General features: G+C 40.8%; 2 protein-coding genes and 2 long non-coding RNA genes across 15 annotated transcripts; 3 read left to right on the top strand and 1 right to left on the bottom strand.

The window, feature by feature from the left end:
• The first annotated feature begins 12,044 nt into the window (after positions 1 to 12,044).
• LOC131019179 (uncharacterized) lies at positions 12,045 to 14,937 on the top strand. Of its 3 annotated transcripts, none has more exons than XR_009100110.1 (6): positions 12,045 to 12,403; positions 12,557 to 12,666; positions 13,552 to 13,653; positions 14,332 to 14,387; positions 14,483 to 14,607; positions 14,681 to 14,937. It is a non-coding gene; the product is annotated as an uncharacterized LOC131019179 (long non-coding RNA). The 3 variants fall into 3 exon arrangements; XR_009100112.1 differs by lacking the exon at positions 12,557 to 12,666 and adding an exon at positions 12,999 to 13,048 and having other exon boundaries at positions 12,046 to 12,403; XR_009100109.1 differs by lacking the exon at positions 12,557 to 12,666 and having other exon boundaries at positions 12,049 to 12,403.
• Positions 14,938 to 25,058: 10,121 nt separating this feature from the next.
• Positions 25,059 to 27,412, bottom strand: LOC131019196 (DUF724 domain-containing protein 2-like). The gene has a single exon (XM_057947871.1). It carries the CDS (start codon positions 27,147 to 27,149, stop codon positions 25,299 to 25,301), a length of 1,851 nt encoding a protein of 616 aa, XP_057803854.1. The 5' UTR covers positions 27,150 to 27,412; the 3' UTR covers positions 25,059 to 25,298.
• Positions 27,413 to 40,421: 13,009 nt separating this feature from the next.
• LOC131018096 (uncharacterized) lies at positions 40,422 to 48,884 on the top strand. 10 transcript variants are annotated; one of them, XM_057946818.1, is made up of 4 exons: positions 40,424 to 40,783; positions 42,704 to 42,787; positions 44,838 to 45,838; positions 48,589 to 48,884. In XM_057946818.1, the coding sequence occupies exons 3-4, from the start codon at positions 44,839 to 44,841 to the stop codon at positions 48,591 to 48,593; spliced, it is 1,005 nt and encodes a 334-aa protein (XP_057802801.1). In that variant the 5' UTR covers positions 40,424 to 40,783; positions 42,704 to 42,787; position 44,838; the 3' UTR covers positions 48,594 to 48,884. The 10 variants fall into 10 exon arrangements, 1 of the variants encoding a protein (XP_057802801.1); XR_009100043.1 differs by lacking the exons at positions 44,838 to 45,838; positions 48,589 to 48,884 and adding exons at positions 42,897 to 43,142; positions 43,294 to 43,589 and having other exon boundaries at positions 40,488 to 40,783; XR_009100046.1 differs by lacking the exons at positions 40,424 to 40,783; positions 42,704 to 42,787; positions 44,838 to 45,838 and adding exons at positions 46,413 to 46,758; positions 47,999 to 48,082; positions 48,192 to 48,437.
• Positions 48,885 to 53,777: 4,893 nt separating this feature from the next.
• LOC131019191 (uncharacterized) lies at positions 53,778 to 54,813 on the top strand. Its single transcript, XR_009100120.1, has 2 exons — positions 53,778 to 53,956; positions 54,517 to 54,813. It is a non-coding gene; the product is annotated as an uncharacterized LOC131019191 (long non-coding RNA).
• Positions 54,814 to 62,870: the final 8,057 nt, after the last annotated feature.

Here is a 62,870-nt window from a genome sequence, read left to right as displayed (position 1 = left end):
CGGTGCGTAACGCCAAGAAGATTAAACATATCTTAGAGTATTATTACAGTTTATCGGGCCAAAACTGTAGCCTTGAGAAATCGCGTATTTATTTTGGCCAGGGGGTTTCCACCCCCATGAAGAGAGGCATCAATCGGGTTTTGGGCTTCACACAAGGAGGGGATCAGGTGACTTATTTAGGCGCCCCTCTTTATGTGGGACGACCTCGTGTTTCTCACTTTCTGGGGATAAAAGATCGAATTGTGCAAAAGTTCTCGCGTTGGGCTGGTCGTAATCTTTCGATGGCAGGTCGGTTGTGCCTGGTTAAATCGATGATCCAGAGCTCGATCATTCATACCATGATGGTGTTTCATTGGCCGATTTCGTTGCTCCGTGAGTTAGATAGAAAGTGCAGAAACTTTATCTGGACAGGAAACACGGAGAAGAAGCCCTCATGTGCTGTCAAATGGGACCGTTGCTGCTCTAGTTTTGAGGAGGGAGGGCTTGGCATTCGGTCCTTCGCTTTAATGAACAGAAGTTACCTTATGAGGATGGCGTGGAATGTGATTAAAGGGGGCACTCTGGCTTCTGACCTTATTGGCTCGAGATATCTTACCTCTCAAGGCTATGCGAAGAGAAATATGGCGAATTCTTCCATCTGGATTGGGTTAAAACCGGAGGTGATTGACCTCGTAAATAACTCCTACTCGGCCATGGGGGATGGTCGTTCCACCCTTTTTTGGACGGACAACTGGCTTGGGTATAAATTGTGTGATAAGTTGGGCATCCCTGATTATCTGCTTGAGCGGCTCACTTACACGGTTTCGGACTATTTCTTTGAGGGTAGTTGACATTTCTCGGAGAATTTTATTGTGAATTTCCCTGATGTTGTTTGTGACATCCTTCATCTTCCAATGAACAATGACACAGATACTCGTTTCTGGAAGCCTTCGGTCCATGGGAACGTCACCTCGTCTCTTGCCTTGGCACATATTAGTACTCGTTATCCTCGGGTGGCTTGGGGGTTGTGGATCTGGGACTCGACCATTCCGGTGCGCAGATCTTTGGTCTGTTGGCGCCTTATCCATGGGAGGTTGCCTACGGTGGATTGCCTGAGACGCCAAGGCTTGACTGCTCCTAATGTCTGTTCACTCTGTTGGAATGCGGCTGAGTCTATAGATCACATCTTCTGGCAATGTCAAATGGTGGCTCCCATTTGGCAGATCTTTCTTGAATGGTTTGGGAAACTTGAGCTTCTTGAGTGCCCGGACGTTCACTTTTTCCTTACTTTCGCTTGGAATTCTTCTTTCAGTTCGCTCTTACAAAGGCTCTGGAAAATCGGCATTATTAGCCTTATTTGGATGATTTGGACCAGCCGCAACAACGTTATCTTCGAAGATCAAGCGTTTAGCGCGGTTGCTGTTATTAAGTTTATTAAGCTGGTGTTTAAGGAGACGGATGATATTAAGAAGCTTGGGTTTATGGAAAATATTTGGAGTGACTATCTTTCACTCCGCAGTCTCGGTGTAAAGTCTAGACCTGCTCCCTCTCCGGATTACATATCTGTTTATTGGTGGCCGCCTGACATCAACTGGGTCAAGGTGAACACGGATGGTTCCGCTTCGAGCGCGCCGGGCTTAATCTCCGCTGGAGGGGTCTTTCGAAACCATAAAGCGGACGTTTGTGGATGTTTTCATATCAAGGGTGGCTCGGGATTTGCGTTCGAAGCTGAACTTCTCGGGGTCATCACTGCCATAGCCATCGCCCACAATTGTCGCAGCCCGCCCTAACTAAGGATAGTTAAGCCGAGTGATCTACGACTAGGGATGGGGTTAAAGAATAAGGGGAAGAAAGGGGCGTCATTTGGAACCGTAAATCTTACTCAACTTAAGAAAACTCATCATTTTTACTCATTAATACTCAATTGAAAACAGTCTATGAAAGACAGCATAAAACTTAATTAATATCATTAATCAAGTTATACATCATATGAAACCATTCTCTTATGACTCAAAGTATGACATAACATACTATAATATTATAACATTTTGCAGCGGAAAGTAGCTAGACATATGTATGAAGACATATTCTAGACAGGTTAACTTCGTTTATTAACAACCCTGGAGACTCCGCTCATTGCAGCACCATCACCACATCAGCTCAACCTGCACATTTTTGAAAAACATATGCAGGGCTGAGTACAAAAAGCACTCAGTGAACACATGCCAAACATCTCATCTCATCTCATGCTTATAAAGCTATAAATATTGTCATTGCCATTTCATATGCATAATACAAGGAATTTGTAGAAAGGCCTTGTATTAGCTAAACTCATTTTCATTTCCTCAAAGTTGTCTGCGCAGACTTTTCTCATCAAGTATGTATCATATCTGTTATAACATCAAGTACTGAGAGGGAGGCCTCCCTCTGCAGCACTGTGATCGGCCAACCCGCTCGATGACTCACGACCACCTCAGTGTACACAAATCCTTACTAGTATCTACACTAGCATAGGACCGAATTCTTCATCTCAAGCAGATAGATAACATACCAAAACATCAAAATTTTGGCAATGCAATAACTTCAATATAACATCCTTCATATAATAATTTCCTTCATTTCATTTCATTTCATAAAGAACCATTCATCATTTGATCATTTTCATAAAATCGAAACTTAACAATTATATCATGTCATTCATTTCATTTCGTATAAGAGGCCTGTATGCAGGGGATCTCTATATACGTGTTTAAGAAAGCCCACCTCGTTGTGTCTCTGTATCAATGAGTAACGTCACTCTCTCCCTCAAGTCGTTACCTCCCAAAAGGACCTTCATCGTTATGAAGAATCAGTGAGAAGTTATTAAAGAAAACTCGATTAATAATCTAATCTCTTTTATGAAACATTAGTATCTCTAATGTTCATCTCTCTTTTGACTATGCTCAAAATCCTAATTTCACTAAGAAATTATAATGATTATTTGATGATATATCAAAATATTCACTAAAAATTTCGGCATGACCTATTCATACATAATGTCAGCCACGAGATTTCAACGCGTGAATCTCACTACGTGAACTCGTCTCTCGACTCAAAACTTAACATCTTGACATCTCTTCAACGCAAACCAACAATTCAAAATCATCAAAACTCTTTATCAGCAAACTATCATTTATACTCGAAACCAATTGTTCGAGTGTCAGATACCAACATTTATGTGCATTAATCATAACTCTCACACTCACTCCATTTAGACATATAATTGATATCAAGCTCAAATAAAAAATTATATCTTAACAATTTAACATGCTCATAATTCTCGATTAAATCTCGGACTTTGTAATTAAATTCTAAATTCCAACTTTAATTAACTAACATACTTCTCTAATTTATTTATCTCATTGAAACACAATATATCTAATTCATGCTATCTTCTCATACTTGGTCATTTTATATGCATTTCTCATGCAACTCAAAAAGCTCAATAACTTACTAATCATCATCTCATAAATACTCAAGTAATTCATATAGTCTTACTAACATAGCATTAACTCATATGCACTGCTAGTTCACTTACATGACTTCACATATTCCACATATCTCAACTTAAAATCGAGCATCGCTCGTCTCTGGCCTTATGACTCGCGGCCTTCATCAAATTTGAACCTCGGTGTTCAAATTAATCTAAGTAAATTATACGTGCAATATTTAATAAATATAAACACATATATAAACTCAAATCATTCAAATAAAAAAAACAAATATTCACATCCGGGCATCAAACCATTCGGTCCTCATGCTTCTCGTTTCTAACATTCCTCGAAAATTCCCAAATTAATCTAGCATGCTCATGTGATATCGTAGAACACATATACGCAATAATATTCATCATGCAACGTCCCAAACTTCACGAATTTAAATAATCATACTCTAAAAACTTATACAATTTTCGTGCTTGGAAAAATACAAATTTAATATATATCGATCCTAGCATGCCCCTAAGCACAAATATCAAGTCAAAACGATCAAACAAAAATCGAAAGACAAGCTAACGGACGAAAAGACGGGCTGCCCTCGTGAGTTTCATAGCTACGGTTCGTTCCGTTCTTACTCCCTTCATTAAACATGCTCAACATCTACCCAAGAACAACATACTAAAATTTCACGACGATCCGACGTCGTTTCAAAATAAAGTCGAGAATCGACGTTTTTCGACGTCGACGGAAATCGAAAAGAAAACCATCAAAACGTAGGTAGAGATCTTACCTACTTAGATACGTGTTCGAAAAGATGATCGGGGCTCGTCTTCTCGCTCAAAACGGAGCTCAAAAGCTCCAACCCAAGCAAAAATGAAAATGGCGTGAAGTGTGTGTGTGTTTTAGGTGTTGTGTGTGTGAGATAAAAGTGTGAGTGGAGTGTTTGGCTGATATTAACGTGAGTTAGTGAGGGGAAAGGGGTTTGGGCGGTTGGGGGGTGGTTAAGGGTAGGGTAGGTTAGATATTTAGTCGTTAAATATCTCGTTTCGTCTCGTTTTAACGACTAACTACCCGTACTCTTCGTTACTCGCCCTCTCAACCTCTACTCACTTTCATTACACTCGTAATTCTATATAAATATAGAAAATACAAGCTCGTTCTCGAAATTCTGATAAACGAGATCTACAAGTTTATCGAGAAATCCCGATTTACTATTCACTCGTCGTCCAAAAATAAAAACTTTCATTATTGGACTCGTATCGAAAAACTAAGAATATTTCTCGACGACGTGCACGTAAGATTTTGAAAGTCGACAAAAAGACGAAATAGCAGTATTTTACTATTCATCGTCAAAAAGTCAAAAATTTCAAAAACGTATTAACGGACTCAGATTTCACTTCCGAGTTCATCGTTCTCATTCAAATAATTATCTCGAATTATTCAAATACTCAAACTCAATTACGGATATAAAATCCCACATCATTCTCACATCATCAAAAGAACATCTCAACATCTTAAAAATAACAAGAAAACTTCATATAACTCCTCATCTCTTTACAAAGTAAAACAAACAATGGATCTATACCCTAATTACTCAAACTCAAGCAATTAAACACGTCATCAAAAGCCCGGGTATTACAACAATAGAGGATGGCATCGGCTTTGGCTGGAGGCTGATTCCTCTTATGTCGTGAATCTGTTACAGAAAAGATGCATGGATGTGCCTTGGAGATTTAGGAATTATTGGAAGGATACTCTCATGCGTCTTGAGGATCTTTCTTTCACCGTTACCCACATCTATAGAGAAGGTAATGCTGCCGCGGACATCATGGCCCACTCGTCTCGCCGGGAAGGCTGGTGGCCAAATGAGATTGAGGAAATTAAGGAGGCGGTGCGGTTGGACATGTCGTCGCACAGTTATACTCGGCGTATTTAACCTCTCTTTGGGTGGGGCCTTTTTTCGTTCTTTGGGAGAAGAGGGTCGCAAGGTTTGCGCGTCTGCTGCTGCTGTTGGGGATCTGCTCGATTGTTCTGCTGCTTCGGGCGGGTGGCTGCTGTTCTTCCTTCAGTGGGTCGTTCTGTCGAACACTTGGGGGGGATGTTTTCCGTATGTTGTTGAAGCAGGGGTGGTGTGCTGTATTGGAGGTGTTAGGAGGCTGGACTGCTGCTGCTCTGGTTGGTCTCAGTTGGGAGGCTGGACTGCTGCCGCTGCTCTGATTGTTGTTGTGAGCTCACGGCGACGGCATATAACCGGCCGTGTAGCTCGTCTTTGCGTGTTGGTCTGTTCGTTTGTTGTGAGTTGCCTTATGTGGACACACGGCGACGGTGTATAACCGGCCGTGTCGTTCCTTGTAAGGCGTCTCCTTGTGAGCTCACGGCGACGGCGTATAACCGGCCGTGTAGCTCGTCTTTGTTTTGCGTGTTGTGGTCTGTGCTCGCGGCGACGGCGTCTTTCCGGCCGTCTTGCTTTGCTTCTTCGTTTGGGTCAGTCGTGGGGGGCTTTAGGCGACGACATCTAACCGGCCTTCTGCCTTCGTTCTGTTCTTTTAGGGTAGGAGCCGCATCTATTTGGGGACGATGGTTAGACCGGAGTTCTGAAAACTTTCCCTTCCGCTCCTTACCTTTTTTGTTTTTGTCTGTTAGACGGGTACTCTTTTTCCTGTTTATGGTTTTTCCCGCTGGGTTTTCCGTAAATAGGTTTTAATGAGGCTCGGCCCTTAGTCTGCTGCCTGTGCTTTCAAGGGCTTTTCTTTAGGTTTTTTCTTCTCTTTATAATAAAATCGCAGTTTATATATGTATATATGTAGGAGATTGAGATAGTTGAAGTATATAAAAGATGAGTAATGAGATAACATTGAAATAGGAATGATATACATAGTAAGGGAGTTCCTGACTAGTTTTATTTATCTTATCTCATGAACCGCTCCGATGTTGTGACATCTTAAGATACGAGCAGAGGACGGAAGTAAGATAACCCAAGTACTACGAGAGTAAGCTAAGTTTGCCAGGTGGGCATTATTTTGAGTATACATATTATACGAGCTTTCTTAAATGATATGATATTTAAGATTATGATTTGAGTTAACGTTATGCTTGAAACTAATTGACTTGCCGAGTTTTGTTGATAATGACTTGTGTGTTACCCTCTACTGATGAGACGAATTCGGTCCTGCCACATGCGGAATTTTGTGCATAGAGGTGACTGTGAGCCGTCTATCGGGTCGGCCGGTCACGATACTTGAGAGGGAGGCCTACTTCTCAGTACCTTTAATGATGAGTTGTATATGTGGTACATACATTTTGAGTATTTTGACTGCAGTCGCTTATTTATGATGCTTATGATTTACAACTGCTTACACAGGTTCTTTCCAACTAAATCCCTGTGTATTGCTTATGTGGCAAGTTCAATTTATAGCTCTAAGAGCAAGCTTTCATTTGTTTTTCGGCATATGTTCACTGAGTACTTTGTACTCAGCCCTGCATGTATTTCTAAATGTGCAGGATAAGCGAGGAGGAGGGAGATCGGTCTGGTGCTGGAGGAGACTTATTTTGGACGACATTGTTTCTTTTACCGTATTTCTACTTCATACGGTAGCCTTTTGAGATTGGATGTTTATATTTTGAACTTAATAAGGAAATACACTCACGGCTATATGTCTTCATACATATAGTCTGATCACGTTTTGCTGCGAGACTCTGTAAATTATAAACCTTTGTAAATATTTAACTATGTCTGCTTTGTAAACTTTGTCGAGAATCCCTATACTTTTGAACTTATGAAGCCGATAATATTTGTGTCTTTGAGATGATGTTATTGTTGTTCATCTTTGCATGTTTTGTTGTGAGCTTCCGCTTGTTGTTTGATCTACTTCCTCCTTCTTTACTTCATTCTTTTATTTAGTCGTGTCGATACCCGGTCTAGATGTCGGGCTGCGACAGCTATGGAGAACGACTGAAAAATCGGCGAATGATAGGAGGACGTGCTTACATCCCACGCCTCCAATCTAGCCCGTTTTCGGAGAAAATATTGGCTGACATCTTACCTAGCCATTATAAGCCAATCAATATGGAATATGATGGTTTTGAAGATCCAGAGGTGCATATGACCATGTTCGAGACCATGGTGATGCTTCACCAGTACTCTGAGGGCATCAAGTGTAGAATCTTCTCCACCACACTGACAGGTCTGGCTTAACAGTGGTTCCGAACGCTCGATCCAGAGTCCATCCATTCTTTCGAAGAATTCCATGAACTCTTCATGTGTCAATTTACTAGCTCAAAGCGAACAGTGAAAACAGCAATGTCTCTAATGGAAATAAAGCAGGAGCCGCATGAAACACTGAAGGAATATGCAGCAAGATTTACTATGGCTTCTTTGGCGGTACCCAGAGCTGAGTCACAAATCAAAGGCTACGCATTCGTCAGAGGGTTGAGACAGTGGGCATTCTTTGAGGAACTACAGATTAATCCGACTTCCGATTTTGATGACATAATGGGCAAGTTACCTGGATACATTCAGTTGGAAAAAGTCAAAGCTGCTCGCAGGGCTGAATATGAGCGCAACAGACCTAAAAAGATGGAAACCAGAGTAGAGCAGATAGAGAACAAGCACTATGACCAATCCAGTCAGGCCCCCTCTAGAGGATTACCTCCCAGGTTTCCTTTATAATTATTTAATTAAAAAATTCATATTTTCTAATTCCAAATTCCTAATCTACGACTTTCACAATAGAGTTTAGTTTTTTCACAAAACCCTCGTCAGGCACCACCGCCCACATCCTAGCAACCGTGGCACTGCCCGTTCGCCGGCGCTGACGCCCTCTAGCACATTGCCGTTTTCCAACCAGTAGCACCGACAGCACGTCGCCTTCAACTGTTGCGGAATGCCTTTTTTTATGTGTGTGCTGTCGATCTTGAATTTTTCCTTTTGATTATGTTAATTTGTTGGTAATTGTGATGCTTTCTAGCTTTTAGTGTTGTATAATTAACTAGCGTTAAGCATGATTTTGGAGCAAAATTCTTGTGTTTGTCGTTTAAGAGTCAGTAGCGTCTCTCTCTTCATTCTCTTTTCATTTTTACTTCTTTTTTTGGGGGTGTTCAGTTATCCATAACCGATTCGGTTAACCGAGTCGGTTATTGGATAATCGAATTACTATTTCGGTTTGGTAACGGGTATTAAGATTGGACAATTTTCGGGTTTGGGTAATCAAAAATTTCGGTTCGAATACCCAAACCTGAACCGTTCGACAACCCTACATGCAGTCATATTGAGCATTTGATTGTTGAGGAAATTGAGTGCGACTCTTACCTCCATTTTGAACTCCTCATGCTCTTGTTGTGCCCTGACAACATCATGTGCCATGGATTACACAAGTTCTGGCAGAGTCTCAATTTCCTTAAGTGTTTGCTCTGTGCTCTGGGCATATTGAGGTTGTTGGAAATGAGGTTGCCATTGAGGTTCTTCTGCGCATTGTTGGTTGTCATACCACATGAAACTCTCTTGTTGCCTCCATCCATGGTTGTAAGTTCTGCTATTCTGGTCAAACCGATGGTTGTGCCCAAAGCCTCTGCCATAATTGTTATGCCCAAAGGAAATGACTCTTTTGGGCAAAGTCGGGCACTGTCTGCTTGGTGAGTTGCGGCTGAGCACAATTGGCAAGCTTTTAGTGACTCTATCATCATGGTCCTTATCAAGTGTATGGTGTTGCATAGTTCATCAATTTTGAGGTCCAGACTTTGACCCATAGGCTGGTAGTCCATCATCTTGCCCTCCAAAGTTAGGCTCTAGAAAAAAAAATGAGAGAAAAATACTAGAATCACAACTCTCCGGCAACCGCGCCAATTTGACGGAGGTGGTTCATTTGCCTTGTTGTTGTGCGGAAGGAACTCTCCGTGCAAATAAATTTATAGTTTTCCTATGCCCACAGCTAGGTTCTGCTAGTGGTAAGCATATGGTCGATCCCACGAGGAGTTGGTGTATTCTTCTCTCTTGTCACGGTCATGATCACACACTCGGGGTTGTGCCCTGATCAGAGCACTGGAAACAAAGAACCTGAAACAAAACAAAAGAAAGATAAAAAATAAAAGGAACTTGGTTTGGGCATAGTCTCGTCAAGTCTGGGCACAGTCATCGCTCATAGGTTCAAGGATTGTCATTGTGCTTTCACATCTTTGGTAATGGACAGTCGTCAATAGGCTGGGCCTCTTTTTTAATCTTCACGTGCGCAACCTACCCCGTCCTCATCCGCTTCCTTCATGTGGATTCACCGCATCAAGGTTGTCGGACCCAAATGGTCATCAGGCATGTCCCATGACATACTACCACTCGCCCACATTTGCCGCACTATGTAGAGCTGGATTTCTTCTAACTTGTGCCCACTTACTGCTTGTAACTTGGTCGTGCCTAGAATAGTACTAGCCAGATAAAGCATTGGGTTTGCCCAAGTTGTATTGGAATCAGGCCAAATGCTTCAGGAACACACATGCACGATCCTTTGCCCAGATACAACCTCACAATTTCATATGCTCATACATAATTCGATTATGCCCACACCAGGAAGAAAAAATTAACTAGACATAAATAAATAAACAAAGGCAAAGGTAAAGATAGAAAATAAAATACTTGGATTTATCATTGAAGCTCAAACGAAAAGCATCTCTACCCAAAACCAACCTTGGGAAGAGAAAATAAAAATAAGAAAGTACAAACTAAACTAAGCCATGGCCGAAGCCATGACTACCCAAAACTACTTTATGAATACATAGTGATAAAGTAAAGTGTACAAAGTCTAAAAATATGTTCAGCCTCGAAATTCGTGTTCTGGGCATAGGGGTGTGCATAATGAGCCTTGGGCCAGGTCCATGTAGATTAGGGCTTCTGGGCGCAGCAGCTAGGGTTTCTGGGCACTACGGCTAGGGTTTTTGGGGTTAGGCAAACCCCCAACCTATAATTAAAATATCAAAAAAATATCTCAAACATGACACTGCCCAAAAATGACAACGCCCGACAGAAATCACAGGGAAAAGTAGAAAACAGACAGAACAAAACCATACATAAATGTAGCTCAAAAGTGACTACATCCAGAGACAAAGGAAACAACATAAAAAAATGAACAGACTAAAAAAAAACTAACTATCAACATGATATTTGAATCTAAAGTTAGGATAATGACGAGCTTTTTCTTTGTTGTGTCTAGGTCTAGATCGAGTCTTTTGTGAATGTTTTTATTTGTTTTTGTGTCTCGGATGACACTTGTTTGGGCAGGGCTTCGTGGAGCTATAATGGGCAAGATGGAGCAAATCTGATGAGATCTGGAAAGGTACCTCAATGATCAAGTCTAACGAAGCCTGTAGGTTGGATGCAATTCAAAGATCGAGAGTCACATATACTGATTTGTTCGGCATGATGTTGATCAAGTAGGTAGTACCACTCAGAGGGGGAGTTTTATCAAGTCCTGGGCATTTGGAGCAGGTTCTCGGAAAGAGTGTTGTAACCAAGGCTATCTGCCGCTGACCAAAAGGTTGGCTTGACTTACGCTCGGAAACCAGCATCCACCACGAGAGGTATCGAAGGCAAGAGAAGGGGCAGAATGAAGGCAGGAAAGATGAACAAGGCAGGATCCATCATAACCAAGCGTCTAGGGCGCGATGATGATGTGGCAAATTCGGTGCTCGAAGATAAGGCGCGTGAAAATTCTTTTCCCATGCACTGAATGGATATACTTGAAGATTCGGGATATGCACGGATCAAGAGCTGTGATCATCCAAGAAAGAGTCATCGCGCTTGAAGACTCTGTCTAGGGCAGAACCTGGACATTTCGACTGGAGTTGGACTCTCCGAAATGAAAACTTCGATTAAAACCCGAAATACATCTGTGGTCAGATAACCAAGCTGATCCATCCTAATCAGAGCAAAAAAAATGAGGAGCAAATAAACAATCGAAAGTAGTCAACGCACGGGTTTGATGCTCTCTCCTAGCTATAAAATCAGCAAGCTTACTAAAAAAGAAAATAGGCATAACGGTTCATACATAACGGTTTGTTTCAAAAACCGTTATGTATGAGCGCTTTTTTTAGAATAGATAACGGTTTACTAAATTTTCGTTATGTATGTAGTGTTATCCTTATACATATATAACAGTATCAAACCATGCGTTATGAATGAGCGTTATCTATTAGTCGTATGCATAACGCTATTAGTGAACCGTTATGAGATGCGTTATCTATGAGCTTTTCTTTGATAACGATAGTTAAAACGTTAAGAGAAGCGTTATATATGAGCGTTCATTTATAACAGTTATTTCAACTGTTAAGTTAACTGTTATGTATGAGCATTATTTATTTATTTTCATTTTTTTTCAGTTTTTTTATCAATTTATTTTTTTCAAAATAATAATATATCTATTTTAAAAATAATAAAAAAGTTTTTATCTAAAAATTAAAAGTTACAAAAGAAATTATTTGAATTAGTACTTAACTAAATAAAAATTAATTTTAATTATTAAAAATAGAATAATTTAACTCACCAATTCAATTATTAATAATTTAATATTCAATCAACATTGTTATATATTTCCCTAAAAAAACATTATTATAGATAAAGTCCTAACTACATTCAATCATCATCCTCCAATCGCTGCCCTCCTCCCACATCCGCCCTCCTTCTCCACATACGCCGTCGCCGGCACTGCCACCTCCACCTCCACCTTATCAGGCTAGCGCCACCTCCCTTCTACCTGAACCCAAACCGCCTCCACGTAATCTGCCTCTCTCCCCTTCGGCGGACGGCTGTTCGGTGAGTGCTCGTCCGCGCCCCATCGTTTGAAGCAGCCGCACCCGCACAGGCACAGAGCAGGCAGCGCTCCTCCGTCGTCGCTCGCCAGCTCGCCGTTCGCCTTCTCCAGCCACCCCGAGTTCCCTCCGACTCACCGTCAGTTAGCAGCCACCAGGTGCCCCTGGCTGTCGTGCCCTAATTTCCAAATTTTACAATTTTTTCTGTATTTGTCGCACCCCGATTTTCAATTCATTTTAAAATCTGAAAGGCTTCATGGATGCATTTATGTTGGTAGATAATTGATTATTTCAAACCATGTTTCCTGCAGAAATGGGAGCCTATTGTTGGGTATTCATCTGGAATTGTTGGTGGAATTGTTGGTGTTGTGATCTCTGACCCTGCTGATAACATAGTTTCATCTCTTTACAATATATTGTTGTAAGTATAGTGCATGTTTTGGGGCTATTCGTATCATCTACTCATACAGAAATTTACTTGTTATTTCAATAGTTATTCCACTAAAAAATGTCTAGTAAGAGATGTTAAACTTACTCTTTTGCCGTCAACCAATGGTCCAAGAGTTGGGCTTGAACAAAAAATCAGCTGATTCAGCTGCATTTGTGCCTCTGTTTGGGGGCAAGTCACTTTCATTACAGCCTCACTTTGTATTTCAAGAATTGTATTTCATCAAACCAAACAAAACACAATTAAATTTCCAGCTTATATATGCCTATGCAGTAGCTAATTAACTTGTTATCGTTCTTTTATAGCAAAATTGCACCGTGGTCATCTATCTCATGCTGATGGCAATGGAGATGGGGTCCTAACCATTCTCAGTGCGTTGTATTTGGTCCTTAATGGTGTATTTATATATATATATATATCTACCCAGTTCTTTTTCTTGCAATTTTATAGTGAATATGACACAATGTGTTAAGAATGCAAGGATTATGTGACTTTCTTAGGGCTGTCTTATAGCCACGCCTTTCATGTTATATAAGACGCCTTTCTTAAGAAAAATAATCTAGTTATAGCTTTTATGTGTCGCAGTTATATGCATGTTTATATGTTATCTTTATTTTTTAACTGCATATTAGTTGCTTGAATATCCTAAGGAAGAATGCAAAGCATGGCCTTTAGTGCTTTTTCTTCTCTATCTCTATGTTCATTGTAATTTGTAATGTGATGAGCTAACCATGTTATTATCTCAGCTAGCCACCTTTATTTTCTTTTGATGCGTAAAACTGCATTCCAAGAGTGTTCTGTGTATGCGTATTATATGATTAGAAATGATGTTTTCTATCATGTTTATTTGATTTACAGCGTGGAGTTGTACGTTGAGAAGGTTAACAACAGAGGGCTTTGCGCCATTGCCCGGGCCAAATCCCTTCACTACAAACTCCTTGGCGGTCTTGCTGTCAGGCGGTAACTATTTAACTCTCACTTTAGATTATTTTTGTTGAAAATTACTAGCCACTAAGAATTGCATTCTTTGTTTGGTGTTTCTCTGTATTTTATATTTCATGGAGTATTATTTAACTGAAGTGTCACAAGAGTTCACGGTATTAGTAAGGGTACTGTTTGATTGGGTATATACACGACTTTTGAATGACTATTCATATCTAGATTGGTTACTCCTTGTGACTAGATAAAACTTTCATGTCATCTTCAAAGCAATTTTGGTCTTTTAATACCATTTTTCGTGTCGGATGATGACTATAGAGATTGTCTCCCCCGTGCAATTATCATCATGAAGTGTATTGTCCTCAAGTTGTAGTCTTGGAGGAGGCACATAATAAGTGATTTTATCTGATTTAACTCTGTTCAATGTAAGTAGGAATTAAAAATGAGGTCATATGCAGAATTGAATTTCATACATTGTGACCTTATAAATAGTTCCTTTCGTTAATGGAGATTTGAAGAGGTTTATGTGATCTGGTCGATGTTTCTAATATATTGAAATGTGGATTGGCTTCTTACTATTGCTTGTTGGCTGTAGGATGTTATGTAATTAGTTTGTATCTGTGCTATCAGATACTCTCAATATGTGATGCAATTGATTTATGTTAAAATGGTGCCTGATTTGAACTTTTTGTTTTTCAGTACATGCTATTGGAGTTTTGAGATTTGTTATGGAGAATGGAGCAAAGGGTTGTGAGGTATGGGAATTGTTGTTTAGAACTTTGCCACAATTGTCTTCTTTTGATACCTTTCAGATTTAATGTACTTGGTGCTTGTATTGCACATGTCATAGTTAGTGGGAAACTTAGGGCTCAGCGGGCTAAGTCCATGAAATTCAAGGATGGGTACATGATTTCTTCTGGTCAACCAGTGAAGGAATACATAGACTCTGCTGTTAGACATGTTCTGCTCAGACAGGTATTTTATGTGATATTTGATTGATGTAGCATTTGTTACATTCATCTGATCTCTCATCTGTTGTTGGCTGTAGAATATCACGAAGAAATCAAGGGAATCTATTTATACTTGGAATGGTGAATAAGGAGAGGTTGGGGAAGATGAAGAAGAAAGCCGTCCTTATTAACTGCAGCAGAGAACCTATGACTGATGAGGCTGCTCTTGTCGACCACTTGAGAGCAAATCCTATGTTTGGAGTTGGTCTTGATGTCTTTGATAGCTATCAATAGTTATTTTGATGATACAATGTTTGGATGATTAAGTATTTATATAATATGTTTGGTTGTAGTATTTGTTGTGTTTGAGAATATTGTATATTGTATAATTTGTATTTAGGAAATTATAAAATAAGCAAAAAAATAAAAAATAAAAAAATGCTTGAATTTTGCATTTAAGAATACATAACGGAAATGATCGTTACGTAAAATATATTTTATAACATAAAACATAAGTTTTATAACGGTAAAAACTGTTATGTATGCTTTTATAAGAAAATGGTAATTAACCGTTATGTAAAATATAAAAAACCGTTTTGTATAGTTAGAATACATAACGAAAAAAATATATTTTATAACAGATTTTACCGTTATGTATTACATTTATACAAAACGGTAATCAATGTGTTATGTATACCTTATTTACCGTTATGTATGCATAGTATAGGTAACGGTATATTACCGTTATGTATGAGCGCCCTCATACATAACACCACTATATACAACGGTAATTTTGGTACATACATAACGGAAATTTACCGTTACGTATGAGCGTTTTTTTAGTAGTGAATTAAGCTGGTTTCCCTCGCGGTGGATGTGAGTGAAACGAACCCGCCAGTGCAGAATAAGCTGCCAGATCCAGGCAACAGTATGTCGGATACTAGCATGCCATGATACCCAACAAACATGAGCAAAATGATTGCCGCAACATCCAACTCAACCTATATATGAGCTGAGAAAGTAATAACCAGCCTAAGACCCTCGAGCAGAGCAGCTAACTCGGCCTCAAAACTAGAAGTGCCAGCATGGGTGGTGCAGAAAGTAATAATGAGGGCTCCAGTGTGATCACAAACCATTCCCCCACTCGCACCATGCTGCGTCTGTGAGTCGTATGAACCATCTGTATTCAGTTTTACCCATGGGACTCAAAGGAGATCCAATGCACCATAGTGGAGCGAAGAGACCTCCTCACGGAGGGAGCTGGTGGTATGAAGTCAATCGGGGAAGCGCATCCGCACTAATAAGTGTCGGTAAGTGTCCCCGCCTTAGCAAGAAGGCGTAGATGGTGAGTAACATGTGCTTACAACTATTCATTTTCGTCCGAAGAAACCCATACACAAATAAAGAATCAGTAAAGAAATATGCCTCTTGGCCTCCCTAGGGAAGGCGCGCCTCCAGTGACCTAGTCTACGTACAATATCAGTGCTCGTGTGAAGATGTGTGTGCAAACAAAGAAACCAAGAGTCAAAATGAGCCTAGATAATCAGAGCAGCCTCACTCCATAGGAACACAAGCAGACACTACATGGACTGAGGATACAAACAACATCGATACATGGAAGCAAGAGAAATGCCCCGCGACTGGAGACTAGAATCAATAGGGAGACGACCAAATAACAGACACCATAGGAAGACAGATATGGTGGGAGTAAGACAGTCACTCCAGATATCAGCAAACAAAGTCTGCTTGGGCAGCTGTCTCTGGATAAGATCCCAAGAAGATGAAGTCAAGAACTCACCATGGTTGGTCAAGTCCCAATGCATCACATCATCCATCCCCATCACAATTGGCGTCCAGCTCAAAGCGTCAATCAAATCAGCATGAATATCATGCAAATCACATAAATCATGCAAGCGAGTATCATCCATTGTCATGCCAAAAATCACAAACTCAAGGAAAAGTGTGACCATTTCTGGAATAACAATATGAGCTCAAGGGGCGATCCCCGAACCATATGTCACCCAGAAACTGATCTTATAATTCCTAATGGACCACATAATATGACTATGAGCAGACTCAGAAATGCGTATTATACGACACCAAGTAGGACTCACATGCAAAGTATAATGCGAGCGTTGAGGAAGATGCCCATTATAATACTTGGCCCCCATGTATCTAGCCGAAAGTTACTTATATTCTTTCAAGCTCCAAATGGTGATACTCATAAGTCAAATGTCATATTTTAAGCTTAAGAGAAAATGATGATTAGAAGTTCAACGTACGAAAGTCAAATGTGATATTTCGAGCTACAGACAAGATGATATTCAAAAGTCTTATAATGTTCAGATGAAATGATGTTCACATATAAGATGTGGTCTTGAATTTTACCTATCAATTTAAAAAATATATATTGCGCTAAAGCAGTGAGCTAGTAAGCTTAAGAATCGGTTTTTTCGTAATAACATAAATAGAGAGGTGCTTCCGCTTGGGTTGGTGTTAGTTAAGTAAGAAACCGTTCTTTCTGGGTTATGACCTGTCCTCGTCCTTTCCGACTTCTATCTATTTCGAATTATAACAATTTCTACACCCTCCACTCGCAGGGCTCGCATTCGCCGATGGGCGGTGAGCAGCCGATAATCAAACCGATTGACTGCCCAGCTCTATAAGGTATTCCAAGGTGGATTTTTTCCAGATCAAGAGTGTCATGAGTGGGAGAAGGAGTTGGTAGAGCTTTCTCTCTAGTTGACAATACTTCTTATCCACAAACTCTTCCTAGTGTGGCATGCCATCCTCGAATCTAGCCTGCAATCCTTTGATTAAAAAGACATTCTATTCTAGCTCTCAACGAATAATTAACACATAATTCGTAAAATTTATTGAGATTGTTATAGTTTGAATTGTACCATCAAATTGATTTTAGTCAAATAAAATCGATTAAAAAATAATTTATATAAAAACTAGTATTTCATAAGCTAATAGCATAACCAATATATAGTAAGTAATAGTAATTATTATTATTAGGTAGATGATACCTTGCATACATCCTCCCCAAGGATGTATCCTAAGATTTTGACACTTGGCAGGGTGGGCCATGACAAATTAAAATTATTTCCAATTCAATCCCCAAACAATCTCATATTACAACAAGCCCCAACAAAATTTTTATGAAAACAGAAAAGCCCTCATATAATCATAAAATTCAAAATTTTATATGCAAAATGTTTAAATGGCCCAACATGCTTCCGTAACACTTCAAAATAAATCTAAACATAAATCAACATTATACCTTTCGTCGACTGGTCTTCTTCAGGAGTCAGTTCTCGTCGCATTTTACGGACCGTCTGCCCTCCAGGCTTCGTCCAACCACGCACTCGGAAGAGATGGTTGCAACCTTCCTCCTTCACTAAGTGCCGACGTAGAATACTTTGTTGATAAATGAAAGAAATTTCTTACTAAACCGGAAAGTTGGGTAAAAACGTAGTGTTTAAAGAGGAATTATAAGATATTTAATTTATTTCATAATATCTCCCTAAGGGAGGAGACAAACTTGTTTAGCTACTCATTGATAGCTGATACTTGTATACATAAAATATAAAAGAAACTAAAACTAAAAACTGAAAAACTTTAGAACAGAAAAATTTAAAATAATACAAAGATAATTTCTAGAGAGAGAGTGTGTTGTGAATGTGTTGTGATTTTTCGATGCCTCTCTTCCTCTCCAGAGCTTGGTTTATATAGAGGTTTGATACCCTCTATCATATCTTGGTTGTTGGCCTTGGATTCCTTCCCCCGTGGCCCGCTTTCTTGGATGATGACTGCCACCTTCTTTTGTTGGCAATAATGGCCAACACCAGCTGTGCCTTCACATGCATCCATGGTCCCTCACTCCATTATTCAGCTAATAATGCTGTGGTAGGGGCCTGCTACTTTTCTTCCACTCAATTTTGTCGGTTGAGTGGTCTTCCTGTTTTTACCCCACTTTTGGTGAGGTGATCCGTCATTTTCCTTCTTTCCTTCCACTCACTCTTGTCGTCTTCTTTTTGGTGAGTGGATTCTCTTTTGCGAGTCACATGACTCTCTTTTCTTTTTCGGGCATCTTACTTTTTTGGTGCCCGAGGTGCTCGTCCACGTAGAGTCTTGTGCTCCTCATACTCGTCAGACCGGAACTTCTTTTTGTTAGGCTTCGGGAGGAAGCCTTTTCCAAACTTCGGTTCTTTCTGCGTAGGACACTCTGTGCAGAGGTGATCCATCCAATGGCCTAAATGAGCCATATTGCAGAACTTGTGACGGGTTTCTTTGCTTTCCGCTATCTTGTTGCGCCAGAGTATTTGCCTTTTTACTTCGAAGGCCTTCTCGGCGAAGCTTGTGGTTGTTCCTGTCATAGTATTTAACAAGAACGATCCAAGTCCTGAATTATGAGAGAACTTGAATTTATATTTAACTTTGCCTGTCAGTGGCCTAAGATTGATCTCTCCCTCTTTTACCCCAGAGGTGGAGGGTTGACATGTTGGTTCGGGCGGTGAAGCCTTAGCAACATCTTTTTCATGAGGATCCGGTTTTGACACCTTAGCCTCAGAACTTTTGCTAGGGGTACTTGAATCCCCTGCTACCGGTAATCCGGCCTATACGGTAATGTCTGCTTTGATCAGGGGAGCCCTGGTCCCGCGTAGGAGCGGCTCGTGGGTTGCCTCATGAAGATTTATCATCTTCTTAAGACATTCTCGTATTCGGTCAGACACTTTGGCTTCATCAGCCGACTGTATCCTTCCCGCTTGTTTGGCATGGAGTACACACTCTTGCCATTCTTGTTGTAGCATCTCCATATTTTCTTGGAGTTGCCTCTGGTTTATGATGATGGCGTCAACCTCAGTTGGCTCCATCCCTTGTTAAGAAATCTGCAAGAACATTATCATCAGATTTCAGAATGTCAATATCAAATTCATAATATTGGCATTCAGCTTGCCATCTAAGCAATCTAGCTTTTTCAGGTTTAGATTCAATTTTCTTGGTTAAGAGAGCCTTAACGTTAGTGTTATCGACTTTCAAAATAAATTTCTTTGCTAGTAAGAATAGCGGCCATTTTTTGAACGTCTTTCTAACTGCGTAGAATTCTTTCTCGTTGATGTGCCATCGCACAGCCTCATTATCGGAAAAGAGACAGCTACAATATTTGCATGGTTCCTCTCCATAAGGGGTGATTTTTGTGAGTACGGCTGCCAACCAAAAATCGCTTGCGTCAGTATATAGGACTAGTTCGTCCTCATCTTGTGGTATTGAAAGCTTTGGGAGATTTTTTCAAATCTCTTTTAACTTTTTCATACCCTCACGATGCTCCTCCTTCCATATGAATGGAACATCTTTCTTCAGTAGTGGACTGAAGATTTTCCTGTGTTCTGCAAGGTTTTTGATAAACATCCCTGCGAGGTTAACAACTCCAAGGAAACTTTGGAGCTGCTTCTTTTCCTTGAGATCTTCTGGGAATTTTTGGACCTTTTCCACAATATGATCTTGTAGAATTATTCCAAACCCATCGATCTCGATTCTCAGAAACTCCATCTTCTGGGTAGTCACGATTGCCTTTTTTTCAGACAGTACCAATCCTTCTTGTTGGCAGACTTCTGCAAAGATCTCCAGATGCCTAACATGTTCATGAATATTTTTTGATGCAATAAGAATATCATCAATATAAACAAACATGAATGAAGAATAATCCTTGAAAAGATTATCGATCTTTCTTTGGAATATCTGAGGCGCATTGGCTAACCACATTGGCATGACATTCCAGACATAATGTCCTTGTGGAGTTGAGAAGGCTGTGAACTTCTTACTCCCTTCCTCCATGCGAATCTGGTAAAACCCTGATTTGCAATCAAACGTTGAGAATACCTTTGCACTTCTGATGCAGTTGATAAGGTGTTCTCTGTTTGGGATGAAATATCCATCAAACTCAAGAATGTCATTAATCCCTTTATAATTAATGACCAATCTTGGTTTTCCTCGTTTGATCTTCCCATGATTCCTCACCAGAAATCCAGGACTACTGTAAGGCGAATTCCCTGGTTCGATCAGCTATAAATCAAGGTGCTCCTTGATTATACTCCTCATATCCTGTTGATCTTGAGTATTCATCAGGATGGGTCTGAACCTTACGAACTCATGCTCCTTTCCAGTTTTAACTTTCAGTGAAGCTTTGAGCTGGTTCTTGTCCCACCATGCCAAAGGATCCTCGTGATAACACTTCTGGATTCTCCTTTTGACGTCGGCAATGGACACCTGTTCTTCTTCCTTAATATCTTTGTGTGATATTAAGGAGACTTTGAGGATTTGTGTTTCTTCCTCGGAGAGATCTGGGAATCCCTCGGTTCTGCATTTGAGCAGAACATCTCTGAATCTCCGTTGATCCTTCATTTGCGGTCTACGGAGTCTGCCATCATCACCACGCTTGCTGCAGAATTTGATTGGCAAATTAAAAGCTCCTTTAAGCCTTTGCACAATTATCTAGTGATCACAATTAGTTGTGAACACCAGCCGTCTGGCCTCATTATCCTGTGTGTATCGCTTGAAGTCTTGCAGAAAATTATTTCCAAATAATATATCTGCTCTGGTATCATGGAAATAGATTGGTGGAGTCTTGACCTTATACCAAGGTGTTTGTCCTGCTCCGCCTATCAATATTTCTGTCTGTTTTACTCCCTTTGATAAGACTAAAATCTTCTTGGAGAAATCCCTTCTCGCAATTCGAGGTAGTTCTTCTTCAACTTCCATTGGAAAGACCCCTCGTTTTGCTATGCAGATTCCTGCTCCTGAATCTACATAAGCAGCAAAGTACTCTGCTTTGAATTTCTCATATAACATCCCTACAGAGATGTATATCGAGAATGGACTTGTCATCAGATCAGCAACCTTTTCCCTTCGATTGTGATCTCCATTCCACTTGCTTTCCTTTACCATGGTTGATAACTGTCAAGGAAATTTCGTCCTAAGATTAGGACGTCAGCTTCTTGTCCGGCTTTTTCTTCGATTTGGATTTCAAAGCCTCCAATCTCCAGAAGTCCGATCTATCGATTGCTTTCTGGATTCACCAAATAATACAACGTGTTGCAAGAAAACTGATTTTTCCTTTCGGTTGTATCAAATCTTGTGGAAACACTTCTCCATCCTTCGGGGCACTTGAGTTTTACTCGTATGCCTTGAATTGGTGCTTCCTGAATTGCCTTTCTCTCGTAAGAGTGAGAAAAGCTTCTTTCCAAAGGTCTTGATGTGAGTCTTTCTCCTTGGAACGACAATCTTGGTGCTTGCAATCTAAGACTTTGATCATATTTCAGCACCTGCTTGTCTCCAATTTCGATGTTAATTTCCCTAATTTGTGGGATTTCGACCTAATTTGGGCCAATAGCCTTGGCCACCTCCTTACATATTTCTGGGATTTCGATAAAATCTTTTCCCAAAAATAGATTCGTGTGGCGGAAATTTGATAGGGCATACGATACTTGATATGTAATCGAATATGGCCTATTTCCTCCTGTTAGGAGCTCATTCCTCTTGTAATCCTGATATAGTGTCAGGGTTCGGCTGAAGGCTGCATCTTGGAGATTATAAGCGATCTGAGGGTACAACTCGGCTATAATCTGCTTGGCATAAAGATTGTCTGAGAATGCTCCCAGAACTGAATCTTTTGCATTTGCGACTCTCTTATCACAAATTGCAATGTCGATTAGTGTATCTGTTCCTGGAAGGAGAGCAGATTTGACCACCAACTGGATTGTTCCGATATGAATCCATTTCATCGTTCTTGCGACTTCTGGCTTCATCCTTTCGAGATCCCTCCGTACGTCGTCGGCTGGAATTAACTGGATCTCCACTTGGTTATTTGCCAATTCTATTGGAAGTGACGTCTCCCGGCTGGTTGTGCCGAAGTAGACATGATGTCTCATTTTGAATGGACTCAAGCTTTGTATAACTTGATCCAATATTCCCCTTGAAAACCCCTGGAATGTTTGTATATCCACGGTTTTATTCTTGATTCTTTCCACGAGTTTATCCACCACCTTTTTCTGTGGGATCAGAGTATGGCTGGTAAATCCACTCTGATCGTCTTTCTGTTGGTGGGTAACAACCTCGTCTTCTTTAGTTTGACTCGTCTCCGAATGATCCATCAGTCATTCCCGAATCCTCAGAGCTAAAGACTTCTTCCTGTTCGTATATACTCTCATCAGATGATACATCTTCGAACTGATACACGGGTATTAGTTCCTGGTTGTAGAGGGCATCTTCGATATCTGGTGTGGATTCGAATCTCCTTACCCCTCTTTTCTCGTTGTTTGGGCAATTGGTGGAAATATGCCCCTTTGCACCGCACGTCTAGCAGTTGCAATCCTTGAAACTTTCATTTGTTTTGGCTTGGGTTCACCTGAAAGTTTTCCTTGCCGGGATTCGCTTTTGAGATGAAAACCGGATCCTTGATGGTCCGCTCCGTTGGCCTGATTTGTAAGAGCGTGCCTTCTGTCTGGTCCACATAGTTCTTGGCTTCCAAGAACTTCGTTTTTTCTTCTCATAGGGTTGATACCTATGTTTCTTTTTTCTCTTTTGGTGATAAAGCAACTCAGCCCCAATCTCTGTTGGAAGATCAAGATTGTTGCACATCAGTGGAGATTATTTATTGAGCCTTCTCAATTTCTTGAGATTTCTCTGGTCTGCCGCCTTCTGGCACCATTCGGACAGCTTCTTGTGGACGTATGATATCCTTCTTGATGCACTATCAAGTGGATAATCTCCTGGTGACACGTACTCGTTGATGAGCATCTCCCTCCATGGACTCGGAAACTTTGTAAAAAAGAGGTCCCTGGCGGTTTGATCATCAACTAACCCCATATGAGTATATAGGGCATAAAGGCGCAGAAATTTATCAAGAGCTTTTGGCTCCAGCACTACCAATCTTAGATTGTAGAGTGCTTGTCGATATTTTTTGCGCTTCTCTTCTGCTGATGCTTCAAAGAAACCCATTCCAAGAAAATGGATTTTAACCTGGTGTGCGGCATTTTCGAGGATTTCCAGAGCTGATTCCTTATTGAATAACTCATTCTTGCCCTCCGTTGATGCCTTATCCCAAAACTGTTTTGCCATTCCAGCAAAACTTGCCTCGAAGATTTTGATAAATTCATCTTTATCATATTCTATCGTGGCAATCACAACCTTCATAGCTGAAGCCCAGTCGTCGATAAGAACTTCCCAATCTTTAAAGCTGGCTTCATCGAGGTTGAGAATCAATCCATAAGGGTGGATTGGTTCAAGTGTGGCCTTCCCTACAGGGGTATCCTGCATCTTGGGCCGGCGTCTTCTAGTTCGTTGACAATGGCTCGCTTCCTCACGAACCCTTTCTCCTTTGGATATTCCTTCTTGTGGATGCTCTGTTTTGGGCATCTCACCTCCTTGGTTCATCTTTAGATCTACCATATTTAAGTTAGCAAATGATTATGCTAACTCTTATAGATCCTCTAATCCGATTCGATCAAGGTTATTCATGTTTTTTCCCTTTCACGATTCGAATTATATCTTCCGGCTGCAGCTCCTTGGGCGCTGCATTAAGTGGTAGTGGATACGTCGGGTCTTTGGACCATGTATTCCGAAGTCTCCCGGAACATGGTTTCCGCCGTTCGATGTCCTCCACCTTCTTCTGGATATCATGCAAGAGTTTTAAAATTTCCTCTTGTTTGAGTAATATCTGGCTCATCTCCATCGGTAGATTATATAGCTTGATGCCATAATATTCCACCGTTCTTTGAATCTCCCGCAAGTTGATGTTGTCGGAAGAGTTTGGCTCGATCTTTTGGTAGCTAGGATAAGCTACTCCCGCCTTGTCCTTCTGTTCCATCAAATATGTAATTGATGGAGGTTGACTCTAGCTCTTTCATTTGCCGATTTGGCTTCGACAATCTCCAGTAAGGCATCAAGATATCCCTGTATGTTCGTAATAATCTCACGAACAGTCTCCTCGTCCTCAGTAATATGAACCGCTAGGGCTCGACAATACACTCGTAATTCGCCTAGTAGGCGACTGTTTTCTCTTTTGAAATATTGGAAAGAAACCCTGTATACAAGACATCTCGGACACTCGTCCGGATCCATAAAATTTTAATGGAGTCTCCTCCCACATAGGTTAATCATAAAATAAATTAAATATAATATAATTCCTCAATAAAAACTCGCTCTGATACCATTTTAAGGATCTTTTTATCAGTGTTAAAATTCTGAATTTTTTCAAGAAATATTTGGGCTTTTCTAAACATGGACATAAACCCAGGGGTTCTTGTGTAATTAAATAATTATGAGGTTTGGTCCACCTTGCCATTTGGTAAGATCCTAAGATGCATCCTCGGAGAGGAGGTATGCGGGATATCATTTTCCTTATTATTATGATGTAAACTTATTTCGCATCAAAATCCGACGAGTAACTCGCTAGTTAAATAGTATACGATGAGACTAAATCTATTTAATGTTAAAGTGAAGGACGTTCCTACAGCTGGACATATTTTTAACTAGAACAAGGCTTGCATTTACAAGGCCCCAAACCTTCCTCATCTCATTCAAGTAATCCCTTTCCTGCCCCCCCCAAAACACAACCAAATCAAAGGGCAGAGGACATCCAAAACGATATACGAGTTTACCACTACACTATACTAAAGCAAGCAAAAAACATCAACTCCCTATTTATTACAATTACAACTGAAAAACAGAAGCAGCCAAACATTCAATCTTGTGGCGAGTATCCTCCAATCCAGCCTGCAGAAGCTCAATCTGTTCAACCTCCTTGGCTCTCTCCATCTCCGACATCCCGAGCTTCTCCTGCAGCATCCCGATTTGCTCGTTGAGCTCCCGCATCTCGCCCTCGATCTTGCTCCTTCTGCACCCGCGCTCCTCAATCTCATCCTTGATCCTCTTCGCCTCATCCACAAGCCTCTGCTCCTCCTCCTTGGCCGCCACCAGCTTCACTACAAACTCCCGCACCGCCCCAGCTTCGAACCCGTGGGCCTGCAGGTCGAGCAGCGTCTGGTACAGGTCGTCCACCACGCTTCTGGGATCGCTGAACTTCAAGCCGCGAGCCAGCTCCACCCAGTTGGAGAAGGTCACCATGCAGCCTACGGCCAGCCCCTCGCGCTCGCGCTCCTTGTAGAAGCGCAGGGGCTCGAAATGCGGCCTCTGCGGCATCTTTCTGAACACCTCCATCGACTCCACGGCTTCCCAAACTGCACTGCGCTTCACAAAGGGCAAGACGTTATGCTCCCGCGGCTCAATCGATTCTGCTACTACCACAGCAGAATTTGGCTCCTTAGAAGCTTCATCGATCGATTGGCGGCCGAGAATCTGCTCGTTTTCTTGATTTGCAATCTCATTTGGGGGTTTGTAGTTTTTCGCAACATGCAATTTTCTTCTTCTTTTTGAGTTTGCCCATCGACATTGCAGCAGAGTTGAGCCATCAATCCATTGCGCCAGAGTTGAGCCATCACTGGGAGATGGAGTCCGCCGCATTTGATCCTGTTTCCGCTTCGAGCGCCTCTCTTGATCAACAATGTGTTCAGTTTCTTGATCTGCATGTTCGATTTGGGAGTTGTGCTTTTCCCCTGAATCATTTGAATTCGATTTCAACGGCGGTGGCGCCGTGTCGCCGCCGCCAATGAACCATTTCCCATCCCGCCAATCCATATGGAGCCTCAATTCCGACTGGTTTAACAGTCTATTCAAATTCGTGAGCTCAAAAAACACGATGTATTCATTCTTTCCAACCCTCTCCTTGATCAATCCACTCCTCCACCCATAATCGAAGAAGGCGTCCACTTTTTCCCAAATCCCAAACTTTCTCTCTCTAAAAATGGGAGGGCAGGGCCTAATATGACCAAAATCGACTTGAGCTTCAACCATCTCGCCATTTTTATCCTTCATCTCGACCAAATACGCCCCATTCCCCAAATCTCGAACAATCGCCGCCGGAAACCAAGCATCCTCAAGCGAAATCTCCACCTCCGCACCCGTCTCAAACGCGGAAATTCCCATTTTACCCTTTCTCTCCACCAGGCCGGTCCAAACACCATCGGCCCAATCCCAGTGGGCCCGCAGCGCGGTGGGCCCGAACTCCTGCACGTCGGGAGGATTCTCGAACGTCACCACGAACCTCTCGCCGCCACCTACCACGCTGCTGATGACGCCCTTCCACCACCCGTCATTGTAGAACGCGTCGACTACGTCGTTTGGCTCGAAGCGCTTGGCGGCGGCCTTCTGCAGCAGCGGCGGCGCGGGCCGCACAATCGAGATGTCGACGCACTCGCGCAGCCGATCCGGCCTGTTTTTGCGGGCCAGGAGATTTTCGTACTTGACGTATAGCTTTTCCCCGGAAATTTGGGTGTTGCTTTTTCTGGGAGAGTGTGGCGGCGGGACCACGGTGGCGGAAAAATAGACGTCTCCCATGTTTTCCTCGTTGACATATACTTCCACGAGAGAACCCACCGGGAACTGGTGGCCGTCGCGGTCGTTGATGGGTGGGATTTGGGGTTTTTCTACATCATCGGCGCCCATTTTCTTTCCTTTTGTGGAGTGAAGTTTCAAGTGTGTGGGTTTGGATTTCGTAAAACCAAGTCTTTTCAACTTCCCGTCTTACACTTTTTTCCATCATTGCATAGCATGCAGAAAACTTTATAATAAAATTTGAGGTGATTTGTGCGTACAATTTCTGCATTTACTTCTAGGACTGTACCCTGTTGGCATAATTAGCGTGAGGGGCAGCGCCACCAATAAACAGCAAAGAGAATCTCGATTTCCCATAGATTAATGTCGTGGAAGATTTTGGGAGAGTCTATGGTGTTCTCTCCTATCAAACCATTACTTTTTTTTTTTTAACTTTAATACTCCTTTCGTCCCATTATAAGTGAGACCTTTTTTTTTTGACACGGAAATTAAGAAAGGTGTATTTTATGTGTAAGTGAAAAAAGTGAAAAGGTGTTTAAAGGAAAAACTTTTACCTAAAAATAAAAGAGTCTCACTTACAATGGGACACCCAAAATAAAAAGAGTCTCAATACAGTGGGACGGGGGAGTACTCACTTGGACTGATTTTCGATTTTCCAAAGCAGCCGGTTTTTTTTTTCTTGTTTTCTATACCACTCTTCACAATACTCAAAGCTGTATTTTAATAGGTCAATAACATCCTAACACATAAATATACTACTTAGCTCTTCTTTTTACCAATCAGACCGATTTTCTTATTTTTAGTACCACCGATTTATTAATTTATTTATTGAGAAGAGACTAGAAACTGTAGTATGAAGCCATGTCCCCATTGAGCTATATATATTTCGAATTGTAAGTACTACATACTCCCTCCTTCCACGAAAAAACTTCCTATTTTTCTTTTTTGGGACGTCCACGAAAGAACTTCCTACCTATTTTTGGACTATACTCCACCACTTATAATTCTCTTACTTTTCACTTTTCACAACTCTCAATATTAATTATAACACATTTTCACCACTTCCAATACACTCAACTACCTTTTATCCACTCTCAATACACTCAACAATATTTTTTCTTAAGACCTGTGCCACTCCCTCCTAGGAAGTTCTTTCATGGATGGAGGGAGTATTTGATAAATCATAAGTACTTAAAAAAAATAAAATACGTAAATATCTACTAGTATCTATTTGTAAATTAATTTATTTTCTCTTTAAAAATGAAGTAAATTTTTAAATAGTAAATAGTAATCAAACAGATTTTAAGGTCTTGCTAAATAGCTTGTATTCATGTTTTTATTTACTATAATCTTTTAATTATTTTGTGTTATTATTATTTAACTCTTTATCTTTATAATAATTGGATTTCAATATTTGTTGATTAGCCATGCTAAATCTAACTAATTATTTATACTTTAATAAAGAGTGCTGTTAAACGTACATAGTGTGTACGTACATAATTGAACTTTTTGATCATTTTAAATATTTTTAAACATTAAAAAATAATTTTATTTATTTTATTAATTACATACTTATAAATAAAATAATTTTTAATTCTATTCATTCGAAATAATCATAATTTTATTTCTCAAAACAGAAATTATTAAGGAAAGAAATGATTGCCCATAATTTTTCCTTAATAATTAAAAATCTTATTTTCTTCAATTATATCAACAAATTTAAAAATATCACTGTGATTATAGCTAAAGTAGAACCATTATCACGATTATCCATTACAAACACTCTAGAAATTGAAAAAAGAGGCGGATGAATAAAATTGGATGAATAGAATTTTGTTATTTCAAAAACTATTTTTTATAGGTGGCATGCAATTCCTTTTTATATATTTTTATGTTGTGTTAATGGGCAAAAATGCCCACTCCCTTATGTTTTTGAGTAAATATATAAAACTATCTACTTTCACATTGTAAAGATAAAAATTGTCCACTAAAATAAAAAGGGGTATTGACCAATAAATACATCAACTTTCCCAATTTTCTAGAATATAACATCACCTTTAGTTTTTGCTCCATAATACACCACCTTTATGATTCTTCTAGTTTCTCCCATGACTATTTTCTGAAAATTCTAAAACTACCCCAAAATAATCAAAATTGCAGAATAACCCCAACATATACAAACCAAGACAAAAAACCCTTATTATGATTTCTAAAACAGTTTAACAATTAATCAGGCCCAACATGCTTCCGTAACACTTCGAAATAAATCTTAAATTTAACCAACATTATACCTTTGTCGACTGGTCTTCTTCAGGAATCGGTCTTGTTGCGTTTTACGGCTCGTCTGCCCACCCGGCACGCACCAACCACACACTCGCAAGAGATGGTTGCAACCCTCTTCCTTCACTAAGTGCCGACTAAATAATATGTTGGAAAAATAAAGAAAATATTTTTACTCAACCCGGAATAGTTGGACAAAAACTAAGCGTTTATAGAGGAATTATATAAAATTTAATTTATTTCATAAAATACTCCCCAAGGGAGGAGACTAACTTGTTTAGCTACTCATAGTAGCTAATACTTGTGTACATAAAAATAAAAGGAAACTAAACTAAAAACGAAAATACTTTGAAAACAAGAATTAAAAGAAATACAAGGATAATTTTTCTAGAGAGAGAAAATGTTTTGTGAAAATGAGTTGTGATTTTTCGATAATCTTCTTCTCTCCAGCACTTGTGGTTTTATTGAGGTCTGAAACCCTCTATTATTGCTTGGTAGTTGGCCTCGGGTGCTTTCTTCGTGGCCAGCTTGCTTGAAATTGACATCCACCTTCTTTTGTTGGCCATTATTGCCGACACTTGTTGGTGTTGTCACATGTGCTGGGCCCTTGCTTTATCGCTTTGTGATAATGCTGGTAGGGCCGGCTGCTTTCTTTCCACTCATATTTGTCCTGGAGTGCTGAGTGGTCCTCCTGTCATTCCACCCACTTTTGTCGTTTTTGTGGGTGCGGTCCTTGCTGTGAATCACATGATTCACTTTGCTTTGTCGGCCCCCTTACTTTTTTGGTGCCCGAGGGGTCCTTCCTTTTGGAGTCTGATGATTGTCGTGTTCATCAGACCGGAACCTCCTTCTGTCAGGTTTCGGGAAGAAACCTTTGCCGAATTCTGGCTCCTTCTGCGACGAACATTGATCGCAGATTTTCTCGATCCATTGGCCTAGATGAGCCATGTTACAGAATTTGCGACGAGTTTCTTTGCTCCCCGCAATCTTGTTGTCCCATATTGTTAGCCTCTTATTCTCGAAAGATTTTTCGGCGAACTGGGTTGTTGTTCCCGTCATTGTGTTGACCAGGAATGTTCCTAGATCCGAGCTTTGAAAGAACTTGAATCTGGATTTCATCTTGTCCATCTCTGTGAGACAGACCCATAGCCCCCATGCTCGTCTCGTGGAGATTTGATCCTCCGTAAATGTTGAGGCGATTGGGACTTGAAATTCAGGAACTTTGATTCGGTTCAAGGCTCCTGTATCTGGTCTTCGAAGCTTAATAAAATGGAAAGCTTCATAGACTCCTTTTCCGACGGGTTCTGGTGCTGCGCTGAAGAAGTACAGTTCCAGAACGTCTCCCCGTTTAAGGGACTCGTTGTTTTCCCAGGCTTCAAACACCGTTCTTTGGATCCATTTAGGTAGACCCTTGATTTCGTTGAAGGCTGGAGCAGTGGTATAAACCGAGGCCAAAGCCCCAAACTCATACCATTCCTTAATGTGGTCTGGATTGGCTCCTGGAGTTGTCCACACCCTTGGGTATTTCCCAGCAACATCAACCCGGCAATTTCCCGGATTAATGCCCTTCCTTGTGATGAGTTTCTCCCATCTGTTTTGATAAATCTGCCAAGAAGGAGAAATATCAACAAAATTAGTATCAACCTTAAGTTGGCCAGTCATCGGCCTAAGATTGATCTCTCCCTCTTTTTCCCCAGAGGTGGAGGGTTGACATGTTGATTCAGGGTGTGACCCCTTAACAACATCTTTTCCTCGAGCGTCCGGCTGTAAAGCCATTCTCTCAGGACTTGTGCTAGGGGTACTTGAATCCCCTGCTACAGGTAATCCGCCCTGTACGGAAAGCATTGCTTTAGCCCGATTTTCACGGACAGCGCGCAAGAGCGGCTTGTTGGTTGCTTCCTGAAGATTGAACATCTTCATGAAACAGACATCGATCTAGATACTTTGGCTTCGTCAGCCGCTTGTATCTTTCCCGCTTGTTTGGTATGTAGCACACACTTGTGCCACTCTTGTTGTAGCAGCTCTAGACTTTCAAAGAGCTGCCCTTGTATTGCCTCGATGGCCTCCACTTCAGGGAGCTCCATCCCTTGTGAGGAAATCTGCAAGAACATTCTGATCAGATTTCAAAACGACAATATCATAATCATAATATTGGCATTCTGCTTGCCATCTAATCAATCTAGCCTTTTCAGGTTTAGATTCAATCTTTTTAGTTAAGAAAGCTTTAACGTTAGTGTTATCTACTTTCAAAACAAATTTTTTAGCAAGTAAGAATAGTGGCCATTTTTTGAACGCCTTCCTGACTGCAAAAAATTCTTTCTCGTTAATATGCCATCGCACAGCCTCGTCGTTGGAGAAAAGACCGCTACAGTATCTGCAAGGTTCTTCTCCATAAGGGGTGATCTTTGTGAGCACAGCTGCCCACCATGAATCACTCGCGTCGGTGTAGAGGACCAAGTCATCCTCGTCTTGTGGTATTGAAAGTTTCGGGAGATTTTTGCAAATCTCTTTCAACTTCTTCATACCCTCTCGATGTTCCTCCTTCCAAATGAATGGAACATCTTTCTTCAGTAGTGGACTAAAGACCTTTCTGTGTTCTGCAAGGTTTTTGATAAACATCCCTGCAAAATTGACAACCCCGAGAAAACTTTGGAGCTGCTTCTTTTCTTTGAGATCCTCCGGGAAACCCTGAACTTTTTCCACAATATGATCTTGTAGAATAATCCCGGATTCATCGATCTCGATCCCCAGAAACTCCATCTTCTGGGTGGCTATGACTGCCTTCTTTTCAGACAGCACTAGTCCTTCCTGTTGACAAACATCCGCAAAGATCTCCAGATGCTTAACATGTTCATGAATGTTTTTTGATGCAATAAGAATGTCATCAATATAAACAAACATAAACGAAGAATAATCTTTGAAGAGATTATCCATCTTCCTTTGGAATATCTGAGGCGCGTTGGCTAGCCCCATTGGCATGACATTCCAGACATAATGTCCTTGTGGAGTTGAGAAGGCTGTAAATTTCTTACTCCCTTCCTCCATGCGAATCTGGTAAAACCCCGATTTGCAATCGAACTTCGAGAATACCCGTGCACTTCTGATGCAGTTGATAAGGTGTTCTCTGCTTGGGATGAAATATCCATCGAACTCAAGAATGTCATTAATCCCTTTATAATTAATGACCAATCTTGGCTTTCCTCGCTTGATCTCCCCATGATTTCTCACCAGAAATCCAGGACTGCTGTAGGGTGATCTTCCTTCTTCGATCAGCTTTAAATCAAGGTGTTCCTTGATTATACTCATCATATCCTGTTGATCTCGAGGGTTCATCAGGATAGGTCTGAACCTTACGAACTCATGCTCCTTTCCAGTTTTGACTTTCAAGGTTGCTCTGAGCTGGTTCTTGTCCCACCATGCCAATGGATCCTCGTGGTAACACTTCTGGATCCTCCTTTTGACGTCGGCAATGGACACCTGTTCTTCTTCCTTGATATCTTTGTGTGATATCAGGGATACTTTGAGGATTTGAGTTTCTTCCTCAGAGAGATTTGGGAATCCCTCAGTTCTGCATTTGAGCAAAACTTCTCCGAATCTCCTTTGATCCTTCATTTGGGGTCTCCGGAGTCTGCCATCATCACCACGCTTGCTGCGGAATTTGATTGGCATTGAACGATGAAAAGCTCCATTGAGCCTTTGCACAATGATTTTGTGATCACAGTTGGTTGTGAACACAAGCCGCCTGGCTTCATTGTCCTGTATGTACCTCTTGAAGCTTTGCAGAAAATTATTTCCGAATAATATATCTGCTCCGGTATCATGGAAATAAATTGGTGGAGTCTTGACCTTGTACCAAGGTGTCTGTCCTGCTCCGCCGATCAGTATTTCCGTTTGTTTTACTCCTTTTGATAGAAGCAAAATCTTTTTGGAGAAATCTCTTCCTACAATCCGAGGTAGATCTTCTTCTACTTCTGCTGGAAAGACTCCTCGTTTTGCTGTACAGATTCCTGCTCCTGAATCCACATAAGCAGCAAAATATTCTGCTTTGTACTTTTCATATAACATCCCTACCGAGATGTATATCGAGAACGGACTTGTCATTGGATCATTACTCTTTGGCGTCCAATAGTAATCTCCATTCCTCCTGATTTCCATGACCATGGTTTATATTTGTCAAGGAAATCTCGTCCTAAGATTAGGACGTCCGTTTCTGGTCCGGCTTGGCCTTCGGTCTGGATTTCAAAACCTCCAACCTCCAGAGTTCCGATATATCGGTTGTCTCCTGGATTCGCCAGATAATACAACGAACTGCAAGGAAACTGGTTTTCCTTGTTGGTTGTATTAATTCTTGTGGAAACTTGTCTCCATCCTTCGGGACATTTGAACTTGATTCTCATGTCCGGAGCTGGTGTTTCCTGAATCGCCCTTCTCTCATATGAATGAGAGAAACTTCTTGTTATAGGCCCTGAAGTTAGCCTATTTCCCTGGAATGATAGCCTTGGTGCTCCCAGTCTGAGACTCTGGTTATGGCTAAGCACCGTCTTGTCTCCAATATCGATGTCGATTTCTCCGATCTGAGGAATCTCTACTCGGTTTGGTTTGACTGCCTTGGCTACCTCCTTGAATATTTCTGGAATTTCAATGAACTCTTTCCCCAGAAATAATTCTGTGTGATGGGAATTTGATAAGGCATACGAGACTTGATAAGTCAGTGAGTATGGCCTATTCCCTTCTGTCATAAGCTCCTTCTTTTTGTAGTCCTGATAGAGGGTCAGGGCTCGGCTGAAGGATGAATCCTGTAGATTATAAGCGATCTGTGGATAGAACTCGGTTATAATCCTCTTGGCATAGAGATTGCCCGAAAAGGCTCCCAGAACTGATGCTCTAGTATCTCTGATTCTTTTGTCGCAAAGTGCGACATCAATTGGTTGGTCTGTCCCTGGGGAGAGGGATGATTTGATTACCAACTGAATTGCTCCAATATGAATCCATTTCATCGTGCTTGCGACTTCTGGCTTCATTTTCTTAAGATCCTGCCTAATATCTTCAGCAGGAACCAGCTGAATCTCCACCTGATTACTTGTAATCTCCATTGGAAGCGCCATTTCTCGGTTTGTGACACCAAAATAGACATGATGCTTCCTCTTGGATGGAATCAAGCTATTAAAAACTCGATTCAATCTCCCATTGGAAAACCCTTGGTATGTTTGTACCTCTCCAGTTTCCCTATTGAGTTTTTTCACGAGCTTTTTCACCACTTCTTCCTGTGGAATCAAAAAATGGCTAGTGAATCCATTCTGATCCTCTTTCTGGATGTGGTGGACCTCGTGTTCCTCTTTAGTCTGACTCGTCTCCGGTTGATCCATCGGACATCTCCGAATCTTCAGAACTAAAGACCTCTTCTTGCTCATATATACTCTCATCAGAGGATATATCTTCAAATTGATACACGGGTATCAATTTCTGGTGATAGATAGCGTCTTCGATATCCGGTGTGGATTCGAATCTCCTTATCTGCCTTTTCTTGTTGTCTGGGCAATTGGTTGAAATATGCCCCTTTGCACCGCACGACCAGCAGTTGCAATCCTTGAAACTTTCATTAGCCTTGGCCTGAGTACGCCTGAAAGTTTTTCTCGCCGGGATTCTCTTTTGATTTGAGAATCGGTTTCTTGATGGTCCGCTCCGTTGGCCTGACTTGTAGGAGCGTGCCTTCTGTTTGGTCCACATAGTTCTTGGCTTCCAAGAACTCCTTCTGGACTTTCTTTCATAGGGTTGATACCTATGTTTCTTTCTGCTCCTTCGTTGATATAGCAACTCAGCACCAATCTCTGTTGGAAGATCAATGTTGTCGCACATCAATGGGGATTTCTTGTTGAGTCTTCTCAATCTCTTGAGATTCCTCTGGTCCGCCGCCTTCTGGCACCATTCGGACAGCTTCTTGTGAACATAAGACATCCTCCTCGAAGCACTGTCAAGTGGATATCCTCCTGGTGAAACATACTCATTGATGAGCATTTCCCTCCATGGACTTGGAAGCTTTGGAAAGAAGAGGTCCATGGCAGTCTGATCTTCAACTTCCCCCATATGAACATATAGGGTGTACAGACGCAGAAATTCATTGAGAGCTTTTGGCTCTAGCACTATCAACCTTAGATTGTAAAGTGCCTGTTGATATTTCTTGCGTTTCTCCTCTGCGGATCCTTCGAAAAAACCCATTCCCAAAAAATGGATTTTAATTTGTTTAGTAATTTCCTTAATGATATCATATAAGGACGTGCTACTAAACAATTCCTCCCTGGTCGGAACTTCAAGTTTTTCCCAGAATTGTTTTGCCATGCCTGCCAAACTAGCTTCGAAGACTCTGGCAAATTCTTTTTTGTCGTAATCAATTGTGGCAATCACGACCTTTAATGATGAAGCCCATTCGTCGATGAGACCCTCCCATTCTTTAAAACTGGCTTCGTCAAGGTTGAGAATCAATCCGTATGGATGGATTGGTTCCAGTGTGACCTTTCCTACAGGTGTATCCTGCATCTGAGGCCTCCGTCGCCTGGTTCGTTGGAACTGACTTGCATCGTCTTGAGCTGACCCCTTCTTTTACGATCCTTCTTCTTGAGGCTCTGTTTTGGGAACCTCATCTCCTTGGTTCATCTTTAGCTCTACCATATTGAGGTTAGCAAAAGATTCTGCCAACTCCTGTAGATCTTCTAATCCGATTCTGTCAAGGCTATCCATGATATTTGCCTTTCATGATTCGGATTATGTCCTCCGGCTGCAACTCTTTGGGTGTTGCATCGAATAGAGATGTAGACGTCGGATCTTTGGACCATTGATTCCGAATTTTTCCGGAACATGGTTTTCGCCTTTCGATCTCCTCCATTCTTTTCTGGATATCACGCAAGAGGGTCAATATTTCCTCTTGTTTGAGTGATATTCTGCTTAGCTCCATCGGTAGATCGTATAGCTTGACGCCATAATATTCCACCGTTTTTTGGATCTCCCGCAAGTTGACGTTGTCGGAAGAGCTTGGCTCGATCTTTTGGTAGCCTGGATAGACTACTCCTGCTTTGTCTTTTAGTTCCATCAATCGTGCGACCAATGGGCCTCGTCTCTCCTTCGTTCAATGGCCATTCTGGCAGCGGCCATTCTCATGAGGTGCTCATGATAACCTTGGATACTCGCGATGATATCGCGAATCAGCTCGATATCTTCTCCTCGTCGTAGGTTGGTAACGAGGACTCGATTGTTCCATCTAAGATCGCTTATGAAGCGACTGGTTTCTATCTCCAGATTTTGGAGAGAGTTCCTGTAGTGTACACATCTCGGACATTCGTCCGGATCCATAAACTTTAAATGGAGTCTCCTCCCATATGGGTTAATAATAAAATAAATTAAAAATTACATAATTCCTCTATAAAAACCCGCTCTGATACCATTTTAAACAAGGATCTTTTAAACTGTTTTTTGCTCGAAAGTACGTGGCGTTGTCTCACAGTCCAGACCCAGATTACCAGGTAATCTATCGGGCACGAGGAAAGTTTCCAGCCGATATACCATTCAAGCCCAATCTTATACATGTTTTAGGTATAATTGTCTTTTAGTCCAAAACCAAAAGTTTTAGGGGTCAAAGTACAAAGAATTTTATAATGGGGTTATTTTTGAATATTCCAAACTTTGGCCATGGGAGATTCCAGAAAAAATTGAAAGGTGATGAATTATGGGGCAAAATCTAAAGGTGGTGTTATAAACTAGAATTTGGTCATAGTTCATGTATTTAGGGGCAATAACCCCAAATAAAAATAATAAAAACTGTCCACTTTTTAATTGAAAAGACAGAAATACCCTTAACTTTAAATACATAAAAACTAACCATTTTTCTCTCATTCTCTCTCTCTCTCACTACCGCCGCAACCACCACCATCTCTCTCTTCCTCCACCACCTCCTGCTTCACCACAGCCGCCATACTCTCCGATACCGACCTCCGTGCCACCGCCTAACGAGATCTACACCGCCTCGACCTCGTCGCCTCCGCCATCTCCTGCTTCGCCCCCCGCCGCGAAGCGCCGCCGCCCCGGCCTCACCGCCCCCGTCATCTCCTGCTTCACCCCCGCCGCGACTTTAGCCTCCTCCCGCCACCAATTCCTTCGAAATAGAGGAGGATGAGTGCGGCAGCGCTTCGAGTTCCGCGGCAGCTGCGGAGGATCTCACCGACGCGCCGTCGTTTCTAGGGTTTCTGACGAGCTGGTCGGCAATCAACAGATCTCTCTCTCTCGACAGATCTCCCCCAAATCTGATGTGAATTTGAGTTTTTCTAATTTCTCTCCCCCAGAAATTGAAGGCGGCGGCGGCTACCTTTCCTCTCCAGCGACGGCGACAAAGTTCCTTTCTCCATCAGCGGTACTCCAGCAGCGCAGCGTTCTCCAGCGGGCGGTGCTCCAGCGGTGGTGATTCTTAGAGATCCAGCGGCGGTGCGACGTTCTCCGGCGTTTTTCGACGCTTCTGCCATCTCCTCTCTCTCCCTCTCTTTGCTGCGACAACGTTCTCCGGTGTTTTTCATTTGCAGTGACTTATTCTATGAAAGAGTTGGAGTTTCTCATTTCGTTGTTTCTCTCATAAATATTCAATATAGGTCGTTGGTTTACTTTCCTGTAAATGAAGTGATAATTGTTCTTCTCTAACAAACTATTCTTCAGTAGCTGCTGTTTGTGATATTACTCTTCAAAAATTCAAGCAGTCTCAATGTTTTCTCTTAATGTATTTCCTGTATTTTTCATTGCTTATGTTGCCAAAATCAAGATAGCTTTTTGTTGTCATTCATATGTAGTATGTTTGATTGAGTGTTGATCATCTTGTTTGAGTTGATAGGGGTAGAATGGATTCAAGTGCACACAACTTTGGTTCGTCAGAATTGGAGTTGGATTTGGAGAGGGAGTATGAGATCAATCTAAATCTTCCCGGTTCAAGTCCACCGCCATTGCAGAGCTTCGTTGCAGCAGGTTTTGAGAGCAATGCTGCATACTTCTCGTGGCCGGCTTGCAAGATAAGTGATGCAGCAGAGGATTGCTAGTGCTGCGAATATTATGGCCTATGAAGTCTGTGGGAATCAAACCAAGCAAATGTTGTAATTTCTTGAGAATTATGCCTTTACCTATGAGATTTCGATTGGTGAAATGTTTTATTTTAATGTTTTTAGAGTTTGTGGTTGGCTTGCTTGGTATAGTAAAGTGCCATTTATTTTGATTCGGAATAGAGGATATACGTACGAATTCACAATTTAATGTTTTTGAATTCACGACCATATTTATGAATTCACAACTTAATATTTTTAAATTCACATCTAGATTTAAGAATTCACAACCACGTCGATGAATTCATAACTTAATGTTCTTGAATTCACAACTAGCTCGATCAATTCATAACTTAATATTCTTGAATTTACAACCAAATCTATAAATTCACAATCAAAATAAATTACAGTTTTAATTGTGAATTCAAACTTTAAAAACTCAAACTCACAACTACTTGAATTCACAACCAAAATAAATTCTAGTTGTGAATTAAATTCAAGTTGTGAATTCGACTGATTGTGAATTCACAACCAACATAAATATGGTTGTGAATTAAATTTTGGTTGTGAATTCGTTTGTTGTGAATTCACAACCAAAAAATTCTAGTTGTGAATTCGATTGGTTGTGAATTAAATTTTGGCTGTGAATTAGACTAGTTGTGAATTCACAAACAAAAAATTCTGGTTGTGAATTCGACTGGTTGTGAATTCTCAATTCACAACCAGTGTGAATTCACAACCAAAATTTTTTGGTTGTGAATTCACACTGGTTGTGAATTGCGGGATTTTTTAAAGGGGTGATGTAAAGTGGACATTTTTTTAATTTTTAATGTGAAGGGTATTTTGGTAACAGTGGACATTTTTTATGTTTTTTTATTTTAGTTGTCACGACCGGCCATTAATTAAGGATAATTAAGCCGGGAAAACCATGACTAAGGGAGGGAGATTAGAAGCGGGGTAGAAAGGGGAATAATTAAACAAGGAATGATAGTATTTAATCGTTGTTAACAAAAGGAATATTTATAATATAACGGAGGTTTAGTCATATTGACTCAAATAAACTAATAAGTTCGGATAATTCCAACTTAGCCAAAATATCATAATACTTCTGAGTACGCAGCGGAATAAGGTTCTGATTACATGTATGAAGACATGTATCCCCAGAGTTCATTAATACATAAGGATAAGACAAAAGACTCCGCTCGTCACTTCATCACCACCAGCCGCTGCTCAACCTGCACATTTAGAAATATATGCAGGGCTGAGTACAAAAGTACTCAGTGGGCACGTATGCCTAAGTATAAAAATACATGCTTCAAAACTGTAAATTGTCATGCCATCGTAAACAGTACATCAAGGGAGTTTTCGTGAGATAGGCCCAAGCTTACTAAATTCTTTTGTGATTCTTAAAGTTCGACTGATCAGTCTAAGTTCTCTTATAATCTATCATATCTGAAGCTGTGTGCCGGAGAGGTGGCCACCTCTCACGGACACTTGACCGGCCAACCCGCTCGATGACTCACGGCCTTGGGTGTACACTAGCCCTGGCAGGATAGCTATCAACTGCTCAGGACCCGAATTCGATTACAAACTTGGCAAAAGCCACATCAGATAGATATCATACTGGAATTGAAACATTTTATGGCAAGACAATACTTGAAATAACTTTAACTCAAAGATTTTGTCATGAAATAACTTGCTTGAACGTAATATTTAAACTCATTTGATATATATGAAAGTAATGCCCACCTGATAGGATATTTCTGTGATACGGTGGCTCCTTAATCGCTTGTTATTCCCGACCTTGACCATTATTACGAGAATGTACATATGTAATACCCCGATTTCTTCTTAATAGGATTTCACGAGAATACTTGAACTTAGAATAAGTAGTTTCTCGCCCGGATAAATTATTATATTTCTTTTCGAAAAAGTATTCCTTTTAATAATAGATTTTATCAAATTATTTGAAGGCAATGTGCTTATATTTTCTATCTCAATAAATTATTTTGATGTGGGCTTTGTAAACAATTTGCAAATGATCACTTATTTAAGAAGCCCACTATATCTTTAAGTGGACCGAATATATATATATATATCTTGAGTTTTTGCATGAGTTTTTAATCTTTTACTTGGGGCAGTAGAATTGACACATTACATGATCATCAGTAGTTAGTTTTAATGCATGATAGGGGTACTTCCACGTCTTCTTCTTCCTGCCAGTTTCCCCTATAAATTTTAGCCATTCTCGCCCTTTCGATCACACACGAAGCAGCTTAACTCTTCACCCAACACACAACTCAAAATCCCATCTTCTCACCAAGAGTAGCAGGCGACAGTTCGTAGCTCAAAATCACAGCCCTCAAAATTTACTTCATAACAGAACTCCTCATTAAGGTTTGCCCCAGTACACTTCTTCTCAACAAACAATCATGTTCATACACCACACACAAAAGCATAATAACCATTCTTTATTTACAATCAAACAGGACATTCATAAAAGATGATTAGCATACATGAATAAAGATCATATCTTGCTTTTTTTTTTATGTACATATGGTTGTTACAGAAACTGCACATGAAAAAGAAAACAAGTTTACAGAATGTCTATGGACTAATTGAGCCTTACATGTATTTTCTGTAATCTTTCGCTATGTGTTGTTGATGTGGGAGTCGAGTCGAGGCGAGTCAGGGCAGGGGGGAGCGAAGGCAGCAGTGCTGCTGTGGTCACCGCGGCGGCGCGGTTACTGCTGTTGTCGCCGGCGTGGCTGTCATCGCGGATAGAATGAGAGAAGGAGGGGAGGCGGGATAGAGTCGGCAGTTGCGAACGGCGGCGGTGGTGGTCTGAAACTCCTGCTGCCCGTCGGCCGATAGAAAGATAAGGAAGGGTCTGAGAGGGTGAGTAGGAGGTGGCTGGCGGCGGTGGTCCTTCGCCGTTGGCCGTCCAGCCGAGAAAAAAAAAGATGGGAAGGGTAGATTTGCAGATTTAGGGATTTCAGAATTTGGGTATTTGAGAGAAAGAGAGAAAGAGAAGCAAGATGGGGAAAATGGAGAGGGGGAAAAGTGAGGGCGGCGGCGACAACGCTGTTGTCGCCGGCGATGGAGAAGTGGCGAGGCAGCTGGTGAGAGAGAGATGGCGGAGAGAGGAGGAGAAAGGGGTGTGTTCTGGTTTTGGTGAGAGAGAGAGGGGAGACGTAAAGAGGGAGAAATAAGGGGGAGTTTGACTTATGGAATTTTGGGCTTGTTTGTTTATAATTTGGGCCTATACTTTTAATTCAAGTTGGGCCTGATTTAATTAAAGAGTTGGGCTGCATGTTTGTTAAGATGTTGGGCTGATTTACATTCTTTAAATCATGTTTTACTTAAATCATTTAGTCAAGTCCTTAATCAGTTGGTTAATTTGAATAATTTGAGTTTGATTGATTATTTGTGTAATTATTTACTTTATGTGATTTTAACTTTTGATATGAATTTGCATAGTGAATAATGCAATAAAAGTATTTTGATAATTTCGATTTTTAAGATTTTCAATTGAGTTTTGAAAATCCGGGCGCAGAATATGGAAGGGTCTGAGAGGGTGAGTAGGAGGTGGCTGGCGGCGGTGGTCCTTCGCCGTTGGCCGTCCAGCCGAGAAAAAAAAAAGATGGGAAGGGTAGATTTGCAGATTTAGGGATTTCAGAATTTGGGTATTTGAGAGAAAGAGAGAAAGAGAAGCAAGATGGGGAAAATGGAGAGGGGGAAAAGTGAGGGCGGCGGCGACAACGCTGTTGTCGCCGGCGATGGAGAAGTGGCGAGGCAGCTGGTGAGAGAGAGATGGCGGAGAGAGGAGGAGAAAGGGGTGTGTTCTGGTTTTGGTGAGAGAGAGAGGGGAGACGTAAAGAGGGAGAAATAAGGGGGAGTTTGACTTATGGAATTTTGGGCTTGTTTGTTTATAATTTGGGCCTATACTTTTAATTCAAGTTGGGCCTGATTTAATTAAAGAGTTGGGCTGCATGTTTGTTAAGATGTTGGGCTGATTTACATTCTTTAAATCATGTTTTACTTAAATCATTTAGTCAAGTCCTTAATCAGTTGGTTAATTTGAATAATTTGAGTTTGATTGATTATTTGTGTAATTATTTACTTTATGTGATTTTAACTTTTGATATGAATTTGCATAGTGAATAATGCAATAAAAGTATTTTGATAATTTCGATTTTTAAGATTTTCAATTGAGTTTTGAAAATCCGGGCGCAGAATATTAAGATTTAGTAGCTTTGTTAAAATGTTAGCAGAGACGATATTTTGAGGCCTATTAAGATTAGATTATTCTTGTAGGTCCACTTGATAGAAGGTTTTAGCACTGATTTTACAAGGCAAGAGAATTTGTGCATCTTTTATCTACAGGCTTGTCCTAACGAGGTGGGTTTTTATTTTCCAATGTATGTTTTGAGTTATTGAGCTCTAAATTTTTATGCAAATGCAAATGAATGTCCATGTTAAAATGTTTTTATCTCTCTATTGTTTAAAGTGCTCCTATGTTCTCTAACGATCGGGTCCTAGCCGACGTAGCGATTGGATCGCCCTGGTTAGGATTGTGTACACACAAGGGGGTATTGTGGGCTGCTCCCACTTGCCTCAGACTGTCAGACTTGGGCTGCTCCCATTTCTGAAACATGCATGGTAGTGGACCTCTGTGGGCTGCTCCCACAAGTTCACATAATAGGTGAAGCACCAGTAGAGAGAAGACTGAAAATGGATCCACAATTTATTTTAAGTATGCATGGAATGCTTTCTAATATTTCTATGTTATACTGTTCATAGCATGGATTATTCTTTTAAATGGATTTTTCAAATGTTTTCAAATGGCTAAACCCACTGAGTATATTAGTACTCAGCCCTGCAATTGTTTTCAAAACCTTTTGCAGGTTGAGCGGCAGATGGTGACGTGCGAAGCTGAGGGAGGGTGTTGCTGTATTCCCAAATGAATGTCAAGAATAAATTCCGCTGCCATAATATTCACTTAGGTGGATATCTTTTGAGATTGACTCTTTAAATATTCTTAGCCTAATTATTATGAACTCTTTTGGCAATCGCATTTCTAGCAACTGAACCTCGCATATATGTATGTCTAGTTTGAAGTGTTATCTTGTTGTCTCAGACCTCCGAACTTTTGATCCTGGTTGGGAGAATTTCTATCTAAGTTGTCGTATTTATTATCCTTAAATTCCGAAATTCCTTTATTATGAATGTGTCACCCAAATCTAAAGACATATCACCTATTTTATCCTAGCAAAGTCTAGAAATCCCATTAAGTAGCACGTTTCCTATTCTCCCGGGAATGAGGGCTGTCACAGATGGTATCAGAGCGAAAGTTCTTGGCTCTGAGACCGCAAGTTCATTGATGTCGAGTCTAGGATAACATCTCTAGACTTCTTAAAGTTTATACAGCAACCCTCAGCTAGTCGTCACACTGCCCTCAACCAAGGTATGTTAATCATGTTTTCAAAATGTTTACTGAAATGCATGCACCAAATGAATATGTTATAAAACATGTTAAGATTGAATATGCACTGAGATAGAACATGCATTATGATTGAACATGCATTGAGATGAACATGTATTGAGACTGAACATGCATAGAGACGGGACACGCATTGAGAATGAACATGCACTGAGACAAAACATGCATTGAGACGGAACATGTATTGAGACTGAACATGCATTGAAACATAGCATGTATTGAAACTATAAACGCACTGAGGATGAACATGCATTGAGATAGAATATACGTATTGAGACTGAACATGCAATAAGAATGGATGTGTTTTGAGATTGAATGCATTGATATGAATTGTGACTGAACATACACTGAAGCGGATCATGTATGGAGACGTCCGTACACTGAAACGCAACATGTATGGAACCTTAACATTTATTGAGACTAGACATGCATATGATCATGAATTTGAGATTTAAATATTTTATCATACAAAAGTATGTGCCCGACTTGTTTTGAAATGAGGAAATGTTGCATAAATGATTAATATGCAATTTATTACCATGAGATGATTCAACCAATGCGTGTTATTACATGTGAACCTAGAAAGGATATGATGACAGACTATAGTCGCTTGATGAACTGATGAAGGATGTCTTTAGATTTCTATTTTTATAACCAACGAATTTTAGAAGACATGAACAGATTAAGAATAGAAAGGACTATACAATGAAAGCACTGAACATAGAATGACAGAACATAGAAAGTATAGAACGGTAGAAACGTAGAAACATAGAAGAATAAGGCATAGAAAATCGGAATACGAAAGTTAGAATATCAGAGCATGACACATAAAAAGGTGACTCATGGACAACCAATATTGGTTTCAGAATAGAAAGATTTTTAGGTCATTAGTATCATAGATTTTTAAGAAGAATGAAGAAGAAGCCCAACATTGTTGATTACATGCAGAATGGCAGGAAGAGGACCTAATCCTGAAGAACATGTGCCACGAGTTATACCAGAACGTAGTGTGGAAGAGAGGTTTCGCAAGCATAATCCACCAACTTTTGATGGCCTTGGTGATCCTCTGGATGCCGAGAGATGGGTAAGAGCTACTGAAAGAATACTCAACCATGTTGGCTGTGGGGATAGGGAGAAACTCACATGCGCAATTTTCCAACTCGTTGATGAGGCCGAATTCTGGTGGGAATCGGTGCAACGAACTTTGACCCCCGAGCAATGGGAGGCGTACACGTGGAATGATTTTAAAGAAAGATTGTATGAAAAATATATCCCTGGATGCTATAGAAAGAAGAAACAAGATGAGTTTTGGAATTTACGACAAGGAAATATGACGGTCACTGAGTACGATCGAATGTTTAACCAGCTCTCGCGATATGCTCCGCATCTAGTTGACACGGACGAGAAATGTGCAGAAAAGTTTCGACAAGGTCTACGGCTTGAGATAGCCGTTCCACTAGCCAGTCAGGGAGCATTAACATATGCTCAATCTTTGAGCAGGGCCCTAAACATCGAAGCAATACTACCAAAGGAAAAAGAAAATGTGTCAGCACAAGCACCGACCCAAAACTATGGAAAAATGAAACGTAAATGGGAAGGCGGAAATGAAGGGAACCCAGGAAAAATGAAGCAACCATGGAGAGGAACTCAGCAACAACAAGGACAGGCTGAAGGAAAGCCTTTATGTCCAACATGTCAGAAAAATCACTATGGTGAATGTAAGATAGGCTCCAACGACTGCTTTAGGTGCAAGCAACCAGGGCATTTTGCCAGAGACTGCCCAAACAATAACAGGAACATGGGAATTCCACAACCTCAGAACCTTGCCCCTCAAAGGCCGAATCAAGTACTAATTGGTAACGAGCGGCCAAATCAGAGACAGCCTGCACGTGCTAGGGCTTATGCTCTTAACCAACAACAAGCAGTTGAAGCACCTGAATATTTAGAAGGTACAATTGTCATAAATTGACGTATCTGTTTTAACATCAAGAGCTTCATACTTTTGTCTCTACATGCATGTGAAATGTTAAGTTTAAAGCCTATGGTGGTGGAAGCTTTCAAGATGATATATATATATAAAAATGATAAGCAAGCATGACAAGTTAGTCATATTTGGGATTTAGAAAATGGAAAGAGATTGATGGACATGTTCGATCGAAAGATCAAAACCTTATGGAGTATCCAGATTTATTCTGCCTTTATAGAATCTCTATGAACGAGAAAAGTATGTGCAAACTAGAAGTCAAGTTTGCTAGCCGAGAATTTCAAATTTCGAGGACGAAATTTTTTTAACGGGGAAGGGTTGTAATACCCCGATTTCTTCTTAATAGGATTTCACGAGAATACTTGAACTTAGAATAAGTAGTTTCTCGCCCGGATAAATTATTATATTTCTTTTCGAAAAAGTATTCCTTTTAATAATAGATTTTATCAAATTATTTGAAGGCAATGTGCTTATATTTTCTATCTCAATAAATTATTTTGATGTGGGCTTTGTAAACAATTTGCAAATGATCACTTATTTAAGAAGCCCACTATATCTTTAAGTGGACCGAATATATATATATATATCTTGAGTTTTTGCATGAGTTTTTAATCTTTTACTTGGGGCAGTAGAATTGACACATTACATGATCATCAGTAGTTAGTTTTAATGCATGATAGGGGTACTTCCACGTCTTCTTCTTCCTGCCAGTTTCCCCTATAAATTTTAGCCATTCTCGCCCTTTCGATCACACACGAAGCAGCTTAACTCTTCACCCAACACACAACTCAAAATCCCATCTTCTCACCAAGAGTAGCAGGCGACAGTTCGTAGCTCAAAATCACAGCCCTCAAAATTTACTTCATAACAGAACTCCTCATTAAGGTTTGCCCCAGTACACTTCTTCTCAACAAACAATCATGTTCATACACCACACACAAAAGCATAATAACCATTCTTTATTTACAATCAAACAGGACATTCATAAAAGATGATTAGCATACATGAATAAAGATCATATCTTGCTTTTTTTTTTATGTACATATGGTTGTTACAGAAACTGCACATGAAAAAGAAAACAAGTTTACAGAATGTCTATGGACTAATTGAGCCTTACATGTATTTTCTGTAATCTTTCGCTATGTGTTGTTGATGTGGGAGTCGAGTCGAGGCGAGTCAGGGCAGGGGGGAGCGAAGGCAGCAGTGCTGCTGTGGTCACCGCGGCGGCGCGGTTACTGCTGTTGTCGCCGGCGTGGCTGTCATCGCGGATAGAATGAGAGAAGGAGGGGAGGCGGGATAGAGTCGGCAGTTGCGAACGGCGGCGGTGGTGGTCTGAAACTCCTGCTGCCCGTCGGCCGATAGAAAGATAAGGAAGGGTCTGAGAGGGTGAGTAGGAGGTGGCTGGCGGCGGTGGTCCTTCGCCGTTGGCCGTCCAGCCGAGAAAAAAAAAGATGGGAAGGGTAGATTTGCAGATTTAGGGATTTCAGAATTTGGGTATTTGAGAGAAAGAGAGAAAGAGAAGCAAGATGGGGAAAATGGAGAGGGGGAAAAGTGAGGGCGGCGGCGACAACGCTGTTGTCGCCGGCGATGGAGAAGTGGCGAGGCAGCTGGTGAGAGAGAGATGGCGGAGAGAGGAGGAGAAAGGGGTGTGTTCTGGTTTTGGTGAGAGAGAGAGGGGAGACGTAAAGAGGGAGAAATAAGGGGGAGTTTGACTTATGGAATTTTGGGCTTGTTTGTTTATAATTTGGGCCTATACTTTTAATTCAAGTTGGGCCTGATTTAATTAAAGAGTTGGGCTGCATGTTTGTTAAGATGTTGGGCTGATTTACATTCTTTAAATCATGTTTTACTTAAATCATTTAGTCAAGTCCTTAATCAGTTGGTTAATTTGAATAATTTGAGTTTGATTGATTATTTGTGTAATTATTTACTTTATGTGATTTTAACTTTTGATATGAATTTGCATAGTGAATAATGCAATAAAAGTATTTTGATAATTTCGATTTTTAAGATTTTCAATTGAGTTTTGAAAATCCGGGCGCAGAATATTAAGATTTAGTAGCTTTGTTAAAATGTTAGCAGAGACGATATTTTGAGGCCTATTAAGATTAGATTATTCTTGTAGGTCCACTTGATAGAAGGTTTTAGCACTGATTTTACAAGGCAAGAGAATTTGTGCATCTTTTATCTACAGGCTTGTCCTAACGAGGTGGGTTTTTATTTTCCAATGTATGTTTTGAGTTATTGAGCTCTAAATTTTTATGCAAATGCAAATGAATGTCCATGTTAAAATGTTTTTATCTCTCTATTGTTTAAAGTGCTCCTATGTTCTCTAACGATCGGGTCCTAGCCGACGTAGCGATTGGATCGCCCTGGTTAGGATTGTGTACACACAAGGGGGTATTGTGGGCTGCTCCCACTTGCCTCAGACTGTCAGACTTGGGCTGCTCCCATTTCTGAAACATGCATGGTAGTGGACCTCTGTGGGCTGCTCCCACAAGTTCACATAATAGGTGAAGCACCAGTAGAGAGAAGACTGAAAATGGATCCACAATTTATTTTAAGTATGCATGGAATGCTTTCTAATATTTCTATGTTATACTGTTCATAGCATGGATTATTCTTTTAAATGGATTTTTCAAATGTTTTCAAATGGCTAAACCCACTGAGTATATTAGTACTCAGCCCTGCAATTGTTTTCAAAACCTTTTGCAGGTTGAGCGGCAGATGGTGACGTGCGAAGCTGAGGGAGGGTGTTGCTGTATTCCCAAATGAATGTCAAGAATAAATTCCGCTGCCATAATATTCACTTAGGTGGATATCTTTTGAGATTGACTCTTTAAATATTCTTAGCCTAATTATTATGAACTCTTTTGGCAATCGCATTTCTAGCAACTGAACCTCGCATATATGTATGTCTAGTTTGAAGTGTTATCTTGTTGTCTCAGACCTCCGAACTTTTGATCCTGGTTGGGAGAATTTCTATCTAAGTTGTCGTATTTATTATCCTTAAATTCCGAAATTCCTTTATTATGAATGTGTCACCCAAATCTAAAGACATATCACCTATTTTATCCTAGCAAAGTCTAGAAATCCCATTAAGTAGCACGTTTCCTATTCTCCCGGGAATGAGGGCTGTCACAACATAAGATATTGCTCGATGAAAATCCTCAAATGAGAATGCGTATTTAACTATGCATGAACCTTATATGCATGAACTTATTATTCTGAACGACATTCGGGAACTTCTATTAGTAGTCTCTCCACATAGGACTAAGCAATGAGATTAGCTATCTCTCTTCTATTGCGGTTAAACAATTAACTATAAATATTCTGCTCATCTCAGGGTGTTCTAACCCTCCCAATGAATAAATCCAAATTGGAGATAATTGAATCGAATCAACCGATTAATCGAGGTTAATCAATATTCGAGTCAAAGAAATAATAATGGTAATTCAATAATTAAAAGGCTAAAACATAAGGAAGCCTAATAATTAATCAAGAATGACTCGAACGGAAATGAAGCAATCGGGCTGGAATAATATAATGACGAGGTCCAAATAATATAATAATTATCTTGAACTCAAATAATTAAAGGAATAATTAGTTGGGTTCAACTGAAATAATTCATTGGTTCAGTAACTAAAATAAATTGGCCCAAATGAAGAAGTAAATAGTTGGGCTTAACTAAATAAATCTGAAACAGGCCCAATAGAATTAAATAAATTTCAGCCCAAGAAAATTAAATAAATTCGGCCCAGATAGAAAGAAAAATAGATGGCCCAATGAATTAATAATTAAAGTCCAAGCAAAATAATTGAGTTAGGCCCAATTATACAATTAAAGGGGAAAGCCCAAATCCTCCCCCCCAAACATCTCAGTTTCTCTCTTCTCAATCAAAAGACGCTCTCTTCGGTTCTCTCTCTCTCTCCCTCGACCCGCCTTCAGCCGAGGCGTCCGCCGCCGCAGCTCCGGCGCGGCCGTGCCTGGCCAAGGGCGGCGCCTCTCGCCGTCTCACTCTCTTCTCGCTCAAGCTGGCAGAAACAATTGAAGCCCTGCCTCTCCCCCTTTCAAAATCGAGCCCTAGCTCTCCCAAAATCAGAAATCGCCGCCGCCGCCCCTGCAATTCCGGCGATCGTCCCTCCACCTTTACCTCCATCTCTGCCTTCCCTCGTTTTCAATTTCTTGAATTCAACCTTGAGAAAAAAAAGGGAAAGCGAGCCCTAATTCTCCCGCCTGTGCTTCGATCTGCTGCCGCCGCCGCGGGACCGGCGAGCGGCACCGCTGTCCGCGCATCCCTCCGACGCCTGCGCTCTTCCTCCCTTGAGAAAGCTCCGACGGGAGCTTCTCCTTTTGCTGATGTAGGGTTTCCGGCGAGCAGGGGAAGGTCCGCCGCCTCCGTCGTCCTCCGAGCTCCGTCGTGCGTCAGAAGTTCATCGTCGTGCAGTTTTTCTTGGTCACAAAGCAGGGCAGTAAGCCCTCCCTCAACAAAAGCTAAGTTTCTTACTCTCACTTTACAACTACTGCGTATGAATCGCCTGAGGTATCTTATGTACATGGTTTATCAGCTGTGAGATGGTAAAGCTATGGTGTGGAGGTCGAAGTCTGTGAAAGGTTATATGTTGCTGGTTCTTCATGCTGCTATGTTCATTCTCACATAATGCATTGGTTTTGTTTGTCTATCATGCTTGGATGCAGAAAATGTGTGATGGAATATAGTATGGGGCTGAGTAATTACCTTGAAAACGTGTTCTTGGTTGTATGCTGTTGAATATATGGGCTGGAAGGACTTGAAAAGTTCTGGCAGAGAGTGAACGAATGCTCTCTCCTGCTTCTTGTTTGTTAAGGTCTTTAAGGGGTTGGAACTGAAATAGAATGTTGATCTTTGCATTAATGCAGGTGGAATTTAGAAGGTGATGAAGAAAGTTGAAGAAAGCCTACTTCCTTGAAGTTTGGCAGCAGTGCAGTAAATGATTTCTTCCTCCAATGCTTCGAGTGTTGGGGTACTACTGGACTGGAGCAGCTTGAAGTCTTGGCAGAGTAGTTAAGCCAAGTCTCCCATTTCTTTGTGATTGCTGGTGCGAAATGGAAGGAATGGGTGAAGTGTTGGGGTAGTATAAAGGGTGGATGGAGGCTGCACACTTGAGTGTGCTAGAGAATAGGTAGGAGGGGTAGGAAGAATGAGATTGGAGGAGTGGGGCGGCAGATTTTTGCACACACATACACTTCTTTTTATCTACTTTTGATGTAGTAGGGTAGTCTAGAGTAGGAGTAGGAAAGATGATGCTTGTAAATGTAGATGTGATGTAATAATTAAAATTGTTCTATCTTGATAAATCCAAATTTGTAATAATGTATGTAACACCCCGCATTTTTTTTCCTTATTATAAGTACCTTGTGTTTTAAGAGTACTGAGATATAAAAATAAGCTATTGATGAGATGAGATTTCTAATGGTTGAGCTATTATATTTTCGATGATGGAATTAGAGAGTGAAATACTTTGAGGAAATAAAGATGTATAGAGATGATGGTTGAACGAGGATGAAGTTAATGATATCTTTTCTTTTGATAGTATGTTAGCCGAGTTCTGGCCTTGGAGATCTGTTTTGGCCTAAGAGTTTTGCTATGGCTTGCGAGCTCTGCTCGGGATGCGGGCTCTGGAATGCCATAGGTGAGGTCATTCCCTATGGAATGCCATAGGTGAGGCCATTCCCTATGGAATGCCATAGGTGAGGCGATACCTATGGAAATGCCAGAGGTGAGGCAATTCCTCTGGAATGCCATAGGTGAGGTCATTCCCTATGGAATGCCATAGGTGAGGCCATTCCCTATGGAATGCCATAGGTGAGGCGATACCTATGGAAATGCCAGAGGTGAGGCAATTCCTCTGGAATGCCATAGGTGAGGCCATTCCCTATGGAATGCCATAGGTGAGGCGATACCTATGGAAATGCCAGAGGTGAGGCAATTCCTCTGGAATGCCATAGGTGAGGTCTTTTCCTATGGAAATGCCAGAGGTGGTCATTCCTCTGGAATTGCCATAGGTGAAGCCATTCCTCTGCATTGGTAGAGAAATCACCATTTCTCTGCTCTGGTGCGGAACTAACTTTAGAGAGAGAGAAGTCAAAGCAAGTGGATAAGCATAGTTATCGGATAAGATATTTTATGCAAGTGGATAATTAAGCATGTGTTGTTTATCCAATACTTGTTGGCTAAGTAAATGGGGTTATATATATATATAACACCTTTCTCTTCCATCCCCCATAACAGGCGTCCCTTTTCTCTCTCTCCTCTCTCTTTTCTCTCTCCTCTCTCGACTGTCATTACCAACGCCATTGATAAGCTGGTAAAAAGCTTCGTAAGTTACTTGTATCCCATAACCACCGATTAAATCTAGCTAAAAACATTCGTAAATCCATAGAACAAGAGCTCGGGTGAAGGTTCGAGCTAGGAGTCAAGGAAGAGGAGTTATACTTTTTGTTACAGATCATAAGAGTAAGCTTCTAAACACATGAATTTACTTATATCTAAGCTTTATGAGCATGTATATAGATGAGTGAAGCATGAAACCAACTCCTAATTCGAGCTGGTAATTTTCGAAGATCACTAGGGTTGGAAGTCTTATAAAATTTTTGTCGTCTTCTAACTTTAAGATAGAGAGTATATGCATGCTATTAAGATGTTAATTATTGATCTTTGAATGAAAAGCATGATTTGATTTTGAGATATGGTATATAAAGGTGTTAGATTGTGTGATGTTGGAAAGATAAGATTCATGAAGAAAGTGAGGATTTGAGTATGAAAATGAGCCTATGAGATTGTAGTTATGATGGTTGATGGATTAAAATGATGATTAGAATTGTTTGATAACGATAATGATGAATTGGTTTGACAAGAAAATAGAGTATGCTTGGATATATGTTTAGGATGGACTAGTTGATGATTTAATTGGCTAGCTTTTAAGCTACTGACTTGATTGTTTTTGACGGGGTTTTTGATACCCAAAAATCTTGAAAATTTTATGGTAAACATATATAAGTGTTAGGAACGTTCATGTAAAATTTGAGGTCATTTGAACATCGTCTAATAACCTTTTCATTTATGAGTCTCCAACTGCAACTGTCTACCGAAAGTGTGAAAGAAACAGATACTAGAATCACTTTTCCAGTAGTTTTTCATGAGTTTATGGTTTCTATATTTTTATATGAACAAGATGAACATGTTAGCTAGCTACCCATAAAATTTTAAGTCTTTTTGACAAGATCTACTATTTTTCTAAAATCAAAACTTTCAGTTGCACAAAACTGTCGAATAGGGTAGACTGTAGGAAAATGATCATATCTCCTAAACCACATAGAGTTTTGCAACCTACTTTTTTTTAAATGAAACTAGACGTTAAGAGGTTTCAAATGATATGAGTCCCAAACCCAGGAGAGTTCCGAGGTAAAGCAGTTTATTACTTGAAGTTGGGACAGAGTATATGAAGTCAAGTATGGTCTTTCACTAATTACACCTACTTTGATCTAGTAAATTGTATGTGTTAATGGTGATAACTATACACCTTAGTAATTCATAAAAAGGCTAATGGAGTATATATATATATGTTTATATATGTATATAGATGTAATACTTTTCCGAGATAAATGTACTTAACCGAATTTGGTTCTCTTGAGAGATTTAACCAGATGGTGAAGTCATTAAGCATTATGCGAATTATCAGATATTTGTTAAAGAATGTGTTATAACCTCACAACTTTAGTATGTGATTGATAGATGGGTTTGAGTATTTAGGAGTCGTTCCTTAATGAACTAATTAGACTTAAAATTCGGTGATGCATTGGAAATAAAAATGATGAATATTTAGAATTTATTATAAGAGAGTTTGTTACGAAGAGTGATTAGTTACAAGGGAACAAAGGAAGACTACTACTTAGATAAGAATAGTAAACCTAGTGAGGATTTGTCTAATTGACGTTTATTTTATTACATGATCGTCTATGCCAACGATGATATCTGAAGACGCGAGTCAAGGGCATAAGTAGGATTTCTCCGAAGTACTAGTACCAAAGCTAAGATTTCCAGGTGGGCATTACTTTCTAATACTCCTATTACTGGCTTTTTAAAATGATGATTATGATGATGTCTATAAGTTTTTAAGATGTTTTGAGATAAATTGATGTTTGAACTAATTAACTTGCCGAATTTTGATGACGACGAGCCTGTACGTTACACTCTACTGATGAGATGAGACGATTTCGGGTCCTGCCAAAGGCGGGATTGTGTACACGAAGGTAACCGTGAGCTGTACACCGGGTTGGCCGGTCAGAAATGACTGTGAGCCGACTGTCTGGTCGGCCGGTTACGGTGCTTGAGAAGGAGGCCTACTTCTCAGTACCATGATGATGATGATGAGTTGTAGAAGTGGTACTACATGCTAAGTATTTATGACTGCAGTCTATCTTTCATTACTTTATGATGCTTGAAATTTATCAAATGCTTACACAGGTTCTTTTAAGGAAAAACCCCTGTGTGATGTTTAAATGGCAAGTTAAATGTATAGCTCTAAGAGCGAGATTGTTTATTTTCGGCTTATGTCCACTGAGTATTTATACTCAGCCCTGCATGTATTTCTAAATGTGCAGGATGAGCAAGGAGAGAGATTGGGGAATCGCTGGAGGGCTGTTGTTCATAGACGACCCTTTTGAGTACCGTATTTTACTTCTATACGGTTGTGCGAATAGTTGAAGACTATGTTCTTGAAACTTAATTAGGATTGTTACTCTCAGCTATATGTCTTCATACATATAGTCTGATCACGCTATGTTGTGCTACCCTGAACAATATGAATCATTGTAACTATTTAGCTATACTCCCTTTTGTTTATGTTGACTAGAACCTTGATACATTTGAATGAATGAAGCTGATAATGTTTCTTTTAAGATTGATGATATTATATTAACTTGAATTATTAGTAGCTTACGCTTGACGAGTCTTTCAGATTCCTTTGTTCTACCCTATCTTTTTATTAGTCGTATCGATACCCAATCTACGCTATCACTGGCTAGATGTCGGGCTGCGACAGAGTGGTATCAGAGCAGGTTTGTCTGCTCTGAGTTTCATTCTTGATTAAGTTCAAACTCCTTGATTGAGTTAAAACTCCACGATTAAGCCAAATTCTTGATTTCAACTATCCTTGAGTTGAGTAAATCTTTCGATCTCATTTACTCATGAGACTAAATCCTACCTTGAGATTGAGTCTAGCCTACCTTGAATCCTTAGGCTAGAGTGAAAGTAAGATTGAGAGTAAGTCTAAAACAACACCTCAGTGCCCCATCTCCTCCGGCTTATCGAGGTAAGAGTTATTATTGTACTGCTTTTATGTCGAATATGAATATTGATAGTGATGAACTAATGAGATATGTAATGTTTTGATGGATGGAACTGCTTGAGGTGATGGAATATGATGTGAGCCAGTGGTTTTGGAATAAATGGAGAAATATTGAGGCTAGAATAGCCAATGCACCACCGTACCAAGCGAGATTGAGTATGTCATTGTTTGAGATATATCAAGTAAGTTCTTTATCCTTGATGTGATAGAAGTTAAAATTTTTTTTCAGGATGCAACGACATTTAGAAGAGATGATGTGTCGATGGTTCCGAGATATTAGGCCGCAGGAGGGTGACACGTTGGGTGAGTTTGTAGCACACTACCATAGACGATGGCTAGAGACTACCGCATATGGGATTGATGACGCGACAGCTATCACCCTTTTGATTCCACTGTTACCACCTGGATGGCAGGATTGGGCGGCTTCACTGGTGCCGCAGTGTGTCGTTAGGGATGAGTATGGACGATTCGAGCGTGCAGATTTTAGGGGTTTTGTAGCGACGATTAGTCACCGTTACTTTGTGTTTGAGGATCCCCCATCACCACCATATGATGCACCCCCTCCTCCGACAGATCCTTTCCCGATTATACCTGCACCCCCATCTGATGAGGTTCCATATATTCCGGAGCCATTTATGCCTGATGAGGCCATTGCTTTTGAGCCTATTGTCCCGGATTCTGCTGTTCCGGAGTCGGGTATTCTGCAGACAGGATCGCCATATATGGATTTTGATCCATTTCATTACTTGACACTGATACCCTTTCCCAGTGCTGATCTGCCTCTTTGGGAGCCGGCCCCAGCGACAGCGCCATTGTTATTACCTCCTACAGAGATTTTACCACCTATTCCATCTCCGATGCCTTGGACCGAGTATGTGCCTTTTGACCCTTATCCGAGGGTTACTCCTCTACCTGAGCCTGGCACCTTTGAGTTTCAGCTTTACATGCATCTTATTCTATACCCACCATCCAGAGATGCACAGGAGGGACCGTCTCGTCCGATTCCGATTGATAGTGATGATGAGGACCCAGACGAGGAGACGCCAGAGATGACAGTGGGGCATGGACAGACCCGACCACTACGACGTCGGACCACTGTTTATGGAGTCGATGTATGGGAGCCTATTCCGGAGCCACCTGTTTGTTATCCGATGGTAGACACAGATGTGGAGGATGAGACAGAGGATGATGATGATAGTGAGGAGACTAAGCCTAGTGAGGATGAGGAGATTGAGCCCAGAGAGGATATGACAGTAGATGATGCGGGAAGTAGAGTATCCGGAGATGCTTTCGGTGGGACTGGATGGGTCTGAGTGAGAGTAGCTACATATGATGATGGGATGGAGATGCTTATATGTAGATAGATGTATATAGATAGAGATGCATAGTATAGTGAGTATATCAGTATCTTCAGTATCTGACATATATAGATGCCTAGTACGTATGACGACCGTTTTGATAGAGCGTCCTAGTATGTATTAGGGACTTTTTGCTGTATATATCCCATTTTGTAAAAGTCCTCGTAAGAGGCAATTTTCATATATATATATGATGATGACCCGAGGGTCTTTTATAAATAAGAGTTTTGTTTTATGTTTACATATTATGAAGATAAATACAAAAAGAGGTGTCCACTAAGAGATGTAATGTTATAGAAGTAATATGATGTTGAGTAAGAACCCTAAGATTGGTGTTTTATAAGAACTAGTTTAAGAGCTGATGTATGTTTTCTTTTTAAGAATGCCGCCAAGAAGAAGATATAGAAATCAAGAAGAAGAAGAGGAGGAACAACGAGAACCTACGCCACCACCACCCCCTCCACAGCCAGAAAGAATAATAGAAGAACTCTTTTTGAGGCAAAATCCACCTACCTTTAATGGGTCTGGAGATCCTGCGGAAACTGAAGAATGGATAAGGAGTATGGAGCGAATCTTTAGATTTCTGTGATGTGATGATCTCGAGCGTCTTATGTGTATGTCGTATCAGCTTAAAGGGTCAGCGGATTTCTGGTGGGAAGCGAAGCAGAAAACCATGACCCCAGAACAAATGGCTGCTCTAACTTGGGAGCAATTTAAGATAGCGCTGTGTGAAAAATATGTGCCGCGAAGCTATCGAAAGAAGAAGGAAACAAAATTTGTAAATCTGAGGCAGGGAAACAAAACAGTCGCTGAGTACGATCGTCTGTTTTGTGATTTGGCTCGATATGCACCATATCGAGTAGATACGGATGAGAAGATGTCGGAGCTATTTTGCTCTGGATTAAAACAAGAGATACGAGTGGTCTTGGCCAGTCAGAGTGCGCTGTCATATGCTGAAGCTTTAAATCGAGCACTGGACATGGAACTGGCAATGCAGCCAGAAAGGACGAATCAAATCTCTGTGCCTCAATCGAATCCGAATCCTCAAAAGGGAAATCAACCATTTTCAGGACAGGGACAGAAAGGAAAGAGGAAATGGGAAGACCGAAGTCAAGAATTTAAAAAGCCGTGGCAGTATCAGAATACACCACCACATTTTCAAAACAGAGATAAGCAACCTTATGCTGGACCTCCGGCAACACCACAAGGACCTCGAGGGATACCACCTTGTCCGAAATGTAACAAGCTACATTTGGGAGAATGCAAGATCGGAACGAACAACTGCTATACCTGTGGAAGGGCTGGACATTTTTCAAATCAATGTCCCAATCGTCAGCAAAGTGGAGGCGGAGGGCGACCAAAACAGTTCCAGCCACAGCTTAGGGCTATGGAAGGACATCTACCGTTACCGCCGCCACAGCGCCAACAACAAGCTTACCGACCACATCAGGCGGGAAGACGACCTCTAGCCCCACAGGCGAATCAGCGACATCACCAGAGAGTGTTTGCCATTGATCAGAAAGCAAAGGATGGGAATCAAGGAAATTTAGCAGGTATGGGTGAGTTAAAAGGAGTACCCATAGTAATATTGTTTGATACTGGAGCTTCGCATTCTTTTATCTCCATTCCGTGTGTGGATACGTTAGAACTGAACGTAGAACTTGCTCCACAACATTTAAGGGTAACCACTCCTATAGGCAGAACTTTTACGGTTTCACGTGTGTGTCCTAACTTAGAATTTAAGTTGGGATCAATCGAGCTTAAGGCTAGAAACCTGAGGGTAATGCCTATGTGGCATTTGGACATCATTTTGGGAATGGATTGGTTAGAGGAAAACCAGGCGATGATACAATGCAAGGAAAGACGAATATCATTTCAACCTCCCGGCCAAGAGTCTACCTCTTTCATTGGCATTGAGAGGAAATGGAAAAAGACGCCAATCATCTCAGCGCTACAAGCCAAAAAGCTTTTGGAAAGGAATGATACAACTGCTTACGTCGTATACTTAAATCAAAACGAGGAATCCAAGGCAAACATCGACGACGTGTCAGTCGTGCGGGAGTACCAAGATGTTTTTCCTGAAGCTTTGCCAGGATTACCGCCCGATCGACAACTCGAGTTAACGATCGACCTTGAGCATGGAGCCGCACCGATATCAAAAGCACCTTATAGAATGGCACCGGCAGAGTTACAGGAGTTGAAGCTGCAATTGCAAGAATTGTTGGACATGGGTTTCATTCGACCCAGTGTTTCCCCGTGGGGAGCACCAGTTCTTTTTGTCAAGAAAAAAGATGGCAGCTTGAGGTTATGCATCGATTATCGTGAGTTGAATAAGGTGACGCTGAAAAACAAGTATCCGTTGCCCCGGATAGATGACCTGTTCGACCAACTACAGGGAGCGAAAACTTTTTCAAAGATTGATTTAAGATCGGGATACCATCAATTGAAAATACGGTCAGAGGATATTCCGAAAACGGCATTTCGTACAAGATATGGACACTATGAGTTTATAGTGATGCCTTTTGGACTAACGAATGCCCCTGCCGTGTTCATGGACCTCATGAACCGTGTTTTCCATGAATACTTAGATAAGTTCGTGGTAGTCTTCATCGATGATATCTTGATTTACTCGAGAAGTAAACAGGAACATGAAGAACATCTAAGGATCGTGTTAGAAAAGTTGCGAACTGAGAAACTTTACGCCAAGTTTAGCAAATGCGAGTTTTGGCTTAAGGAAGTCAATTTTCTGGGCCATATCGTTTCTGCAAGGGGAATTGAGGTAGATCCAACAAAAGTACAAGCTGTACAAGAATGGAGATCACCAACTACGCAGCATGAAATACGCAGTTTTCTAGGGTTAGCAGGTTATTACCGAAGATTCATTGAGGGCTTTTCAAAAATAGCTAAGCCAATAACGCACCTGCTAAAGAAGGATGTCAAGTATGAGTGGACTGACACGTGTGAGCGAAGTTTCCAGGAATTGAAGAAGAGACTCACCACTGCTCCAGTGCTAGCTGTTCCAAGGGCAGATAAAGAGTACGCTGTCTACACAGATGCGTCAAAGAATGGTCTAGGATGTGTACTTATGCAAGATGGAAAAGTGATAGCTTATGCATCACGACAACTTAGACCACACGAGATGAATTATCCAACGCATGATTTAGAATTAGCAGCAGTGGTGCACGCATTGAAGATATGGAGACATCATCTTTATGGAGTACGGTGTGAAATATACACCGATCACAAGAGTCTCAAATATTTCTTCGAGCAAAAGGATCTCAATATGCGACAGAGAAGATGGCTCGAGTTAGTAAAAGACTATGATTGTGGGATAAATTATCACCCTGGGAAGGCTAATGTTGTAGCTGATGCTTTGAGTAGAAGTAATCAAGTAGAATTGGGATTTCTCCTTACCCAGGAAAAGGACTTGATAAAAGAATTTGAGAGGATGAAAATAGAAGTTATATTACCACCACAAACGACAGAGGTTGTATTGGCCACATTGAGTATTGCACCGGATTTGCGATCAAAGATTATCGCGGCGCAGCGAGAAGATGAGAAAATGGAGAAATCGCGTGTGAAGATTCGAACTGAGAAAATGGAAAGTTATCAAGAAGCGGCAGACAATGCCATCTTATACGAAAGAAGATTGTGTGTGCCTGATAAAGATGAGTTGAAGAATGAAATTTTGAGCGAAGCTCATGACACTCCCTACACCGCACACCCAGGAAGCACGAAGATGTACCAAGATCTGAAAACTCGGTTTTGGTGGGAAGGAATGAAGAGAGAGATAGCAGTTTTCGTAGAAAAATGTTTGGCATGTCAACAAGTAAAAGCACTACACCAAAGACCCTATGGCAAACTACACCCATTAGAGATTCCCGAGTGGAAGTGGGATCACATAGCTATGGATTTTGTCACTGGGTTGCCAAAGTCGAAAAGAGGTAACACAACCATTTGGGTAGTTGTTGATAGATTGACAAAGAGTGCCCATTTTGTACCTATCTCGATTACTTATGGATCTGACAAGCTAGCTCAGATCTATGTTCGAGAGATAGTACGACTGCATGGAGTACCATTGATGATCACATCCGACAGAGATTCCAAATTTACCTCACGGTTTTGGATAAGCATGCAGAAGGAGTTGGGTACTAAATTGAATTTTAGTACAGCTTTTCATCCTCAAACAGACGGACAATCTGAAAGGACTATACAAGTTCTGGAAGATATGATCCGAACTGTTGTGCTAGACAAAGGGACCCAATGGGAACAAGTTTTGCCCTTAATTGAGTTTGCTTATAATAATAGTTTCCAGTCAACTATTAACATGGCGCCATATGAAGCCTTGTATGGGAAGAAGTGTAGATCTCCGCTCTATTGGGACGAAGTAGGAGAAAGAAAGGTACTTGGACCTGAAGCAGTAGAAGAAATGATTTCTACTGTGCGACAGATTCGTCAGAGAATCAAGGAGGCCCAAGATCGTCAAAAGTCCTACGCAGATACTAGAAGAACGGAGATTCATTTCGATGTGGGAAATAAAGTTTTTCTGAAAGTTTCCCCATCTCGAGGAGTGCATCGATTCGGTGTGAAGGGAAAGCTCAAACCGAGATACATAGGACCGTATGATATACTAGAGAAAGTAGGCCCCGTTGCTTACAGACTTGCGTTGCCACCACACTTCGCAAACGTCCACGACGTTTTTCATGTATCTCAACTGAGGAAGTACGTGTTTGATCCAAAACACGTCATTCACCAAGAAGAAGTATCCTTGGAACCAGACTTGAGCTATGAGGAGAGGCCAGAAGTTATTCTGGATAGAAAGATACAGCAGTTGCGAAACAAATCAATTGCTTTGGTGAAGATCCAATGGAGACACCATGGCCAAGAAGAAGCAACTTGGGAACTTGAGCAGAAGATGAAGGAGAAGTACCCCGAGCTTTTTCCCGAAGGTAAATAACGTAAATTTCGGGACGAAATTTTTTTTAAGGGGGGTAGGATGTAACACCCCGCATTTTTTTTCCTTATTATAAGTACCTTGTGTTTTAAGAGTACTGAGATATAAAAATAAGCTATTGATGAGATGAGATTTCTAATGGTTGAGCTATTATATTTTCGATGATGGAATTAGAGAGTGAAATACTTTGAGGAAATAAAGATGTATAGAGATGATGGTTGAACGAGGATGAAGTTAATGATATCTTTTCTTTTGATAGTATGTTAGCCGAGTTCTGGCCTTGGAGATCTGTTTTGGCCTAAGAGTTTTGCTATGGCTTGCGAGCTCTGCTCGGGATGCGGGCTCTGGAATGCCATAGGTGAGGTCATTCCCTATGGAATGCCATAGGTGAGGCCATTCCCTATGGAATGCCATAGGTGAGGCGATACCTATGGAAATGCCAGAGGTGAGGCAATTCCTCTGGAATGCCATAGGTGAGGTCATTCCCTATGGAATGCCATAGGTGAGGCCATTCCCTATGGAATGCCATAGGTGAGGCGATACCTATGGAAATGCCAGAGGTGAGGCAATTCCTCTGGAATGCCATAGGTGAGGCCATTCCCTATGGAATGCCATAGGTGAGGCGATACCTATGGAAATGCCAGAGGTGAGGCAATTCCTCTGGAATGCCATAGGTGAGGTCTTTTCCTATGGAAATGCCAGAGGTGGTCATTCCTCTGGAATTGCCATAGGTGAAGCCATTCCTCTGCATTGGTAGAGAAATCACCATTTCTCTGCTCTGGTGCGGAACTAACTTTAGAGAGAGAGAGAAGTCAAAGCAAGTGGATAAGCATAGTTATCGGATAAGATATTTTATGCAAGTGGATAATTAAGCATGTGTTGTTTATCCAATACTTGTTGGCTAAGTAAATGGGGTTATATATATATATAACACCTTTCTCTTCCATCCCCCATAACAGGCGTCCCTTTTCTCTCTCTCCTCTCTCTTTTCTCTCTCCTCTCTCGACTGTCATTACCAACGCCATTGATAAGCTGGTAAAAAGCTTCGTAAGTTACTTGTATCCCATAACCACCGATTAAATCTAGCTAAAAACATTCATAAATCCATAGAACAAGAGCTCGGGTGAAGGTTCGAGCTAGGAGTCAAGGAAGAGGAGTTATACTTTTTGTTACAGATCATAAGAGTAAGCTTCTAAACACATGAATTTACTTATATCTAAGCTTTATGAGCATGTATATAGATGAGTGAAGCATGAAACCAACTCCTAATTTGAGCTGGTAATTTTCGAAGATCAC

The sequence above is a fragment of the Salvia miltiorrhiza genome, chromosome 3 (genome assembly GCF_028751815.1).
Source record: "Salvia miltiorrhiza cultivar Shanhuang (shh) chromosome 3, IMPLAD_Smil_shh, whole genome shotgun sequence".
Classification (NCBI taxonomy): Eukaryota; Viridiplantae; Streptophyta; class Magnoliopsida; order Lamiales; family Lamiaceae; genus Salvia; species Salvia miltiorrhiza.
This window is presented reverse-complemented; position numbering and strand designations above follow the sequence as displayed.

What these genes read in the sequence shown, in the direction of transcription:
- LOC131019196 (XM_057947871.1), bottom strand. Translation starts at nt 27,149, where the DNA reads ATGGGCGCCGATGATGTAGAAAAACCCCAAATCCCACCCATCAACGAC.
- LOC131018096 (XM_057946818.1), top strand. Translation starts at nt 44,839, where the DNA reads ATGGCAGGAAGAGGACCTAATCCTGAAGAACATGTGCCACGAGTTATA.